General features: G+C 39.5%; 1 protein-coding gene and 1 pseudogene across 1 annotated transcript; both read left to right on the forward strand.

Moving 5' to 3' along the window:
* The first annotated feature begins 24,427 nt into the window (after window positions 1-24,427).
* On the forward strand, window positions 24,428-51,071 carry LOC141580605 (mitochondrial adenyl nucleotide antiporter SLC25A24-like). Its single transcript, XM_074382495.1, has 5 exons — window positions 24,428-24,695; window positions 28,129-28,216; window positions 41,245-41,356; window positions 43,100-43,254; window positions 50,970-51,071. Exons 1-4 carry the CDS (start codon window positions 24,656-24,658, stop codon window positions 43,238-43,240), a joined length of 381 nt encoding a protein of 126 aa, XP_074238596.1. The 5' UTR covers window positions 24,428-24,655; the 3' UTR covers window positions 43,241-43,254; window positions 50,970-51,071.
* A 12,038-nt stretch (window positions 51,072-63,109) lies between these two features.
* LOC101031060 (NBPF family member NBPF4-like) overlaps window positions 63,110-72,089 on the forward strand; it is a 16,419-nt pseudogene continuing 7,439 nt past the window's right edge.

The following is a 72,089-nucleotide window of genomic DNA, read 5'->3' on the forward strand; positions in this document are numbered from 1 at the left end:
TTCCAAAGCCTCCAGAAGGAATGCAGCTCTCTTGACACCTCAATTTTAGTACAGTGAAACTGAATCTGGAATTTTGGCCTCCAGGACTGTAAGAGAATATATCTGTGCTATTTTAAGCCACTAAACTGTAATTCATCACAGCAGCAATAAGGAAGTAGTGTAGTCAATATTTTAGAGCAGGAGATTTTAATTTAGATAGACATGGGTTCAAGAACAGATCTGCTGCATGCTATAAATTTATTTACTTCATGAGTTTTTTTCCCAACCTGGGAAATTACCACTGTAAAGAAAAAGATCGCTTTATTTGTGGAATAGGAATCAATTAGGAATTGACAGAGCCAGGGTTTGAACCCAACGCTGTGTAAGACTGACACCTTTACTCTGTACTCTTTGCTGGTGATTGTTACAGAAACCCCTCAGTATCTGTGGAGGATTGGTTTCAGGAGTCCACCAATACTCCAACTCCAGAGACACTCAAGTTCCTGATGTAACATGATACAGCATTTACATACAATCTATGCACATCCTCTTGTACACTTTAAATCATCTCTAGGTTACTGTTAATACCTAACCAAATGTAAATACTATGTAAAGTTGTTATACTGTACTGTTTTCAATTAGTATTTTTCATTGCTGTATTGTTAGTTTTTACTTTTTTCTCAAGTATTTTTGATTTTCAGTTTGTTGTTGAGTCTGACAATGCATTAAGTTGTGGCATTTGGAAAAATGTCTAACAAGTTGTCCCAAATGTCTAACAAGTTGACATTATACATAGTGGAAAGTATTTTTTGTTAGTGGAAATGTGGTTAATCTGCAAACCACAAATATAACCCTAAAAATTTCTTTCCTCTAGATCTTCAAATAATTAGAACATTTTTACATCAAAGATGCTTGGACAGTATTAATTTTAAAAAGGAAAGAGGGATGGAAGCAGTGGCTCTAGCCTGTAATCCCAACACTTTGGGAAGGCAAGGTGGGTGGATCACCTGAGGTTAGGAGTTCAAGACCAGCCTGGCCGACATGATGAAACCCCATCTCTACTAAAAATACAAAAAATTAGCTGGGCATGGTGGTGGGCACTTGTAATCCTAGCTACTTGGGAGACTGAGGCAGAACCATTTGGACCCAAGAGGCAGAGGTTGCAGTGAGCAGTGATCTTACCATTGCACTCCATCCTGAGCAACAAGGGCAAAACTCTGTCTGAAAAAGACAAACAACATAAAAAGGAAGAAATAATAGCCCATTACATTTACATTTATTTTCTCTTGCTCTCAATTGAAGCATAAAGCAAGCAGTTATCTCATTTCCAGTTGATAATTTAGAATTTCCAATAATGTAGTACTTTGAGAGATAAAAGACCTCAGAACTAGCCACTTCCAAGAGAAACTCCAGATTAAGTGTTAACATTTTTCTTCCCACCTGCTTCTGGTGCATTGTTTTAACCACAGGCAAAGTAGAGAACTAGACAGGACTTGAGACTTCCTGCTTATATATTTAAAAGTTAATCCAAAGGCAATTTTTAAGAGTTGTTTTCCAAAATGTACCAAAACTCCAACCCACTTTATGAGAGTCAAAATTCTAGGAGACATGAAGCAATACATGAGCTGGGTCTGGCATTAGATGGCTTAAGGCCCATTAAAGCTGTAGGGCTTTGGCTTGAATAAACAACATAACTATCTCTGAAACTCAGTTCCTCTGTGTCAGTACTGTACCTCTCACAGCTGTAGATCAAATTCAATATCCTATGTATCTGCTTGTCCATAATTAGCATCCCTGACAAATCTTGCTTCATTTATCTAGACAGAATGAAAAGAACTGAGTTTGAACCATGTCCTGTGGATGAGTTAAAATTGGGTGCTTTAAAAGCTGTTCTCCCAGGAACCACCATGGTAAAAAGCAGGGATCCTAGCTTGACTATGTAGGTTCTGCTGGACTGATTTAAGCAAATCATTCATTCCCTCAGTGAAGTGAGGGAATTTAGACTAAAAACCCTCTGGTATGTCTTTTGGCTTTAAAATTCTACACAATTCACAGGATAAAAATCCAAAAGCCTTGCATGATTCAAAACACCATAAACTTTGCTTTCCTCAGAGATGGTTTACAATGGAAAGATCACCATTCATTGTCATTTCAGGCTCTGCAGTTCGCAGTCGTGGTGTGGAGACCTGGGCTAAGTCACACGACAGCAAGCTCCCTCCCTGTCTGAGAGAGCAGGTGGGGGGTGTTCCCAAAGACTTGGCCAGTGTCGGCAGCAAGGGTAAGGGCTGCCCCGGGAGTGAAAGGAACCCAAGCTTTCGGGATAACAGACTAGGGGATGTAGCGGCACCCACTAAATCCCTTTAGGGTAGTGTTCTGTGTGGGAATCACATAAGGGGAGAAGACACACACAGATATCTTTAAGGAAAACCACCTTTATTCCATGTAAACGGCAATACAGATATAATAAGCAAATGATATAGTAAGCAGATTGATATACTATGCAATTGCAATGGGAAGAGGAGAAAAGATATTTACACTCATTGAGCTATGGAGGATTCACCACCACATTGGGAAACAACAGCCTGGGCTCCAGAGTTGGCCATGGCCACTCATCAGTGCACAGATGAGGAGGGTCTCATGGAGTTTAGGTGCAGTGTGGGACCCCAGCTCTTCTTGTAGTAACTTGTTTGGCATGAGGCTCAGTCAGGAGGGCCTTTTGTGGCCAGGCTTAAGGAACACGGAAATGTCAACTTGTTTCTGTAACTGTCTGTTGTTTTTCAATAACTAATGTATAAAAATAGATTGAAATAGAGATTTCTCCAAAACAATGCTGGATAAACGCCTCAAGGGGGTCACTTAACTCGTTCCCAGACTAGGAGATCATTATTGGTGTCCATGTTCAACTGAGTTTAAATTTAGTATTTAACTTTTCCTTCACAGTCAGGACTTCAAAGAGGGTGCTGCCTGCTCTGAGAAGCCCAGTGTGGGAATTCCAGATGACCTGAAGGAGACACAGTCACCATCAAGGACTCACTGGGAAAGCGGGAGCCAGGAACACAGCAGGGAAATGGATGCTGGAAAAGGGTCAAGTGGGGCCCCAGCCTTGGTCCCTCACCAAGGGAGTGGAATGGAGCAGGTAAGCACCACCAGGGAGGCCGTGATAAGGAAGAGACCATCTGGACCTTGGCACTCACGATGCTGCCAAAACTCTGGGGGCGGCAAAAGTCACTGAGACTGAGGGATGGCAGGGCTGGAGACGTGGCACCAGGAGGCAATGAAAGCCACCCAAACCAGCAGCAGTGGCAGCTCCATGGTGCTGCTGGGTGCCCAGCAAGGTACAGCACGTGACCTGGTGATGCGGGCAGAACAGAGCCACATGAGGGCATGCTGAAGAGGCCAAGAGGGGAGACTGAAAAGGGGGCTGAAGCTACCTGCGATAGCAGTAGGTGGCGGTGGGCTGGTGGGCCAGTGATGAAGCACTGGGTCTTCGAGTACTGCAGTGCCAAGCTAGGGAGGTCCATGTGGGCAGAGCGCAGAAGAGCAAGCTGAGCACAAAGACCACACATAATGTGAGGCCGCCCACAGCTGGTGCATGTCATGGTTGTTGAAGTAGGTAGTTGGTGGCCAGGCAGCACTGAACACTCACAGCGCAGATGATGCTGAGGCTGGACAGACTGAAGAAGAGCAGGATGAAGAATGAAGATGCTGTACTCACATTGCGGCTGACCCCCAGGTTACACACCCTTCATGTACGTGGTGATGGTCACCTGGCTCACCAGTAAAGTGTGTGTAAATGTAGAGTGTAAGTGCAACCGGCAGTAGGTGCACTGGATGTAGGTGTAGAGGGTTTGGTGCAGCAGGTAGGAGGTGCAGTGAATGTAGGTGCAGCAAGTGAGGTGCAGTGGCTGAAGGTGCAGAGGGTATAGGTTCAGAGGGTATAGGTGCAGGTGCAGAGGGTGCAAGTGCAGCAGGTGCAGAGTTTGTAGGTGCAGGTGCAGTGAATGCAGAAACGATGAACACACTGTACATGCTGCAAGGGTGTTAGGCCCTTTGCATATCAATATGATAAGAAAGCAAACAAATGTTTCCACAAAAACAAGTGAGAAAATTAAAAAGTTAAAACTAACCGCAAGTTCAAAAATGTCCATGAAGACAGAATGTTCCTTCGGTGTTTTCTCTTTCAGGCTGGCAGGAGACCAGGTCCAATGTAAGTAAGTGGCATCTGAAGACAGGTGCACGGTGCTCATGGTGCTACCAACAGGGAGGTGAGTAATTGGCACTGGCACCGCCTGGTACACCTGGGCATAAAAGGGAGGAAATCTCCATTAGAGACACAAACATACAAATTCAATTAATCCTATCAGTTCATTGTTAATGCTATTATGTCTGAGATTATAATTCACTAGGCTTCCTGGTAAAAGTAAAACAAATAGTTATAACTAAGAAAAATATACACAAATAGTTATAGCTAAGAAAAATATACACAAATTATATGGCAAAAATATACAAGTTCATGCGATAGAATAAATATGTAAGGTCATGCAACAGATGTAAAGGTTCTTGTTAATATAACTTCTTACACATATATGTCGTATCTAACACTTATTAGAGCAAAGTTTTAGAGAAACAGCACTTTCTAACATTTCTCTTAAGATTATTAATATCACTTAAAGGACAAGAACTGTGTCTTATTCACTATTATATCTCCAGTACCTAATATAAAGGCTAACTCAAAAGTTGTTTAATGAACACGGAAAGAAGGGAAAAAAAAGAGATAAAGAAAGCCAAGAGGGAAAACTGAGAAAAGGGAGAAGGAGAAACAAAGTAAAAAAATATGGCCAGGCACTGTGGTTCACGCCTGTAATCCTAGCACTTTGGGAGGCCGAGGTGGGTGGATCACAAGGTCAAGAGGTCGAGACAATCCTGGCCAACATGGTGAAACCTGGCCTCTACTGAAAATAAAAAAATTAGCCAAGCATGGTGGCACGTTCCTGTGGTCCCAGCTACTCGGGAGGCTGAGGCAAAGAATCACTTGAACCCAGGAGGCGGAGGTTGCAGTGAGTCGAGATTGTGCCACTGTGCTCCAGCCTGGCAACACAGAGCAATATTCCATCTCAAAAAAAAAAAAAAAAAAAAAAAAAAAGAAGGCCAATGACGGATCTAACTTAGCACATGAGAGATTATTAAATTCACCAAGTTCATCAGGAGGAAAAGACAAACAGCAATTCTGTATATTAGATATGAAGGCGTGTGCTTCTAATACTAAACATAATGAATAAGCTTTGCATCACTTCACGTTAAATGTGTGGCTGTGTATTAATTTTTACTGCCAAACATAAGCACTTACAATGAGGGAACAGAATGACCACAAATACCTGCTGGCTAGGTTTTTATTTTTATTATTTTTATTTTTTATTTTTTATTTTTTAAATCCAGAAATAGAGCTGAGAAACTCAAAATAAAAATAATTAAGAGGTCATCAGATGCCTTCTGGGAACAGTAAGAACAGTGTTCAATTTCCTATTACTTTGTGGAGGGGGCACTGGTTTTCTGGAGGCTATCTCTGACCCCTCAAGTGATTTCATATGAATGTTTTTCCAGACCTGTTTTGTACATAGTTCAAAAGTAAAAACTCATTTAGTCAATGTAACCGTACTTTGAATATACAGTTCCAGAAGTCTAGAAAGTTGACAGCTACTAATTGGCCTGTGGTATTCCCAAAGTGTTCCCAATTCACGTATGTAGTTTGTGACCTGCAACCCTGCTTTCCTGGACAGTGTCAAAACTTCCTCAGCAACATAGAGAAACCTAGTATAACTTCAAATGTAAACCGCGTTTTGAGATTTAACATCTGTTTAATTCTCGGTCTTATAACTTCTGCTTCAAATAAATATCAGACATTCCCATCTGTCTGCATTTGTGACAAGAAATGAGGTCAATTGGGTATCTATTTGTTAATTTCTTCATTTTATTCATCCAGCAATTATTGAGCAACTACTATGTGCTCAGGAGATGACAGTGGTGAACAAGAGACTCAGTCACTGTTCTCTAGGAATGACAGCTGAGTGACAGACAAGAAATGTAACATTCAACTTAACTTCTAGATGTGACTACTCTTGGGGCACTCATGCCACAGATGCCAACTCTAACCATTTAATCCAACTTTGGTTGAAAGGCAGAAAGTTGCAGGGTAAAGAGTTCAAATTCCACAGCAGAGAACCAGTTTTGGTGCTGCTACTATGGGCTGTGCAGCTTCAGTACTTACTCTTCTCTGAGCAGCATTCTTTCATTCAACAAAAAACATTTGCTTACTAGGTGTCTAGCCTCAGTTGCCTTATCTGTAAGATAAACCTACCATAGTTATGCCTCACAGGTAGAAGAGAAAATGATTGTAAATTGCCTAGCCCAGGGCCTGGCACATAGGAGATACTGAGGAAAGGTAGTTACCATCATTGTTATTATTATCAATCTAAGGCCAGGCACTGTGTTAATGTTCTAGGGATACACTGATGAGTAGGACAGGGTCTAGACTGAAAGGTGTGCAGAGACAGTGAAGTCAGACAGAAAAGCAGATAACTGCAGTGTAATATATCAGATGTCATGGCAGAGAGGCCTCGGAAGTAATGCCACACATCTACAACCATCTGATCTTTGACAATCCTGACAGAAACAAGCAATGGGGAGAAGAGTCCCTGTATAATAAATGGTGTTGGGAAAACTGGCTAGCCACGTGCAGAATACGGAACTGGGCCCCTTCCTTATACCTTATACAAAAGTTAACTCCACATGAATTAAAGATTTAAACACAAAACCTAACACCATATAAGAAAACATATGCAATACCATCAGGATATAGACACAGGCAAGGACTTCATGACTAAAACACCAAAAGCATTGACAACAAAAGCCAAAATAGACATATGGGATCTAATTAAACTTAAGAACTGCCCAAGAAAAGAAACAATGTACCAGCAACCAATAGAATGGGAAAAAGATTTTGCAAGCTACAAAGGGCTAATATCCAGAATCTACAAAGAACTAAAATTCACAAGAAAAAAACAAACCACCCCATCAAAAAGTGGCAAAGGATATAAACAGACACTTTTCAAAGGAAGACATTTATGTGGCCAACAAATACATGAAAAAATGCTTATCATCGCTGGTCATTAGAGAAATGCAAATCAAACCCACATTGAAGATACCATCTCACATCAATTAAAATGACTATCATTAAAAAATCTTGAGACAACAGATGATGGAGAGGATGTGGAGAAATAGGAACGCTTTTACACTGTTGGTGGGAGTGTGAATTAGTTCAACTATTATGGTAGACAGTGTGGTGATTCCTCAAGGATCTAGAAATAGAAATCCCATTTGACCCAGCAATCCCACTACTGGGAATATACTCAAATAATTATAAATCATTCTATCATAAAGACACATGCACACGTATGCTCATTATGGCACTGTTTCCAATAGCAAAGACTTTGAACTGACCTAAATGTCCATCAATGATAGATTAGATAAAGAAAATGTGGCACATATACACAATGGAATACCACGCAGCCATGAAAAGGATGAATTAATGTCCTTTGCAGGGGCATGAATGAAAGTGCAAACCATCATTCTCAGCAAACTAACACAAGAACAGAAAACCAAACCCTCATGTTCCCACTCATAAGTGGGCGTTAAACAATGGGGACACAGGGAGGGGAACATTGCACACTGGGGCCTGTTGGGGGTTGGTGGGGGCTAGGGGACGGATAGCAGGAGGTGGGGAGATTGGTAAGGGATAATATTAGGAGAAATACCTAATGCAGGTGACGGGGATGCAGGCAGCAAACCACCATGGCATGTGCATACCTATGTAACAAACCTGCAAGATCTGCACATGTACCCCAGAAATTAAAGTATAATAAATAAATTAATTAATAAATAAGAGAAAGAAAAACACTAAAGACAAGCTCTTAATCCCTAGCATGCAATGATTCTACTCTAGGCTAATTTCAAAGCTCCCTATCCCACAGAGGCTGTTTAGAACAAATTGAATAAGGAAATGATGTTTCCCCAAAATAGATCTGGTTCGGAAAAAACAAACAAACAAACAAACAAACAAACTAGTATTTATATCATCTTTGTCTAGAATTTTTTCTTAATCATAAATAAGTTTGTTATAGGCTATAGCACGCACACACATAAAAACAAACAAGTAACAACAACAACAAAAAACCAGAATGCCCAAACTGTAACAATTAAAAGGATGCCACTCTGGGAGGAAAACATATCAACTATATTATTATTACTTCTGATGATGTCAAGAACTCTCCTTAATGCCTCCAAAATGTCAAAGACGATGCCTTCCTGTTCTGGTCAATGACCTGGAGGTTTATTATCCAAAATCAGGCCAGTTGAAAAGACTGACTGCTGCCAAAAGCCACCTATGCTAGTTCCAGCTCTCGTTCTGGCAGTACACAAATCATCTGCGGAAGAAAACAGAGCACACGCTGAAGCACCTGGCTATGTGGGAAACCCCACGTGAGCTCTAACGGACACAAACATTTTTGACCAAATCTTTAAAAAGTCCTAAGTATGTAAAACCTCTGAAGGAAGGTGATCATATTACAGTAACTTCAGAACTAACAAACTACAGCGAATCCTGACTTTCCACAATCAGAGGGAAGGAAAAGTTAGGGAAAAGATCTCAGTGTAGGCAAGGCTCTTAAACTGTAGTTTCTCAAAACAGCAATTTACGGATCTTATATCCCAACTGAAAATCACTTGAAAATATAATGTCACACCCAAGGTCCAAGAGACTTAAGCAGAAAAATGTCCACTTATCAATATGGAGAAGTTACTGGTATTGTTATAAAAATCCACAGAGAACTTTCTGGCTGGAAACAGTGAGTGTAGGGCCATCAAACTCTTCAGAGACAAAACAAAGCTAAAATGCATTAACAGAACAAGATGGGGAGAGGTGGCAATAAGAGAAGATTGGAATTATTTGAATTACTTCAGACTTGTTATTTGATTAACAACCTGTGGGGAGCTGGAATAGACCCCGAGTGTCTTCTTCACAGAGATTTATGCAAGGAGGAAAATGTTCCAGCCAAACCATTTAGGAAGTTACATACAACTGGCCTGAGAATATCATGTAATCGAGACCCCAATTTGCTTACTCCTCTTCCAACTGAGTTAGTGGAATACAGTTAAAGACTGTCTGTGATGAGACAGCATCCCAAGTCAGCATCTGAAAGCATTATTTCACAGGTAAATTATATATGATTTTCCTATTGAAAATATAAACATGCTTTTTCTAATGCAAAAGCCATTAGGAGGCTGAGTAAACAATAACCTCCCACTTCCAAAATGAGAGCTGATTCAATGTGACTTTCAGGGAAGCTGGCTTGAACCCTCAAATAAACATTCAAAATGCATGTGGACCAGGAACCAAGAGAAGGTCAAATAGTTATCAGCAGGAGAATGTGGTAATTTAGCATGCCAAATGTTTTTCTTTCTTTTTGAAAGCTTGACGGAGTCAAGTTTTAAACATTCCTAATTACAACTTGAAATGAGTAATTCTAATTTTAAATGACTAAGAGTGCAGTATAACATTTTTATTAATAATTATGAGAGGCACGAGCTCTTACAAGCTCCGTAAGTTGCCTTGAACCTCTCTGAACGTCAGTTTTCTCATCTGTAAGATGAGGATAGTAAGATATACCTCAAAGGTTACAGGGATAGCCAGATGAAATAACAAGAGGTAAATACATATATCTTGTTCTCTGGTACAAAGCCAGTACTCTGTAAATGGCAAAAGAATTTATGTTAATATACGAATGATATATATTGAACTAAAGTCTGTTTCTGTGGAGTTTCCATTCAGACTTTAATCTTAGTCATTGGAAGAACATAGCACAAAACTTAAATATCTTTCCTATTTTAGGCCGGGTGTGGTGGCTCACACCTGTCCTCCCAGCACTTTGGGAGGCCAAGGTGGGCAGACCACGAGGTCAAGAGATTGAGACCATCCTGGCTAACACGGTGAAACCCTGTCTCTAAGAAAGATGCAAGAACAATTAGCTGGGTGTGGTGGCACATACCTGTAGTCCTAGCTACTCGGGAGGCTGAGTGAGGCAGGAGAATCAGTTGAACCCAGGAGGTGGAGGTTGCAGTGCGCTGAGATCATGCCACTGTACTCCCAGCCTGGGTGACAGAGCAAAAATCAGTCTCAAAAAAAAACTTTTATATTTTAAAACAGCAATATGTTTCCCCTTAGCTCTTTCTTCCTCAATCTAATATAAGTAGTATCTCTCTATATGATAGTAAGTGGTTTACTAACTTACATTACAAAGAATATGCCTTAAATTGGAGCTTATGGATAAAACTTTCAGCGTTTATTTTCATAATCATTCCACTCACTATGATTAAGTGGAGTCTTTCCACCTGAAGTATACCTTATTAGGTGAAGGATATGCAATGTCACACCATCAAATTAGTACTGAAAATGCTGTAAGCTTTACAATTCAGTATACTAATCTGAGACAACTGGGGCCTGTATCTATGGGTTCCTCAAAAAAAAAAATCTCATTAAAGTAGGTAACCATTTTAAAACATTAACATTTTACCTTAAAATTATAAATGATACTGACTCACACCAATCTTTAGATTTAAAGGTCCAAGGCCTTTTGAGTATGGCTTTGTGGAGGGGCAGAAGTAAAAAGGACAAACAAAGAAGACTGGCCAGGTCTGGATACTGGTTGAAGCTGAGTGGTGAGTACACAGGGCTTACTATAGTATTCTCTCCACCTCAGTCAAATACGGCGTATTTAAACATTAAAATTTAAATATATTAGCCTAAAAGCTATTATAAGACCAAACGGACCTAAGAGACATTCATATAGCTTTCCACTTCACAACCGCACAATGCACATTCTACTGAGTAGTGCCTGGAGTATTTTCCCGGACAGACTGTGTTAGCCCAAAAAACAAGTCACAACACTTTTTATAAAGAGAAATCACATCAAGTATCTTTTTGGACCATAGTGGAATAGTATTAGAAATCAGTAACAGGAGGAACTTTACAATCTGTACAAATACATAAAAATTAAAATATATGCTCATGAACAACCAATAAATAAACAAATAAGGAAATTAAAAATTTATTGAAAGAACAGAAACAGAGCATAACAAATCCTGTGGGATGCAGCAAAAGCAGCTCTAAGAGAAAAAGTGACTAGCTATAAATGCCTCCGTCAGGTAAGTAGAAATATTTCAAATAGCCAACCCGACAGTACACTTCAAGTAATGAAAAAAGCAAGAAAAATCAAATGATACAATAAGTAGAAAAAAATCAAAAACATTACAGAAAAACTTTTAAAAACAGAAATGAAAAATACAAAAAGTCAATGGAACTAAGAGCTGGGTTATTTTTAGAAAAAAAATCGAAATTGATGAAATTGGTGAGCTTCAACTAGACTAGGGAAAAGAAAAAAAATCATAGATGAAAAAGACATTATAAATAAAAAGAAATATGAATAATTTTAAGAGATTTTTAAAAATCACCCATATACAACTAAATTAAAAAATCTAAGAGAAGTGAACACATTTCTGGACACGTAACAAATTTCCAAGATAGAAAGATAAAGAAATTTTAAAAAACCTGAACACCGATAATGGGTAATGCAATTAAAGCTGTAATAAAAAATCAAAGAAAACCACAAGAGTCATGATTTTACTGCAGAACTCGATCAAACATTTTTAAAACAGCTAATACCAATTTAGCTCAAAATACTCCCAAGAAATGGAAGAAAAAGGAAGGCTTCAAAACTTGTTTTAGGAGACAGTAAGACCCTGGTTCAAAAACCAGACCAAGATATAACACAAAAAGATATCCACAGGAAAATATCCCTGATGAACACATGCAAAAAATTCCAAACAAAATACTTGAAAATTGCATTTGACAACACAAGAAAAAGAAAACATGATCAAGTGGGATTCAACCCAGGAATATGCGAATAATTCAATAAACACAAATAAATGTGCTATATCACATTCAGCAAATAAAACTGTACAATTATTTCAGTAGATGATGAAAAAATAAAAATCAGCATTCTTTCATGATAAAATCTCAACAACATGAGAACAAAAGGAACATATCTCACCACAATAAAGGCCATATATATGACAAACCCACAGCTAACATCACAATCAATGGGAAAAGTCAAAAGCTCTTTAGTTAAGATCTTGAACTACTACGGCTACTTTTACTTTTACTTTTAGTCATGGTACTGGAAGTCCTAGCTAGAGCAATTAGGAGAGTGAAATAAAACGCGTCCAAATTAGAAAAAAGAAGTCAAATTGTCTGTTTGCAGATGACATGATCATATATATGCGTGCACGCACACACACATGCGCGCACACACACACAGAGAACACTAAAGATTACACAAAAAACCTACTAGAAATAACAAAGTTGCAACATACAATATCAGTACATAAAAATGAAGCACACCCCTGCACCAATAGTGAAATAACTAAGAAAGAAATCAAGAAAGCCATTTCATTACAAAAGCAATGATAACTAGGAATAAACTTAACCAAAAAGGCAAAAGATTCCACAATAAAAATGTAAAATATAGATGAAAGATATTAAAGCAGACAAGTAAATGGAGATACCCCATGTCCATGAACTAGAAGAATATTGTTAAAATATCTATGACCCAATGTGATCTACAGAATCAATGCAATCCATGTTAAATTACGAAGATATTCTTCATAGAAACAGAAAAATAACATTCTAAAATTTACATGGAAATGCAAAATACTTCGGATAGACAAAAGAATCTGGAATAGATAAGAAAAGCTGGACGCATCTCAAGATACTACAAATCAAATCTATAGTAACCTAAACAGCATGGTACTATCAAAAAAAGGGACGGGAGGAGACAGACGAACAAATAGCAGGTACAGACAAATCAATCAGAACAGAGAAATCAGAAATAAATTCACGCATTTACGGTTTACTCATTTTTAACAAAGGCACCAAGAACATACATTTGGGAAGGACAATCTCTTCAATAAGCTATGCTAGGAAAACTCAACACCCACATGTATGAGAATACATCTAGACTATAATCTTACCATATAAAAAAATCTACTCAAAGATTTAAACGTGGGACCTGAAACCACTAGAGAAGAAAATATAGGTTATATGCTTTATGAAATTGGTTAGGATAAGAAATTTTCCAATAGCTATCAAAGCACAAGCAACAAAAGCAAAAATGAAATTACCTAACTTAAATGCTTCTGCAAAGCAGAGGAAGCAATCAACCCAGGGAATGAAGAAACTACCCAGAGAATGGAAGAAAGTATTTCCAAACTATGCATCAGGGAAGAGATTAATACAAAAAATATATAAATAACTCAAACTACTCAAAAGCAGAAATACAAATAATCTGATTTTTAAAATCTACCCAAAACCTTTGTCCCCCGCCATTGTTTCCCCACCTTCTTTTCCTGAATGCCTTTGGCCCCCTCCCTCTTGCCACTTTTTCATCCTCCATCTACCCCCCAAATTTTTCCCACCGTCATTTTGCAAAGCCTTCTCTACACTCCCCTTCACCACCCTTTACTGCATCCATCTAACCAAAAACTTTTCCCCGTCGTTTTCCTCTCGTCCCAGGCCGCACTCTTGACGCCCTCTCCTGCTCTCAACAAGTTCTTTTGCTCCTTCATCCAAGCAAAAACATTTCCCCCCGTCTTTTCTCAAGGCCTTCTCCCCACTCCTGAGGCTCATCACTCTCTTTACCTCCTCCATCTACCCAAAAACATTTCTCTACCATCTTTTCGCAAAGCCTTCTCCCAGAGCTCACCATTTTCTTTCCACCCTCCATATTTTTCTCCGCCATCTTTCCAAAGTCTTCCCTTCCTTCCTGCTCGCCCTCTTCTTTGCTCTTGCCACCCTTTTTTTTTGTCTCCCTCTATCTCAAACTATTTCCCCCAATCTTCTTGCCAACCCTCCCCCGCTCCCTCTCACCACTTTTCCCCCTCCATTTACCCACTTTTCACCCACCATCTTTTCTTTCTCCATGATCTTTTCTGCCCCTTTTCACAAAACCTTCTCTCCCTCCCACTCGCTTTTTCCTTCTCTCGCTCACCACCCTCTTTTCCCTTCTCCACCTACTCAAAAACTTTTCTCCCCACTGTCTTTCACAAAACTTTCTTTCCCTCCGGCTCGCCACCCTCTCTTCTTCTACCTCTGCACCCTTTTCTTTTCTCTTCACACTTGCTACCTACCCTCTTTTCCCCTCCATCTACCCAAAATCTTTTTACCTACGATCTTTTCTTTCCCCACCATCTTTCTTTTTACCCCACCGTGTTTTTGCAAACTCTCTCCCTCCTACTCGCTCCCATTTGTCCCCCTCACCACTCTCTTTCCTCCTCCCACTTGCCACCCTCTTGTACCCTTCCATCTACCCATAAACTTTTTACCCACCACCGTTCTGCAAAACCTTCTTTCCCTTCTGCTCCCCACCCTGTTTATCCCCCTCCATCTACCCAAAAACTTTTTTCCCACCATCTTTCCCCAGCGTCTTTTTGCAACGCCCTCCCTTCTCACCATCCTCTTTTCCCTTTAGTATTAACCACCGACTTTACCCTCCTCCTTATACTCCCAAACTATTTTTCCTCTGCTACCGCTCCAGCCACCGGTGCAGTGTCTGTCGCCGCCACCAACTACAGCGAGGGGAGCCGCGGTACTAGACTGCACCTTATTGCCAGTCCTGGTCCTCTAAACGTTAACTCCACCCGCAGACACAGGAACCTGAAAAGACCCAACTTCCCCTCAGCATCATTTATATACTGAGGTTATGCACACAGGGGTTCCTGGACTGCATGTTATGATTGGATGAGAAAAAAACTCCAGGCTTTCTGCGATTGGACTTTATTATCCTGCTCTGATTGGATGAGAGCAAGTCTTAAGTCAACCAATCACAGCATGAAAATAAAGTCCAATCAGAGTAGGCCTAGACATTTTTCTCTCATCCAATCAGAACACGTAGTCCAGGAACCCTATGGCTGTAACCTCAGTATATAAACCATGCTGAGACGGTGCCAGGCTAGTGCAGGCTCTCCCCTGTCTGTCCTCCAAGCCTCTCAGCTCCTGGCTTAGAGATCTGGGAGGCCTGCTGCCGGCTGGAAGCTGGAACCTGCTGCACTGCCTCCCTGTGGCGGGAGTGTGCTCGCAGAGGTAGTAGGGCGGCTGGCAGCCGGAGCTTCTCCTGCTGGGCTGGAAAAGGAGGAAAAGGGAGCGCCACCTGCTACATGCTGGAGTCTGCAGCCTGCACCACTGCGGCTCGCTCGCTGTGGTTGAGGGTGACATCTGAGACTGCAGCGCAGCCAGAGTGACAGAAACATGGCACGGTAGGTGTTATCCCTGACCACACTGCCCACCTCTGGGGCAAATTGGGTGTCCTTTTGGAGCTGCACTGCCCGAGCAGTGTTTGAGGGCACTGTGGGAGTTGCATTGCTGGCGGCGGGGTGCCTTGGTTGGCTATCTGTCGCTACACTGCCTGCAGTGGTGGGGGCGGGAGGCAGGTTGTGTGCACAAACTTGTACTACCTGCAGTGGGTGGGGGAAGGTTAGGGACGCTATCTTCTGCTGCACTGCCATGGCGGGGTGCTGGTTGGGTGGAGTTATCCTGGTCTACAATGCAGGCAGTGGCAGATGATTTAGGGACCTTGTTGGGTGCTGCAGTGCCCGTGGCTTTGGGTGCGCCATCAAGAGCTGCGCTGCCTGTGGGTGGGGTATGGGGGTAGGTTCGGGGCACTATTGAGTGTTGCAACATCTGTGGTGGGATCTGGTTGTGGGTGCTGTCAGGTGCTACACTGCCTGTGGGGCGAGGAGTGGTTTAGGGACAGTATTGGGATTAAATTGCTTGCAGCTCGCACAGGGTGTGTTGGGGGTGCTATTTGGGGTGCTACACTGTCCACAGCAGGAGGTAGAATAGGGCTACTATCACGGGCTTCACTGCCAGCTGCATTGGCAGACTGTAGAGGTGGCAGCAAAAACAACAGTGGTGGGCCCCAAGGAAGAGACTGTCCTCCTCTTCCTGGATTCCAGACTCTAGAGAGCGATCTCCTCCTGCTTGTGCAATTCTGAGAACGGCTTGGCCCCTGCACTCGCCATGGTTCCTAGGCCCAAGCCCTCACGCTCTGTGTTGTGGGGATCACTTGGGACCACCGCTCAGGGAGATTAGTGGGAATCACAGGGATTAGGGGACAGGACACTGTGGGTGGAGGCGTCAGGAACAGGAATTGGCACTTGGGTGGGGAGGGCTGGCTGCTACTCCTGCTCCCCAAGGAACACAACCCTGTGGGCCCAGCAATTCCTGGCCAGCTGGACCATGGCAGGGGCCAGTTTCAGTGAAGGGACTTACACCCACCCCAGGCCCCAGTTCTTGGCCAGCTTGTGCCGGAAGGAGAGACTGCACTTTGGAGAGTGGGTGTGAGTGCCTTCACTGAAACTGACCCATGCCACCCAGTGGCCAGCATGACAAGGTGAAGCTCTAATGCTACCACTCTCTGCATCCTCTTCCTAGGCTTTTCTGGCTTTGCTTGCCCAGCTACTCCCAGCCAGGCTGGAGGAGAATGAGAAGAAAGAGTCAAATGTGGTATGCTGGAGGCTGTAGCCTGCAGATGACCCAGCTGTGTGGCTGGCCTCATGTGGGTGGCGGAAGTGATGGGAGGCTGCAGCTTCACTGCAGAAGAGTGGTAGGAGGGCACCCAAGGGGCCAGGTGATAGGAGCCTTGCAGGGTGGGCTGGTGCATTGAGGGTGACGGTGGTGGTGGTGGTTGCACTGGCATCTGCGCTAGTCGTGGCAGCAGCAGCAAGTCTGGGGGTAGGGAAGGGGGAGTAGGAGCGCTGCACAGCCCAGCCTGGCCTGGGGTGGGGAGGAAGCTGCAGGTGCTGTACTGTGGGCCTTGGTGGCAGTGGCAGAGACACAGCCAGGGCAAGGAGGAGTCCTCCCCCTTCTCCTGCAGTCTCTGGAGGGTGCCCTCCTCCTGCTGGTGCCTGAGTCAAGTATGAGAGGTAGCATTGTCTCATTCTTAATGAAATTTAGGGTGTGACTCTATGTTTTAGCTTGTTTTTTGTTGTTGTTGTGATGGTTTTAGACTTTTTCAAATTTCATGAGTCAGGGAAGGGATGAAAGGTATCATAGTAGGCTTTCTAATTCCCACACCTGCTCATTTTTCTTTTTTCCAGTCTGTAATTTCTTCTCATCTTCTTGCTTTTCTTTTTCTTTTTTTTTTTTTTTTTTTTTGAGACAGAGCTTCACTCTTGTTACCCAGGCTGGAGTGCACTGTAACCTCGACCTCCTGAGTTCAGGCAATTCTCCTGCCTCAGCCTCCTAAATAGCTGGGATTACAGGCACATGCCACCATACCCAGCTAATTTTTTTGTATTTTTAGTTTCACCATGTTGACCAGAATGGTCTCGATCTCTTGACCTGGTGATCCACCCGCCTCAGCCTCCCAAAGTGCTGGGATTACAGGAGTGAGGCATTATTTTTCTTAAATGAGCTGATCCTGAGACACAATTTTCATAATTCCTGGAAGATTTTCTTCTGTAATAGAAGTTTTGGTTAAAATGACATTCTTTGACCTGAATCAAATTATGGAATTATGTTGAAATACTAACTGGATTCCATTTATTACATCTATTAGCCTTTAAGCCAAAATTCTGCCAGTTATTTCTCATCTTAGTGCTGTGATCACAAGGACCAAAAGCAGGTACTAATACTGGCTGTCTGCCCAATAACATCCTAGAACACAAGGCACTTCAGCCACGTGAAGGCAATAGCTGCAACTGGGTCAGGGCACATGTTGTATTTTTTTTTTTTTTTTTTTTTTTTGAGACGGAGTTTCGCTCTTGTTACCCAGGCTGGAGTGCAATGGCGCGATCTCAGCTCACCACAACCTCCGCCTCCTGAGTTCAGGCAATTCTTCTGCCTCAGCCTCCTGAGTAGCTGGGATTACAGGCACGTGCCACCATGCCCAGCTAATTTTTTGTATGTTTAGTAGAGACGGGGTTTCACCATGTTGACCAGGATGGTATCGATCTCTTGACCTCATGATCCACCCGCCTCAGCCTCCCAAAGTGCTGGGATTACAGACTTGAGCCACTGTGTCTGGCCCGTATATATTTTTTAATCACTCACACACTCAGAAATCCACATTAAAAAATATCCATTTTGCATAGAAGAAGAAAGAAGTGACTCAATCCCACCAAGGGGGATTCCCGCCTCATTCCCTCGCAGCACTCTCTACCCAACCACCCTTCCTTGCCACACACAAACATGCTCACACCCATGCACAGTGATGATGTGTCCATTTCTCCCATCCATTCACCACTCCTAGAAAAACTGTACTTGGCTTAACTTTATCAAGCTATCTGATTGCCTGAATATTTATAGATATTAAAATAAAAAACTAATTGCAACTCAGAATACTGCAGTAGCACCCAATTTAATGTCTAAGGCAAGCAGGCTGCCAAGCACACTGAGAGAGGGAAACACTCCCACACTCTTCATAATGGAGCCATGATGAAGCTCAGCTTGAAGAATCCTCAGAATAGTAAAACTAGCACTACCATAGGCCCACAATCACACTGATTGGTATACATAAAAAAAATTAATATATTAAAAAGATAACTGCACTCCCAAATTTACCTCAGCCTTACTCACAACAGCCAATATATGGAGTCAGCCTAAGTGCCCATAGCGGATGAATACATAAAGAAAATATGGTATGTATAAATAATGGAATACTATTCACCCATAAAAAAGAATGGAAATCTGTCATTTTCAGCTACATGGCATAAATGGGGGTCATTATGTTAAGTGAAATAATCCAGGTGCAGAATGAAAAATATTACATGTTCTCACTCATATATAATAGCTGAAAAAGTGGATCTCATGAAGGCAGAGAATAAATTGATGGTTGCCAGAGGCTGGAAAAGGCTGCAGGGCATGGTGGGGAGGGGTGTTGATAATGAGAAGTTGATTAATGGATATAAATATGTAGTTTGGTAGAAGAAATTAGACCTACTATTGGAATAATAGGATGATTATAGTTCAGAACAATCTACTGTACATTTCCAAATAGCTAGAAGAGAAATATTTGAATGACTCTAACATGAAAAAGACATACTACGGTGATAGAGACATCCCAATACTCTTATTTCATCTTTAAAAATTAAATAAGTGTATTAAATTATTACCTGTACCATGAAACTGTATATCATATGCATCCATTGTAAAAAATGATTCACAGGAAAATAATCACTAAGGCAAGTGATGGTAGCACAGTGATAGTTTCTGAAATGCATATTTAAAAATTGAGAGGCACAAGAATTTATATGCCTGGCACCATTTGTAATATCACCTAAAATTACTCTTCCAAAAATGTTATATTTTTCACTTTAAAAAGCAAACATTTTCATGTTTTTCTCATGAGTTGAATATAACTAATCGACACACCTTCTAGCTGCATCTTCTGTGTGTAAGCAGAAAGATAGTTACCAGAGGCTGTGAAGGGTAGTGACAGGGTTGGAAGACATATGACAGGTTAATTGGTACAAAAAAAATATAAAGAATGAATAACACTTAATATTTGATATCAAAGTAGGATGGCTATAGTCAATAACAATCTAATTGTCTGTTTTAAAATAACAAAAAGCATTATTGGATTTTGTGACAAAATGCTTGAGGGGATAGATATGCCATTCTCCATGATGTAATTATTACTCATTGCATGCCTATTAAAACACTCATGTACCCCATAAATATGTGCACCTACTATGTACCCACAAAAAATGAAATTTAAAAATTAAAAAAAAAACCCTACTCATTACCAAGCAGCAGATGCCTGAAGCAATCAGACCCTCTGAGGTCCCACAGCAGGTGGGAGTGAATACAATTTAGAAGTTCTCTGTGGAACTCTGTGCAATGAAATCAACCCCTCAAAAGCTGTAAAAAGTAAATGGGGCCATACCCAAGGTAATTTCATCTTTGTCATTTAGAAACCTAGAGCCACGAGTAAACTCTGAATCTATTACTTCCAAATTGCTTAACCTATTTTACACTTAACGGTCAAACCTGATTCTGATTCAAAGGGAAAACTTCAACTTAAAATACTCTGTTTTTGAGGTTTTTCTCTTAGCAAATGTGTACTTTATTAAGTACTTTCGAATGATTTGGTTTTGGTTTGTTTTTTCTAAATCAACCCAGACACAAAGGTGGATTTTTCTCCAGGCTGTTGAACCTTGAGTTCTCCCCAGAAGATGCCTCCAGGACTGGCAGAGCCAATGAGAACTGAGAACATGTCATGTAGCTTAAGGCATCTCCTGAAATTATATGAGCTTCAGGCTCCACAAAACCTGGCTCTATCCATGCCTATTACTCTATGTTGAGTAGTCACATGACTATGTAAGCTATTTTTAGAAAAATGTTGCTGTTTTCTGTTTCCAAAAATATCCTGACTGATACTTCTTGGAGGTGCATTCAAATAGAAAAAACAAAGGGCCGTTTACTAGTTTGAAGGTTCTTTCCAAAAAGTTTGAGTTCAATTATCTCCCGGAACACTTTGTCCTGTATCTCACATTTCCCCAGACAGGGTTCACTGAGGAGGGAATTGGAATTCCCTCCCACTTTGGCATTTACTGTGCATTTTGTCCAAACAACAGCCCTGTAACCCCTCATCAAAAAGAACAAGGCCAGTGTTGTTAAATCTATTAAAGTATTAAAAGAACAAACTTTCTTGTACTTAATAAACTGCCCCTGTCCCCCTTCTCTAGCAAAATCTGTTAATTAAATCAAGGGCCACGAACCCATTCAACAAAAAAAACTACCTGCAGCTAAAACTGCCTCAATCAAAGGTCATCCAGGCTCTCACTGTCCCTTAGAAAAAAAAAGTAAAAACTTCCTAGCCAGAAGCAAAACACGAATATTATTGCCCAGGCCAGTGCAAAGGTCAGACCATATATAAAAATGAAACTTTGACTCAAAATTTATAGCAGTCTGCCCAGAAAACCAGTCCTTTATCTAAAATAAGGAAACCAGCCTGTTATGTCAGACTTGCAAGAAGTCAGGTTGTTATCTCCAGAGACAATACACAAAGCTATGCATTAACTGCTCTAACATTCAGCCCCAAATGATCAGGATTTGATTAATAACCAACAGACCCCTAATGTTTTTCTTCACTTCCAATTTAGTATGAACCAGAGAAAGCTAAATATGCATCTCCTACTAGTCAAATAAGATGCCCTGCTTCTAGTGAGCCTGCCTACACCTTCCCCAGGCCATCAGCCTCCGATCAGGAAATGCCTGAAACCTTCCCATTTTCCCACTGTAAAGCTTTCCCACTCCTCTGTCTGCTTTTGAGTATGTCAAAAAGCAAGTGAGGGTGGCTGACTCCCTTGTTATAGCAAGCTTGGGCCAAGTAGCTTTTGCTTTTCTCATTTGGTTGGTCTTTTATTTCTACAAGTAACAGGACAGGAAAATTTAAAGGGGAATCCTTCCCTAGTCTTTCATAATAGAGTAGTCCCCTTTTTATGTGCTGGGGATGTTTCAAGACCTCCACTGAATACCTGAAACTGTGGGTAATATTGAACCCTATATACACTCCCTCTCTCCCTGTATGTATATATAGATACACACACACACACACACACCTTTTTTTTTTTTTTTACTTTATCTTTAATTAGCTTTAGCTCTTTTTTTAAAAAAAAGATGCAGTCTTGCTCTGTCTCCCAGGCTGGAGTACAGGGGTGTAATCTTGGCTCACTGCCTCCCAGGTTCAAGCAATTCTTGTGTCTCAGACTCCTGAGAAGCTAGGACTACAGGCATGTGCCACCACAGCTGGCTAACTTTTTAAATTTTGGTAGAAATGGGGTTTCACCATATTTCTTGAACTTTTGACCTCAAGTCAAATCCGCCTGCCTCAATCTCCCAAAGTCCTGGGATTACAGGCGTGAGTCACTGTGCCCGGCCATATACTATGTATTTTTGATCTGATAACTTGTTTGGCTACTAAGTGACTAACAAGTAGCGTCTATATCATGGATATGCTGAACAAAAGAACATTCACCTCCTGGGCACGATGGCACAGGATGTTGTGAGATTTCATCATGCTACTCAGTATGGTGTGCAATTTAAGTTGTTTTTGTAGTCTTCCATTGAATAGTTCAAACCATGAATGACCACAGGTAACTGAAACTGGAAAGTGAAACTATGGATAAGGGAGGACTACTGTATTGTTGAGTCAGACTCATTAGACAATCATAACTCTTGATTCACCATAAGAAATGCTGCAGATATATGGGTTAAACAATAAAAATGTTCAAAGATAGGGTCATGGATGTCCTTTAATTTGTAACTTCCAAAATGATCATGAAACTGTGCCCCCAAAGAGTTAAAAGGAACTCATGACTAAGAGAAATTGTTTTCAGTACCCCGTAGATAATTTTTCAACCATTGTGCATTCCCTCCCCATTCATAGTCCCCAGTTTCTACTGTTCCCATCTTTATATCCATATGCACCTCAAGTTTTGCTCCCATGTATGAGAACATGTGGTGTTTGGTTTTCCATTTCTTCATTAATTTGCTTAGGATAATGACCTTCAGCTGCATTCATGTTGCTGCAGAGGACATGATTTTATTCTTTCTTCTGGCTGTGTAGTATTCCATGGTGAAAATATAGTACCATAATCGTATTTAATCTTATTAGACCACTGTCATATATGTGGTCTGTCATTGACTGAAATGTATACAGTGCAAGTATATATATATATATATATATATATATATATATAGTGTTAATCCATTTTGTGTATTGTTAGATTTGATTTGCAAATATTTTATATGGGAGTTTTGCTTCTTTTTTACTTGTTGACGTTGCTTGTAATTTTTTTTTTTTTGGGGGGGATGTCCCTGTTGGGTCTTAGAATCAAGTGTATACCCACATCATAAAACGGGTTGGAAAATGTTCCTACCCTTTTAATTCTCTGGAAAACTGGTGTTTTTCTTCTTAAAGTCTGGTAGACATTACTGTTAAAACCACGTGGGCCTCTATTTTTCTTCATGGGAATGTTTTCAAAGTACACTTTAAATTTCTTTAAAATCTGAGTATGGGGCTACTCAGATTTTCTGCTGTCTTATGTAAGTTTTTAATAAGTTGGTTTTATAGGCATTTGTCATCTCACTTTCCTATTTTGGATGTAAAGCTGTTCATAATATCTTTAATGTCTATAGTGCCTAGTAGTTTCCATCTTTACTTTCTGACATTGGTTATCTGCTAGTTTCACAAGCTTATCAATTTTATTAGTGTTTTCAAAGAACCATCTTTTGGCTTTGTTAATCCTCCCAATGGTGTGTTTTCTTTCTCATTACTTCTTGCTCTTTGTTTCCTTCAACTTCTTTTTTGGCTTAATTTTTAAATATTTTTTTGAGATTGAGATAAGCCTTAACGATTGATCACTGATTTCCAGCCTTTCTTCTTTTCTGATTATACATTTTAAACCTTAAATCTTTCTCATAGTATAGCTTTAGTTGCAGCTCACAGGTTTTGGATCTGTCACTTTAAGTCTGGTGGTTGGAGATCTGACCATTAAACCATCCAGTTACAACATGGCATTATTTACCCAGAAGAGCATGACCAACAGAACAGTAGAATTTGTAAGCTTTGAGTGGGTGATTGTGGGTGTCATAATAGGTAGATAGATAGATAGATTATATTTTGGGTGGTGGTAGCAGAGGGCTTACATGTCATATCAAATTTCACAAGGTCTTCATTACTTCTCAAAAGCAATGATTTCTGTTAATGGAAATGGAGAATTTGCTATGACAGCTTTTTATATGGATCATCCTTAGTAAAAGATGATTTAATTTTTGAAATCAAAGGGAAAAATATTGTTTTAGGCTTTTTTTCGAGACAGGGTATTGCTCTGTCACTACTTTAGAATGTAGTGGTGCAATGTAGCTCACTGTAACTTCAAATTCCTGAGCTCAAGTGATCTTCCTACCTCAGCCTCCATGCAGCGAGTACTTACAGGCATGTGTCAACACATATGGTTAATTTTAAAAATATTTTGTGGAGATGAGGTCTCACTATGTTGTCCAGTGTGGTCTTAAATGCTGATCTCAAGTGATCCTCCCCGATCCGCCTCCCAGAGTGCTGCAATATTTTAAACCCTGTGCTGGGTCACGTGTTTGTCTTCTATCTTGGGGTTTAGAAAGTACATGTCCAGAAATTGAGGGTGTGGTTACATTAGCCTTAAAAATGTAATGTTTTGTAAAAATCAATGTATCCTTTTTCTGATTGAAAATTTAACACAAGACCTGGACTCTTTTTGCAGCAGTAAAACTGCTTTTATTATAGATCTTTGCCATAATGAATGATAACATATCTGGCCCAAAATAGTACTGTAGTTTTTTAGGAAAACAGTCAATCTGCATGAAATATGTGTAGAAATAATTTAGTGTATCAGCCCATATTGGCAATAACTTATCTCTAATGTTTTTTGTTTTTTTATAGAAAATTTTTACTACTGGATATGGCAACGAAGATGGGAAGCTGGATTTTGAAGAATTTATGAAGTACCTTAAAGACCATGAGAAGAAATGAAATTGGCATTTAAGAGTTTGGACAAAAATAATGACGGTGTGTCTTTCTTTTGTATTTATCACCAGCTATGAAGAAGCATTTCTCATGCTTCCATCAGTCTAAAGGATGCTTGTATAATCTCTCTGGGTTTACATGATAATTATTATTTGTGTTAATACTTATTTTTCTTAGTAATGTGATTTTTATGTAGAGTTCTTACTATTTAGTGAAGAAAACATATAGATAGCTTTTTTTTTCATTACTTTGAAATGTAATGAATTACATTGCTGAATTAAAAACTGTGGGCAGGGCCTGTTGTAAATTTTAACTGTGGAACATTATGCTGATTTGACTTAAACCTGTAGTTTAAAAATAATAATTACATTTTCTTTCCCTCTAGTAAAGAGAGATTTGTTTTTATTTCTAGACAGGAATGACAATTGTATATTCTCAAATTAAAAAAAAAACTTTCAGATTATCTTGCATTTGATAGCATTTTTGAAAGAATTAATTTAGAGAAGATATTCTCTGATCCTGGAAATTAAGGAAAAAATAGCATTTAAACATTTAAGTATGTGCCTCCCAGTTGTGATTATGACTTCTCTATTTCGATTAATAGATTGGAGTTTGTCTTAATCTGTTTACAGTTGCTATAACGTAATACCACACACTGGGTAATTTATGAAGAAATGAAATTTATTTCTTATGGTTCTGGAGGCTGGTAAGTTCAAAGTTGAAGGACTGAATCCGGTGAGGGCCTCTTACTCTGTCAGCGGGCTACCTCAGATCTCTCCTCCTCCTCTTATAAAGCTACTAGTCCCATCATGGGGGCCCTACTCTGAAGACCTTATCTAATTCTAATTAGAAAGAGAGTCTCGAAGCCCTCATCAACAGAGGCAACCTTTAACAGGAAGAGAGAATTTATAAAATTATAATGCAGCCCCAAACTCCTCCCTACTTGTAAAGAGTCAGAATCATTTCATTTACAGACTTCTTATTAATGAAACAGGTTAAACAAATAGATTGAGAGGAAATGTGGTTCATATCTGAGGTCAGCAAACTTTTTTGTCCAGAAGTCTAGATAGCAAATATTTTAGCTTTGTGGGTCATATGGCCTCAGTTGTAGCTACTTATCTCTGCTGTGGTACCTCAAAAGCAGCCATGGACAATATGTAAATGAATGGGTGTGGCTGATTTCCAATATAACTATATTTACAAAAATAGTTAATAGACTGTATTTGGCTTGAGGGTTATAGTTTGCCATCCCCTGATTTACACTGAAAATTAAAGTTAAATTCAAAGCAATTTCCCTCAAACAAACTAAACTCTTTAAATGGTTTTGGTGATTAAAGTTCAAGTCCATGACTCTCAGCCAGGAAGAGCTGAGTTTGGGTTGGACAGTAGTAATGTTGGAATATTTGTCACCCCCAATAAGTCTTACAATATATGCCCCCAAGCCTAGCCTTAGTCCAGTCTTCTAGCAAAATTCAGCTTTCCTTATTGCCTGCAAACTTTCATTCCAACATGGATCCTCTGCAGTTCAGTTGCAGATCAGATTGTCTGTGTGCTGTTATGGGAGGCAGTAGCTGAGAGATGTAGCTACCTTAAGATCAATTGGCAGATAATCAGAGGTCGATCATCCCAGTATGTAAGTTGTGTACACATCAACTGTTCATTTCATAAAATTCTAAATGAAACAGGAAATAATTAAAGATTAAATTGTAATGGTTTATTTGTAGCAAATCTATGCAATGTTCCCTTAATTTACCATGTTTGTTTATTTTAAAACAATGTGGCATTAGAGGTTTATATTTTTATTTTTCAGACTTCCTTAATATAAAACATGTACAGTTGATCCTCATTCTGTGAGATTTCTGTATTTGCAAATTTGCTTACTCACCAAAAGTAACCCCAAAATATATATTCACAGTACTTTCCCAGGCATTCATGGACATGCACAGAGCAGTGAAAAACTTGAGTTGCTCAGCATGCATATTCTTAGCTAGTAGAATAAGGCAATAGTCTGTCTTCTTGTTTCAGCTCTCATACTATTAACTGATAACTATCCCTTTCAAGGTCTATTTTATGCCAGTTTTTGCATTTTTGTTTTTTTGTTGGTAATTTGCTTTTTAAAATGTTCCCCAAATGTAGTGCTGAAGTGCTGACTAGTGTGCCTAAGTGCAAGAAAGTCATGGCATGCCTTTTGGAGAAAATAGATGCATTAGATAAGCTTTGCCCCAAATTCAATGTTAGTGAATCAACAAATACTTTAAATGAGGTGTCTTCAAACAGAAACAGACAGATGAAAAGTTATGTATTGATCAACTGATGGAAGTGTTGTGATCAGAAGCTCACAGGAACCTAACCCTGTATGTCCTTTATGAACAATGGTTCAGTGTTTGCTAATTCAGTGCAATGAATATAGAACTTTGTAGAACATGATTACTGTGAGTAATGAGAATTGACCATATCTCTTTAAGAGTGCAGTTCTAAAGGAGACTATTCAGAATGATATTTGCATAACTTAATTGCTAACAGATGCTGGCTCTCACTGTCCTTACATGATCAAGATTCTCATGCTGCTCCTTCCTTCTCTTCAGGAGGATTCTCTCAGAATCCTGTCTTCTCTCCAAGGTCCTTTCTCCAACAAAGTCTGTCGTTTCACCTGCTGACAGTAATTTTTATCTTCTTCTTTTTCTAGAGAAGTCTGCTGCTCATGCTGCTTCAGCACCAGACCCTCTCTTACTTTGTTTTTGTTTTACTCTGTTTCATGTACCGTAATCTTAGGATTCTCATGAGCCTGTGAGCTGCTAGAAGAAAATACAGCAGTACTTATATTTATTGCTTCCATTTTATTTTATCTTTTCTCTTTCTTCCTCTGTTCTGATTGTTCTCCTATGTCTACAAACATGCTCAAATTTCCTTAACACTAAAATTTTCTGTCTTTTATTGTTCTTTTATCCTTGCTCCCTTTATTTTTACTGCCAGATTGTTAAAAGAATAGTCTATTTCCTCATTTTCTACTTCTCTTTAACTCCATCATATAGTATGATGTTTTGAGTGGTAAAATGTCTAGCAATTTATTAAAAATGTAGAATTAGGTACTTTAAAAATGAGTAGATCCTAGTTTAATTGAATTTATCTCAGAGTTAGAATATCTTGATCTGGATCTTAGTTCTGCTACTTCTTAATCACATTACTTGGTAAGGCCACTTGAGAAGTCGGTCTCTTTGGAGGAATATTATTTATCTATAGGGCTGTTATAATTACTGAATTTTTAAAAATGTGTGTTTATTTATTTGATGCATTTGTTAAATTTTGAATATTGATGTTGGGATAGGCATTTAAGCAAATCTGTAACTCACCTAAGTGCATAATTTTGCCCTAATCAGTGTAAAGCTTTCTATTAAATGAGAGATTTGAAATTCATTGTTTCTGTGGTTCTTGTCAGTTCTAAGTTTTATTTTTTGCCCTTTTTATTTCTTTAAAGGAAAAATTGAGGCTTCAAAAATTGTCCAGTCTCTCCAGACACTGGGTCTATCTATTTCTGAAAAACAGGCAAAGTTAATTCTTCAAAGGTAAGCTCTTCATCTTGGTCAACAATTGACTTTTTGCTTTAATATGCTGCATTAGAACTCTGTGTTTCTAAGTGTGGCTTTAAAACACCTCACTAGTCTTCATTATGTATATCTAAGATCTTTCTTTTTTCCTCTCGTTCGTTTTGTTTGTGTACATTTATCTAAAGTATAGGAATGGGAAGTGTAACCTCAGACTGGACTCTTTCTTGTGAGGCCTCAAGAGATAGTGGAATGGCAGGAAGTACAGTTTTAACTCTGTAGATAAGGAGATAAGGAGTTTTGGTGTTACTTTTTTATTTGTTTCTAATGTGACATTAAAATTCATGGATTCAAACTAAGAAGCCTAGCAGATTGATCACATTATTTAACCTACATGTGACTGGAAAAACAGGAAATCACTAAGCTCTCCTGGCTAACAAAGAAATACCTATTTTAACTTTCGGAAAAGAGAGATCCAAATTTTAACTTTATTATCCGGGGCAATCAGTTTGACTATATAAGCCAGACTTTTCGAGCCTTAATTTTTTATTTCTCAGGACAGAGCAGTGATCTCTGCAGCCCAGGTGCTCTCAAATACTCTCTTGCTACAAACACAGGGCAGGGACTGATTTTTTATGAGAACATAAAACAGAAAAGGACAATTACATTGTATTAATATTGCTGTGAATGTTTTTAGTCCTCATGTTGTCTAAAAAAAATTTCTAATTTTCATCCCTTCTCTCTCAGCATAATTTCTTTGATAGACAGCTGCTCAATAGAAAAGCTCAAAGTCTCAAGGCCGAGCACATAATGACTTTTGTTAGCACTGGATGAGAAGCACTTTCCTGAGGAAATGGAACCTGAAACATGAAAAGAAGATAAATAGAATTTAGACAGTGAGAGATATAGAGCATATAATATTCTGCTTCTAAAGTCAACATTCTTCTAGGAAAGTGAGGGTTTCTCCCTGGCTGTTAGGCCAGAAATCATATTATTTTATTTTTTATGACAGTTTTAAAAATAATGCAAATTCTAAGCCCAAGTTTCAGAAGTAGACTAAGAAGTATTGGCTTAGCTGCCATAACAAAATACCATAGGCTGGATGCATTAAACAACAGAAATTTATTTTCTCACGTGTCTGGGAGCTAGAAGATTAAGATAAGAGTGCCAGCGTGGTTGGGTTGTGGTGAGGTCTCTCTTTCTGGCTTGCAGATGGATGCTTTCTCACTGTATTGTCAGATGGCAGAGAGAGAGAAAGAGACCTTTCTCTTGCTTCCTCTTACAAGAGCATAGTCCTGTTAGATCAGAGTTTCATTCTTATGACTTCATTTCACTTTACCCCCTAAAGATGCTATTATCTTCAGATATAATCACATGAGAGGTTAGGGCCTCAACATTTGGATTCTGGAGGGATATGGTTCAGCCCATAGCAAAGGTTAATGAAGAGGGTTGGATATTTAAAAGTAACTACATAATTTTTAATGTAAGTATTTTATGAGGACTTTTTTTTTTTTAAATTTTGAGACAGAGTCTCACTCTGCTGCTCAGGCTGTAGTGTAATGGTGTGATCTTGGCTCACTGCAACCTCTGCCTCCCAAGTTCAAGCAATTCTCCTTCCTCAGCCTCCTTAGTAGTTGGGACTACAGGCATGCACCACCATGCCTGGCTAATTTTTTAAATTTTTACTAGAGACAGGATTTCACCATATTGGCCAGGCTCATCTCAAACTCCTGACATGAGGAGATCCGCCTACCTCAGCCTCCCAAAGTGCTAGGATTACAGGAATGAACCACCATGCCAGGCCAGCAGCTTTATTGAGATGTAATTCACATAGCGTAAATTCACTTTTCTAAATTGTACAATTCAGTGATTTAAAACATTTATTTATTTTTAAATTTACAGAATCATATGTATCATGTACAACATGATGTTTTAAAGTATATATACATTGTGGAATGACAATATATATATAATTGTCTAGCTAATTTACACGATACATCTCATAGTTATGATTTCTGTGGTGAGAACACTTTACATCTATTCTCTTAGTATTTTTCAAGAATTTTTTTTTATTAATTGTGATCATCATGTTGTACAGTGGAGCTCTTGAACTTATTCCTCCTGTCGAGCTGAAAATTTGAGTCCTTTGGCCAATATCTCCCCAAACCATACCCCACCCCCAAACTATTCTGCTCTCTGATTCTATGAGATCAACTTTTTTAGATTCCACATATGAGTGAGATCATGCAGCATTTATCTTTACCTGGCTTATTTCATTCTTGTTGTTGCAAATAACAGGATTTCCTTCTTTTTTATGGCTGAATAGTTTTCTATTGTGTATGTATAGCACATTTTCTCTATTCATGCATTGGTGGACACTTAGGTTGATTCCATATCTTGGCTATTGCGAATAGTGCTATAATAAACATGGGAATGCACAAGCCTTTTTGACATACTGATTTCATTTTATATATGTATATATATGTGTACACACACACACACACACACACACACACACACACACACACACATATCCAGTGGTGAGATTCCAGGATCATACGGTAGTTCTACATTTAATTTTTTAAGGCACTCCATACTGCTTTCAATAATGGCTGTATTAATTTACATCCTCACCAATAAGGCGCAAAGGTTTCCTTTTCTCTACATACTTGCCAACACTTGTTATCTTTTGTCTCTTTGATAATAGTCATTCTAAGTGTGGTATGAGGTGATATCTCATTGTGGTTTTTATTTGCATTTCTGTGGTAATTGGTGATATTGTGCATTTTTTTCATGTACTTTTTAGCCATTTGCATGTCTTTGAAAAATGTGTATTCAGATTTTTTGCTCATTTTTACTTAGGTTATTTGTTTTCTTGCTATTGAGTTGTTTGAGTTCCTTAGTTTGGATATTAACCCTTTATCAGATGTATAGTTTGCAGATACTACCCCCCATGCTGTAGGTGTCTCTTCACTCTTATTGATTGTTTCCTTGGCTCTGCAGGATATTTGCAGTTTGATGTAGTCTTACCTGTGTATTATTGCGTTTGTTGCCTGTGCTTTTGGTGTCATATCAAAAAAACCATTGCCAAGTCTGATGGTGTGGAGCTTTCCTTCTATGTTTTCTCCTAGTAGTTTCATAGTTTGGGGTCTACATTAACTTCTTTAATCCATTTTGAATTGATGTCTGTATACTGTGTAAGATAAGGGCCTAATTTCATTCTTCTGCATTTGGATATCTAGTTTTCTCAACATCGTTTATTCAAAAGACTGTTTTCTATTGTGTATTCTTAGTAACTTTGTTAAAAATCAGTTGCTTGTAAGTGTGTGGATTTATTTCTGGGCTTTCTATTCTGCTCCATTGGTCTGTGTGTCTGTTTTTACACCAGTCAAAGCAGTGCCCTCAGGGCAGATGCACCAAGCATAATTCCAGTTTATGATAAGGTGTTTGGTTAGTAAAAGTTTTTCAGCACTTATAGGCCTAACTTTCCCACAGGGGGAAATTTTTATGCCAGCTCTTTTTTAGAAATCTTTATCTTAAGCCCAAACCTCATTAACCATACTCTTTATGCTACTTTAGCTTTGTAGTATATTTTGAAGTTAGGTAGTGTGATACCTCCAGCTTTATTCTTTTTGCTCAAGGTTGCTTTAGCTATTCAGAATCTTTTGTGTTTCCATGTGAATTTGAGGATTATTTTTCTATTTCTGTGAAGCAAATCATTGGTATTTTCAATAGCAGTTGTATTGAATCTGTAGTTTGCTTTGGATAGTATGGTCATTTTAACAATATTAATTCTTCCAATCCAGGAACACAAGGTATCTTTTTATTTATTTGTTTCTTCAGTTTCTTTCATCAGTGTTTTACTGATTTTCTTGTAGAAGTCTTTCATTTCTTTGGTTAAATTTATCCTAAGTATTTAATTTTTTTGTAACTACTATAAATGGAATTGCTTTCTTCTTGATTTCTTTTCAGATAGTTCACTATTAGTGTATAGAAACACTATTGATTTTTCTTTTTTTCATTTCTTTCTTTCTTTCTTTCTTTTCTTTTCTTTTTTATTTAATAGATTGGGTCTCATCATGTTTTCCAGGCCTTGAACACCTGGGCTCCGGTGATCCTCCTGCCTCAGTGACTGAATGATTGAGACTGCAGGCATAATATTTTGCTGTTGTTGGCATTTAATTGTTCATAAGCATCTTACGATCTTATGTATTTATGTCATATCAGTTGTAATGTGTCCTGTTTCATTTCTGATTTTGTCTTCTCCCTTCTTAGGCTTGCCAAAGGTTTGTCAATTTTATCTAACTTTCCAAAATCCAACTCTCAGTTTTATTGCTTTTTTCTATTTTTGTCTTTATTTTATTTACCTTTCTTCTGATTTTTATTATTTTCTTCCTTCTATTATACTAGCTTTGGGCACAGTTTGTTCTTGTCTTTGTAATTCCTTTAGGTATAATGTTAGATTGTTTATTTGAGGTTTTTTTGTTTTTATATAGGTATTTACTGCCATAAACTTTGCTCTTAAAACTGCTTTTGCTGTGTTCCATGGGTTTTTGATATGCTGCATTTCCATTTTTTTTAATCTCAGGAAATTTCTGAATTTCCCTTTCAGTTTCTTCCTTGACCCACTGATGATTCAGGAGCATGTTGTTTAATTTCCATGTCTTTGTCAATTTGCTGAAGTACCTCTGATACTGATTTCTAGTTTTATATTATTGTGGTCAGAAAAAATAACTTGATATGATTTCACTCTTCTTAAATTTGTTAAGACTTGTTTTGTGGCCTAACATATGATCTCCCCTGGTGTGTGTTACATGTGCAGTTGAGAATAATGTGTAGTCTCCTGCTGTTAGGTGAAATGTTTTATGTTTGATTGGTCCATTTGGCCTAGAGTACAGTTTAAGTCTGATGTTTCTTATTATTTTCTGTTTAGATTATTTGTTAAAAGCTTAAGATAGGGTGTTGAAGTCTCCTACTATTACTGTATTGCAGTCTCTCTCTTTTCAGACCTGTTAATGTTTGGTTTTTATATTTAGGTGCTCTGATGTTGGGCTCATACATATTTATACAAAACAATAGCTGCATAATTTATTAAGGGATGTGCAATATAAAATTATGACAATATAAATTATGACACTGAACATTCAAAGTGAGGGAACTGGAGTAAAAGTATTTTCATATAACTTGTTGTTATATCCTCTTATTGAATTCACTAGAATCTTTGTTTCTTTTTTACAATTTCTGACTTAAAGTCTGTTTTATGTGATGTAAGTATAGTTACTCCTGCTTTCTTTTGGTTTCTGTTTGCATGGAATATCTTTTTCCATTCTCTCACCATCAGTCTGTGTGTATTTTTACAGAAGAAGCGAGTCTGCTATGGGCAGCATATAGTTGAGTCTTACTTTCTTAATCCACTGAGACACTATGTCTTTTGATTAGATAATTTAATCCACTTATTTTCGAGGTAATTATTGATAGACAAGGACTTAATACTGCCATTTTGTTCATTGTTTCATGGTTCTTTTGTAGATCCTTTATTATTTTCTTCTTCTCTTGCTGTCTTCTTTTGTGTGTGTGTGTGGTTAAGTGATTTTCTCTAGTGGTATGTTTTGATTTCTTGCTTTTTATTTTCTTTGTACCTACTATTGGTTTTTGGTTTATGGTTACTAAGAGGCTACCAAAAAAATCTGGAGTTAAAATATTTTATTTAAACTTGATAACTTAATTTTGATTACTAAACTACCCCCTAAACAAAAAAGTCTACACTTTTACTTAATCCCCTGACATTTTGAATCTTTGATGCCACAGTTTACACATTTTATATTGTATATCTCTTAACAAATTATTGTAGCTATTATTACTTTTAATAGTTTTGTTTTTTATCTTTCCCACTAAAGATATAAGAGATTTGCCTACCACAATCACAGTATTAGAGTATTTTGTATTTACCTGTGTACTTTCTTTTATCAGTCAGTGTTACACTTTCAGATGTTTTCGTGTTACCCATTAGCATCTTTTTCTCTCAGCTTGAGGAACTCCTTTTACATTTCTTGTAAATTAGGTGTTGTCATGATTATCTCCCTCAGCTATTGTTTGTCTGAGGAAGTATCTCTCCTTTATTTCTGAAGGACACTTTGCTGGGTACATTACTCTTGGTTGGTAGTTTTCTCCTGTAGCACTTTGAATATATCATCCCTTTCTCTCCTGACTTGTCTGCTGCTAACCATATTGGGACTCTCTTAGATGTTATCTGCTTCTTTTTCTTGCTGTTTTCAGGATCCTCTCATTGTCTTTGAGTTTGATTGTAATATGTCTTGGGGTAGCCTTGTTTGGATTGAATCGGACTAGAGACCTTTGACTTTCTTGTATGTCGATATTTACATCTTTCTCCAGGTTTGGAAAAATTTTCCATTGCTGTTTCTTTAAGTAAGCTTTTTACCCCCTTTATCTTTCTTTTCTTATTCTTTAACTACTGTGACTCAGAACTTTGCTTTTTTGATGCTGTTCCACGAATCTTGTAAGCTTTCTTCATTCACTTTCAGTCTTTATTCTCCTCTGTGTATTTTCAGATAACCTGTATTTGAGTTCGCAGTTTCTTTCTTTTTCTTAATCACTCCTATAGTTGATGCTCCCACATTGTATTTTTATTTTGTTCATTCTATTTTTCAGCCCCGTGATTTCTGTTTGATTTTTTTTTCTTTTATTATTTCAGTCTTTTTACTACCTTTTTCATTGTAGTCACTGGTTATTTTTCTAATTTCATTGAATTGTTTCTTTGTATTTTCTTGAATTTGGCTGAGCTTTCTTAAAGCAGTTATTTTGAATTCTTTATCTGTTCATCTCTGTTTCTTTAGGGATGGTTGTTAGTGATGTCATGTGTTACTGATTGCTACTGATGCTTGCGGCCATGTGTTTATGTTAGTGCATTTGAAGAGGTAGGCACTTATTTCAGTCTTTGCAGACTGGCTTTGTCTGAGAATGACCTTCATAAAGAATGTCTAGAGATTCTTTAATATTTAATTAAATATCTTTAATATTTTGAAGAACTTCCAAACTGTTTCTAAAGTGAGTGTTCCATTTTATAATCCCAGTAGCAATGAATCTGTTTTTCCATAGCCATATCAATATTCATTACTGTCTGTCTTTTTGATTTTTATATTTTTTGGACAGGGTCTTGCTCTGTCATCCCATCTGGAGTGCAATGGTACATACAATCATGGCTAATTGCAGCCTCAACCTCCCTGGCTCAATTGATCCTCCCACCTCCTGAGTACCTGGACCCACAAGCGTGTACCACAATGACTGGCTAATTTTTATATTTTTTGTAGGGACAAAGTTTTGCCATGTTGCCTAGTGTGTTAGTCCATTCTCATGCTGCTATAAAGAACTGCCTGAGACTAGGTAATTTATAAGGAAAGAGGTTTACCTAACTCAGAGTTTTGCTTGGCTGGGGAGCCCTTGGGAAACTTACAATCATGGTAAAAGGGGAAGCAAACACGTCCTTCTTCACATGATGGCAGGAAGACAAGTGCCTAGCAAAGAGGGAAAATACTCATAAAATCATGAGATCTCATGAGAACTCAATCACTATCATAAGAACATCAGGATGAGAGTAACCTTCCCCATGATTCAATTACCCGCCACTGGATCTCTCCCATGACACGTGGGGATTATTGGAACTACAATTCAAGATGAGATATGGGTGAGGACACAGTCAAACTATATCATTTTGCCCCTAGCCCCTCCAAAATCTCATGTTCTCACATTTCAAAACACAATTATGCCTTCCCAACAGTCCCCCAGAGTCTTAACTCATTCCAGCATTAACCCAAAATTCCAAGGTCTTATCTGAGACCAGGCAAGTCCCTTCTGCCTATGAGCCTGTAAAATCAAAAGCAAGTTAGTTATTATAATTCCTAGATACAATGGGGATACAGGCATTGAGTAAAAACACTTGTTCCCACTGGGAGAAATTGGCCAAAATGAAGGGACTACAGGCCTCATGCAAGTCCAAAATCCAGTGGGGCAATCTTAAAGCTCCAAAATGACCTCCTTTGACATCATGTCACAAATTCAGCTCACACTAATGCAAGTGGTGGGCTCCCATGGCCGTGGGCATCTCCACCCCTGTGGCTTTGCAGGATACAGCCCCTCCCCTGGCTGCCTTCACAGGCTGGTTTTGCATGTCTGTGGCTTTTCCAGGTGCACAGCACAGGCTGTCAGTAAATATACTATTCTGGGGTCTAGCGGATGGTGGCCCTCTTTTCACAGTTCCATTATGCAGTGCTCCAATGGGGAGTCTGTGTTGGGGCTCCATCCCCACATTTCCCTTCTGCACTGCCCTAGCCAAGGTTCTCCTTGAGGGCTCCACCTCTGCAACAAACTTCTCTAGGGACATCCAGGCATTTCCATACATCCTCTGAAATCTAGGCAGAGGTTCTCAAACTTCAGTTCTTGGCTTCTGTGCACCCGCATACTCAGCACCATGTGGAAGCTGCCAAGGCTTGGGGGTTGCACCTTCTGAAGCCATGGTGCAAGCTGTACCTTAGCCCCTTTTAACCATGGCTGGGATGCAGGGCATCAAATCCTGAGACTGCATAAAGCAGCAAGGCCCTAGGCCTGGTCCCTGAAACCATTTTTTTCTCCTGGGCCTCTGGGCCTGTGACAGGAGGGCCTTCTGTGAAGACCTCTGAAATCCCCTGGAGTCATTGCTTTGATTAACATTTCACTCCTTGTTACTTATGCAAATTTCTTCAGCTGGCTTGAATTTTTTTCCTCAGACCATAGGTTTTTCTTTTCTATCATATCATCAGGCTGCAAATTTGCCAAACTTTTACTCTCTAATTCCTCTTGAGTGCTTTGCCACTTAGAATTTTTTTCAGCCTAATACCCTAAATCATCTCTGTCAGGTTCAAAGTTTCACAGATCCCTAGGACAGGGGCAAAAAGCCACCAGTCTCTTTTGTAAAGCACAGCAAAAGTCATCTTTGCTCCATTTTCCAACAAGTTCCTCAACTCCATCAGAGATCCCCTCAGCCTGGACTTCACTGGTCATATGACTATCGTATTTTGTTCAAAGCCTTTCAACAAGTCTCTGGGAAGTTCTAAACATTCCCACATATTTTTGTCTTCTGAGCCCTCCACATCTTGAAGAAGTTTCAAACATTCTCACCATTTCCCTGTCTTCTTTTGAGCCTTCCAAACTGTTCCGAACTCTGCCTGTTATCTAGTTCCAAAATCATTTCTACATTTTTGGGTATCCTTATAGCACCCCACTCCTGTTACCAATTTACTGTATTAGTCAGTTCTCACAGTGCTATAAAGAACTGCCTGAGACTGAGTAATTTGTAATGAAAGAGGTTTAATTGACTCACAGTTCTACATGGCTGGGGAGGACTCATGTAACTTATAATCGTAGCAGAAGGGGAAGCAAACATGTCCTTCTTCATATGGGCAAGGGAAGGAGAAGCGCTGAGCAAAGAGGGAAAAGCCCCTTTAAAACCATCAGCTCTTGTGAGAACTCACTCATTTTCTTGTGAGTCTCTTCCATGGCACATAGAGATTATGAAAACTACAATTCAAGATGAGATTTGGGTGGGGACACAGTCAAACCGTATCATCTAGGCTGGTATCAAAATCCTGGGCTCAAGTAATCCACCCACCTTGGCCTACCAAAGAGGTGGGATTACAGGCATGAACCACCGTATCCAGCTGGTCTTTTGATTTCTTTTGATTTTAATCATCCATTGGTTCTGCTTCTCTAGAGAACCCTGACTAATAGATAATTGGCATGAAGTGATATCTCATTGTTGTTTCGATATGTCATTTGTGTTTATATTTCTTTGATGGATGACTTAGGGTTCTTTTTGTACTTTTGGGCTATTACCATTATTACTAGTGTTTATACTTCTTCAGTAAAAATATTAGAAACAATTTTTAAAGACAGAATGTAACCAGTTTCCTATAGGTACATAACCATCATGGACCTTCCCTCAAGTATTTAGCCATTGGTGTTACTCATGTCACTCCAAATGTCAGCTTGTTTTCTTCCTTTTTACTATCTCTTTGTATCCCAAATCTGAATTCATGGGAAAAAAATCTGAATGGTGCTTGATATGGTTTGGATATTTGTCCCCTCCAAATCTCATGTTGAAATGTGACCTCTGGTGTTGGAATTATGGACTAACTGGGGTTGTTTGGGTCACAGGAGTGGATCCTTCTTTAATGGCTTTGTGATAAGTGAACTCTATTAGTTCATGAGAGCTGATTGTTTATAAGAGCCTGGCACTTCATTTTACTTGTCCTTCTCTCACTGTCTGACACACTTGCTCCCCCTTTGCCATTAGCCATGAGTAAAAGCTTCCTGAGGTCTCACCAGAAACTAAGCAGATGTTGGTGCCATGCTGTAGAACTGTGAGCCGAATAAGCCTCATAAATTACCCAGTCTTGGGTGTTTATTTAAAACAACACTAAACGGTGACACGGTGCTGATTGAAACAGCTGTGACGGGGTCATCAGGGCATAAGAGAGGAGTCACTGGGTTTCAATAAAGCCTCCTACTTACACCTGTTCAATAGAAGCTATAGATAGGAAGTTGCTGAAGCAGGCATTCCCTCTGAAACATGTGTTTCACATATATCATAATTATCTTCTGCTCTCAAGTAAAAATCCATTTTTCTGTTAGACTTTCATCTCCATCTCATTTCCCCTGTTTCCTCTCATTTTCTTATCTCTAAGTTTCTTTCTCCACAATTAATGAGAACGTTGGCACACTTCACTCCAGTTATTCTTTGTCTATGCAACTTGTTTCTCTGCTGCATGGCTCTTATGGTTTGTAATCATTGGCTCATTTGTATAGCTCAGTGGTTAGGAGTACAGTTTAGAGTTAGAATTCCTGGGTTGAAACACTTAATTCTACTCTACTTACTAGCCTTGTGACCTATAACAAAATTCTTAGACTCTTTTTGTCTGTAAAATGAAGAGTATAGTAAATACATGGGCTTGTTTTTAGGATTAAATGAGTTAACACGTGAAATACTTAAAACAATGCCTGGCAAATGCTCAGTGAATATTGACTATTGCTTGCTTTTGTTTAGTGCCTGTTCTTCCCACTGAGGGCGCAGAGCATATGTATCCGGCTAACAGTTCTATGTCCACCACATTGCAATAATGGACTCAGAAAATATTGAAGAATCTGTTAAAGAGTGAATAGAATTATCCTAGTGAAAAGGGTGGGTGGGAGATAGTTAGGGAAAGGCACAGATAGCACTGGAAGCAGCACGTGTAGGGAATGGGTCAAACAGTGTTTCTTGGTACTTTCTAGACTATAGTGGGCCACCTCTTAGCTAGTGGTGTATAGATTTTTTCAGCAATCTGTAAACAGCCATGAATATGATAATAATGACCCATTTGTGGGTTCTAAGAAAAAGGACAACTACAGTACTAGAAAATGATTATATGTAAGTCAAGAGGGGAGATGATTATTTGTTTTAAACTGTTCTAAAATTCTTATTTAGGATAGTGGGGCAAACATTAACTTTAGATTTTGTTATGTATATGGTAAAATTTCAAGGTAAACCACTGAAACTATAGTAGTTGAGTATATAACTTCCAAACCATGGAGGAAATAAATGGAATAAGAAAATAAATACATAAGCATAAGTTTCAAACAATCCAGTGAAGAGGAGAGGGAGAAACATAGAAAGAATGAGATAATTAGAAAGCAATAGGTAATGTGTGAGAAATAAATTCAAGTACAGTAAAGCTCCACTAAAATGTACCCTGCAGTAATGTTGAGACATGATTTCCCTTCATATCCATTCTCAAATGGAGTGGGCTAAATAACATTTTTATCCAGTTTCCCTGGGGGTTTGAGGTTGGTGGAGAGTAATTTAGAAGATAGTCACCTTCTGATCGGTTTAGACTTTCTCAGTTTAGTCCTCAATTAATAAAAATTAATGGAAACTTTGTTAGAAGACAGAGATTGTCAGATGAAAGGACAAGCAAAATAAAGTCTTACTAATCGAAAAACAAATCTGGGGTAGCTATGTTAATATCAGCTATAGGGTAGCTATGTTAATATCAACTATGCTAATATTAATTATTAATAATCTATTAATAATAGATTATAATAAATACTAGATTATAATAATCCATTAATAATAATGGATTATATAGTAAAATCACTAATAAAAATAGTGTCACCACATTTTAAAATTCGCTATGAAGACATAAGATTTTTAAGCTGGTTGATAAAATTCTGGGGAACGCAAATTATAGAATAGAATTTGTAGGATGCACCAAAGCATTTTTTAGAGGCATCTGTTAATTCAGCAGATAAACGAGCACCTTCTTTGTGCCAGTCACTGGAAGAGGTGGCCTAAAGAAGAGAACAAAACAGTCAAAATCCTGGCACATTCAGAGTTTCTCTTAGGAGAAAATAGATACAAATGATGTTATTACCAAGAAACTTGTGAAACAAACCAAATATTAATGATAAATATTTAAGACTGCAATATGTTAATTTTAAGATTGAAAATGAGGTACAAGGATTTCTTAAAACTCAGAGGCTCAGTCACTGAGAGTTAGATTTTTTACAATCACTGTTAATTTTTCTAACTTGTAGGAAATTGAAAGCATGTTTAGAATATTTCAAGACTACATTCAAATGTTACAACAGAATATTAAGAATTATCCTCTTGATCCACTAAGTGCAGGAAGAAAATGAGTAATGAATCCATTCATTACCACCTTTCAATATTTTATCTTTCAGTTTTTGTGTTTTGTAGCTCATTGACAGAGTTTGACAGAGTGCTGAAAGTAGTCTTTAGTGAGCTGGCTGTAATTTTGGGGGCCCATTTTTATCTAAATAATTAAAACTATCTGACAGGACCATTTGCTTGCTGCCATTTCCAATAACGTATACTTGCAAATCGGGTTTTTAATTTAATACGAATATTAAGTTAGAAAAGAAACTTTTCTGTGAAATGGCCAATAATGTTAGTTTTATCAATTTAGTTTCGTTCTTTGATCATTTTCAAACATTTTCAGCATTGATGCAGGTGGAACAATGACAGTGGACTGGAATGAATGGGGAGACGACTACTTATTTAATCCCATTACAGACATTGAGGAAATTATCCGTTTCTGGAAACATTCCACAGTAAGTATACTTCGTGTATTTATGCTTATTTGGAGCTATAAACCATAGGTACAGTTGTCACTCAATAACACTCTAACACTTACAGGCCAGGATACCTGAGTCCCAGTAGCTCCTTAACCTGTAGAGTTCTATTTATCCTGTTAGGCATAGATTTATAGAACATTAAAACAACAACAACAACAACAACAACAACAACAACAAAAACAACCACCACCCAAGACTGCATAAGTGTTCATCCTGAAAACTTGGGAGAAGTACCATCTTGATGAATAAGCTCTCTAGCTTTTATTGGCATTTAAGTTTCTGCCATAGGGAAGTGTAAAAGTTGTAGGCTTTTGCTTTTTATAGATACTACATTACCCAAATAATCTCAGCACCTCATGGTTGCTAAGAATCTGTTTCCTTGTTTGTTCAGATTGCCTAGGTTTATCTCTGGCATACGGCATTTAAAATAATCATTAAAGGTTACAGAATCTTTTTGCTTCATCTGCTTAGCTTAGATGGCATTTCATACCAGTTTGTTTTCTACAAAACTTTCAAATTTTGATTGTTTCATTAATATTCTGTATACTGATGTAAACCAAGTTCCATTATTGTGCAGTCTACATCTGAAACCATTGGGAACTCTCTGAAGGAGGTTAATTTTTTCCCCCTTAATAGGCTTATCTTCAACACTTATTCATGGATTTTGCTAAATTAAATATGCATTAAATGAAGCAGTTCACATTGCCACTAGTAACAATACCTAAGATTACATAAAGCATTAGAAAATTGTTGGTGATTAGTGCTGTCTCAGCTATGAGTATAGAATAATACTATACTAGTAGCTCAATTCAGTTGCCACGATACATTTTACACTGTGTGAAGTTTTATTTACATGATTCTTACTGTATTTTTAAGGTAGTTGATAACAGTTGAGGCTATAGAAGTATCTCCATTTTATTGATAGTAAAATGAAAGAAGAGATAGTTACTACCATAGGATAGCTCCTTCCCCTTGCACTTTTGCCTGTAAAATTTTTTATGCCAAAACATTTTAGATAATAGAGTTGTAAAAATATTATTATAGAGTTATTTCTCTCAAGCTGTAGTGCTGTAGAATAGATTGAAAGGGTGATAATTTCAAACAATACCTCTCCATTAGCTAAATTTTATATAGAATCTATTGCATGTTTTAAATGGCAAGTCAGATTTATAAAAATATTTTTATAAACAATAGGTAATGAGCTTAGAGTTGTTCGCATACAGAGTTTTAATTTTTATTTATATATTTAAAACATATCATGGTATAAATTATAATATAAATGTACATTTGAAATAAAGGAAGGATTATTTGAGAATTGATGTCATCACCAATTGGATATGGTTTTCTAGCCTTATGAAAAGTGGTTACAGTAAAAAAGATTGACTATACCTGACAAAACACTGCCCTTTCATTCTGACCTAGACCAAGAGAAGCAAAGTTACTATGAATCCATGAAGAAAGAAAGTTGTAATTGTTGGTTTTGTATATTTCTAATTACTGTTTATTTCCATTTCTTGTGAACTGACACTGTACTTCGTTCATTGTGAATAGACTACTTATAATCTATGTGCTCAATTTGGTTTAGTATAAATTCTAGGGAGAAAAGTTCATATTAACTGCAAAATAACATATGATTCTTCTCTAAAACAAAAATGTCTTCTGGCATTATATATTTTTAACTAAGAAGCATGGGGATCTTTTTATTTATTATTTTAACAGGGAATTAACATAGGGGATAGCCTAACTATTCCAGATGAATTCATGGAAGATGAAAAAAATCCAGACGGTGGCGGCAGCTTTTGGCAGGAGGCATTGCTGGTGCTGTCTTTTGAACAAGCACTGCCCCTTTGGACTGTCTGAAAATCATGATGCAGGTGAGCTTTATTATCATGTGTACAGGTTTGCCTTAAATTGTCTGAAACAATGAGAAATGTAGTGCTTTGAAAAATAAGGTTTAAAATTTCTCAGTAATAATCTTTTATACCCTAAAATGTGTATCTATTTTGTTAGTGTTAACACTAAATTCAGTCCTTGAAAGTATGGCATTGTACCAAACTTTAAATCGTTAATACATGTGTGTAATGAATTTTTAATCTTTGGGATTCTCTGACTATTCAAACGTTTAATTTTAGAAAGATCTCTAGCCATTATTGTAGGATTCTCCTTATTTATAGTTCCCTTCTTTCTTATGTACTTTACCAAAAGTAAAGTAACTCTGAAATACAGAATCATAGAGCAGCAATGTAATTTTAAAAATTATTCTAAAGCTGAGGTTTGCAGGAAAAGATCTGGCTCTGTAGACTGACTTTGCTATTTACTAGCAATGTAGCCTTAGGCTGACCAGAGTGGAAAGAGGGAAAGGAAAAAAAATTAATATGTATTTGCTCATTGTGGTAACCCAGCTAATCCTTGCAGCAGCCCAGTGAAGTAGGTATTTTATCATTTTTCCAGGGGGAACCTGAGGCCCAGAGAATTAACTTTTCCTTTACAACAAATGAGAGGAGGAGTGGAGTATCTTTGCCTCCAATGCTCCTGGTTTTCATGCTGCTTGAAACCTCTGAGGTCTCATTTTCCTTCATTCTGGAATGGGGATAAGAATATCTAACAAGAATGGTTGTAAGAATCAAACAATATCAGGTATGTGAAAATGCCTGGCACACTGGAATATCCTTTTGGAACATAGTAGTTGTTTACAAAATATTTTTAAAAGTTTGTTATACCTTTGGTCAGCACTTTCAATATTTGTCCACAGATTTCTGTACAAAAAGATTTCTGGCAATATTTTAAGCTAGCATTCCTTCAGAATGTCCCCAAATCACAAAATATATTTAGGGGAAAAGCTAATGCTTTAAAGAAAAACGAGAGAGGACTAGTGTGTGTTTTTCTTTAGGAATAGTAGTAACTTGACTTTTAGAGAACTTAAATAAGTGTTCGTTTTTTCCTTTGTCCTATTTTATTGTGAAGTTTAGTTATTCAAAATAAAATGGATTTCTCTGGAATTTAGTTTCTGCAAATTTAAAAAGTTTCCAAAGTCAACCTTCAGGTCTGATACTTCTCTAGGACTCCCAAAACTCACTGAAAGCTTATTACCCCTGGTTATGGTTTATTACAGGGAAAAGATATGGATGAAAATCAGTCAAGTAAAGCAGCTCATAGGGTGGAGCTTCTGTTGTCCTCTCCCTGTGAAGTCCCCATGTCTTACTTTCCTGGCACTGTTGTGTGGCACTAGGCACAGAGTGTTGCAGACCAACCAGGGAAGCTCACCTGAGACTTTGGTGCTGAGCGTTCTTAGTGGGGTCCATTTTCATACTGGCCACATGTCTGGCGTTCAGGATTCAACCCCTTCCGTGAGTGCACCTGTGTGTGTGTGTGTGTCTGTGTGTGCGTGTGTGTGTGTGTGTAGAGCGGTAGTCACTCCTTTTATGTTAGCTGAAACAATCAGAGGAATAGCTGATTTATTTGATTATTTTGGGTGTATTAGATTTAATAAATTTTTATCTGTAGGTGGTCATAAGGTACAGTATTTTTAAATGACTACCACATCTGTAGTATAAGTCAAGTATTGTATTGGTACTCACACGATTGGTACATGTTATAATGAATTTATTGCCTAGAGATGCTGCAAAATATGCCAAAGAAGGTGGAATTTTTATTTTGGTTTCAGGCTGTATATATTCCAGTGTTTTTAGCCCTAATATACATAATATCCAAACTATTTCAGACTCATTTACAGTTCATGTCTGTACTATTTCTTCTTAATATGTTACTCCCTCTCCTCAAGAATAGAAACGGTATTACCTGCAGTATACATAATGTAATAATATATTATTACCTGCAGTATACATTTTATTTCTCTTTAATATTTCTGTGAGCTTGTTCATATTTCAAAGGTGTTCCATTGTCTGATATGTATCAGACAATGATACATATCAATGATACAATTTAGTTAATGTCATCTTATGAATGTTGTTCATAATTTAATTTTCTTCTTGTCTTTTCTGATTTCTCACACTGAAGATACCAATTACTCTTAGTTTTAGAGTTGAAACAGACCTCTAAAATCATGGCAATACTCCCTCCCATCATTATATATATATTTTTTCAATCTTTTCTATATTTTAATTTCAAATATACTTGCAGTAACCACACAAAAAGATTGTGTGGTTACTTTAGAAAAAGTGATAATAGTATGCCACCAGTATTTTATATTATTCTGCATTTATTTTTTAGGCTCATGGTTCAAAATCAGACCAAATGAATATATTTGGTGGCTTTTGACAGATGGTAAAAGAAGGAGGTATCTGCGCCCTTTGGAGAGGAAATGGTACAAACGTCATCAAAATAGCTCCTGAGACAGCTGTTAAGTTCTGGGCATATGAACACGTAATTGTTATCACCTATGGAATTTATTAACAAAGAGTAGTTAGTAAATTGATTCAATAAATGTTAATGTATAATACTTTTGGGATTCTTGTTTTAATAGGTGATTATCTCTTATGTATACGCTATAAGGAATATCACTTATAGGAGATTAGACTAAATAAAATCAGAGATTTCTCATGACCAAGTTACGGGATTCTTAATTCATCATATTATTTATACAGAAAGATTTTTTTCCCTCTCTAAGTAGTTCTTGAAGGAAGGGTAACAGTTTATTCATTCTGAATTCTGAGCAGAAGCAGCACACTAACTAAGTTTTATGCAAGTTTCTCAATCTGACCTCTGCAAGGAAAACTTATAAGTTGAAGTCCTTTGTGTAATTTGACATTGCTGGAAATTTGAGTTGAGTTTAGAGTGACAGCTCCATGAAGGCAGGGACATGGCTTCTATCCCATGTACTCCAGCACCTAGACAGAGCTTGGGATGTAGTAAGTGCCAGGTGAGTGCTGAATGAGTGAATGAATGAATAAATGCATTTACTTTTGAATCACTTTGCTGAATTTTGTTAGCTTGGATGATTTGAGCTATTGCTTCAGCCTAACCCAGTGTTAGGCTGAGGAGGAAGTACAGAGGTAAGTTTTAGAAGTTGTGTTCTCTTTATGGTCATTAGCAGAACTGTGTAGTTGAGCAGCCAAAGATTATTTTTTCCATTATTTATTCCATCATTATTTATCAAAGATGGAAGGGCTTTGAAATTCAACACCCCCCTCACACACACAGGTTTTGTATTATTTCCTGTTGATTTTAGATTATTCTGGAGAGTGTTTGTTCTTGAGCAACAGAATACTCTTGCGAAGGTTTCAGAGTATAGTGCTATCCTTTTCTGGGCCTAGGAAATAGAGAAGCAAAGAAAAAATTAAAGAAAACCTAGCCTCCAGGACTTTAATTAGAACCTATCTTTGGGAAGGTTATTTTTCTTATGTGAATATTTGAAGATTCAAATAATGATTATTAAGGGCTAATGTTTGAAATACCCTTAGGTTATTCTGACCACACACTTGGATTTTGTGATACGAAGGCAAGAACCTAAAATAATCAAATACTCAAAAATAATGCAGTTTTTTCAGTATGCAAGAAGTTTGGTATTTTTGAAAGTCCATGGATATTGCAAGCAAATATGCACATTTTATTCTATATAATTTGTCAGATTCTTACCTTGGACATCACAAGCAGGCATCTGTCCACCCAAACTCCTTCCTGAGAACTCATTATAGTATTCTTCTTTCACACACTAGCTTTCTTGGACATCAAGAGAAAGCTGTCTACACAGTCTGGTGTAGTGTTCTTATGGGCTCTGGGCCTGTGATAGTGTTTTCTCCCCTCCTGCTGAAGTTTCATTCATCCCTTGGGACTCTCTAAAAGCCATCTTCCTATGAGAAGCATATCCTAAGCATCTCAACCAAAACCAGTTCCTCCCCTGTCCAGGCTTCCTTGAGTGCTGAATTGCAGAATATCCCGGTTTTCACTGGATAATCCCAGTTTGTTCTAAATTACTTCAAAATATGCAGTATATATTTTCAAATTTCCCAGAGTATGTAGCTAGCTCACTTTTTGGTTAAATTAGGTTTTGTTCATTGAATAGCTAGCACTTTAGGAAACTAAGAAAAGGATCTTTTCAGCCTGGCATGTAGCTCTGTCAAACACATTATCAGTTTGGTAAAGCTGTGTTCTATGTGGGTTGTCATTACCACAGTAGTGTCATGGTATCATTGACAGGGTGGTAGTGTGTGGTAGTGTTCTTGGGGTTTCAGCTGCCGTCTCTGTACTGACTGCCTTCCACTCCAACATCTTTCTCTTTATCGCAGCATCGTAGATCTATCTGTGTAATGCGTGTGTCGGCATCTCTGTTTGCATGTCCCAGGAGTGCCTCCCACTCAACATGCCCACCATGCACAGTCATCTCTCTGCTACTCCCTGTCTCCTGACCCTGCTCCAGCAACACACACACACACACACACACACACACACATACACACACACACACACACCACTTCCTCTTCCTATATGTCATATGGTGGGGAATGTCCTTTAGTACCTTACTCAGGAGTTAGTTCCTCCTGAAAGCCTTCTGTTCTAGTTTCCTTTACTTACAGCACTTTCACAGGGAATTCTGACATTCTGTGTACTTACCTCCTTTGTGGGACTGTGAGCTTCCTTAGGCAGTAGCTACTTGTATTCCTAGCACCTTGCCCGGTGTGAAGAAATCCTTATTTAAGTGAATTTAAAAGACAGAACTGCCAGACTGGAGTTTGAACTCAAGCTTGCCTCAATCCCAAGCCATTAAGATGAAGTGGGAGCCAGGCTTGGTGGCTCACACCTCTAATCCCAGCATTTTGGGAAGTAGATCACTTGAGCCCAGGAGTTCAAGACCAGCCTGAGCAATATGGCAAAACCACATTTCTACAAAATATATAAAAATTAGTTGGACATGGGGGTTTGTGCCTATACTGGTGAGGCTGAGGTGGGAGGGTCACTTGAGCTCGAGAGGCAAAGGTTCCAGTGAGCTGAGATCACACCTTTGCCCTCTAGCCTAGATGACAGAGTGAGACCCTATCTAAAAAAAAAGGAAAAAGAAAGGGGAAGATAAGGATTGGAGATAGAAGGAGCAGCATGTGTACAGAAATGTAGGCACAAGAAGGCATCACTCAATGAAGAGACTGAAAGTGGTTCTCTATGCCTAAAGAGTGGCGGAGTGTGTTTCGGGAAAGATAATGATGAAAGATAAGCAGGAGCCAAATGTAATAGGAGTCTGGATTTATATGGTAGGGGCTATGGTAGCATCTTATATAGAGAAGTGAGATGAGTACATTCACATTTAAGGAGTATCAACCTGAAAAAAGAATGGAGACATTGTTGGGGGAGAGTGAGGCTAGACTAGAGGCAGGGAGAATATTTAAATAATCCAGGTAAGAAATGATGAACATCAGTATAAGTTGATGTCTTTAAGGAGTAGAGAAGGGAATCAACTGAGAAATATTTTGGGAATTGAATCAACAGAATTCACTGACTGAATATGGAGGTGAGAAAGAGGAGTCAAGGATGATACCTAGTTTCTAACTGGAGCGACTGTATACATAGATAATACAATATCAGATGAGTTTGAGATGTATGGGACACGTACAGGGAAATGTCCAGTAAGCAACTGGATATATCAGCTAGCAATTAAGAGAGAGAGAGATCTTTGATAGAGAGGTTGTTCCTGAGTTGAGCCATTGGAATGGGCAGGATCACTTAAGAAGAGCTTATAAATAAGAAGAATTCTAGGAATAAGTCCAAAGGGAGAGGTGAAAAAAGAAACTTGCAAAGGAGACTGAGAAGAAATAGCTTGAGGGATGGGAGGAAATCCAGAGGAGGGATGGCCTAGGAGTCAGTGGAAGAAAATGGTTTCATGGGGGTCAGTGCTACTGGGTAGTGAATATAATAAGAGTATCTTTTCTCCACATCCTCTCCAGCATCTGTTGTTTCCCGATTTTTTAATGATCGCCATTCTAACTGGTGTGAGATGGTATCTCAATGTGGTTTTGATTTGCATTTCTCTGATGACCAGTGATGATGAGCATTTTTTCATATGTTTGTTGGCTTCCTGTATGTCTTCTTTTGTAAAGTATCTGTTCATATCCTTCGCCCATTTTTGAATGGGCTTGTTTGTTTTTTTCTTGTAGATCTGCTTTAGTTCTTTGTAAATTCTGGATATCTGCCCCTTGTCAAATGGGTAGACTGCAAAAGTTTTTCCCATTCTGTTGGTTGCCGATTCACTCTACTGACTGTTTCTTTTGCCGTGCAGAAGCTGTGGAGTTTGATTAGGTCCCATTTGTCTATTTTGGCTTTTGTTGCCATTGCTTTTGGCGTTTTAACCTAAAATGCAATAAAAAAAATGAAAAAAAAAAAAAAAAAGAAAGAAAGTAGTAACCCTTGGGTGGGAGGCAGAGAAGCAACAAGGAGGAAGAAGCCACAGGGTTGATCTGGGGAGGCTGAAATGCTGTGATTCTTGGTCTGGTCCTGCCTAAAGAGATTCCCTTTGAGAAATTTCATCCAGCTGTACCCTTATTATTTGTATGATTTTCTCTCTTGATGCTATGCTTTAGTAAAGTATGAAACATGTCAAAAAAAAAAGAGTATCTTTTAAGATTTCTCAAAACGGAGATAGATAAGCTTAGCATAAATGCTTCTGTGAAGTAATGAAATGAGAAGCCATACTGAAATGAGCTTAAAGTGAATGGGAGGTGATGAAACTTGGACAGTGGAGACGCATTTTTAGCGAGTTTGACTGTGAAGGGACAGAAACTAGAAGAGGGAGAGGGTGATAGATAAAAAGGATGTTGGGTGGAGGGAGGATTTGTTTTTTGGGTTTTGTTTGTTTGTTTGTTTTTGAGACGGAGTCTCACTCTGTCACCCAGGTTGGAGTGCAGTGGTGCAGTCTGGGCTCACTGCAACCTCTACCTCCCAGGTTTGTCAAGTGATTCTTCTGCGTCAACCTCCTGAGTAGTTGGGATTACAGGTGCACACCATCACGCCCAGTGAATTTTTGTAGTTTTAGTAGAGACGGGGTTTCGCCATATTGCTCGGGCCGGTCTCAAACTCCTGACCTCAAGTGGTCCACCTGCTTCACCCTCTCAAAGTGCTGGGATTACAGGAGTGAGCCACTGTGCCCAGCCTGAAGGGAGGATTTTGATTTGACTTTAATGTATCTATTGCTGAAGGAAGCATGTCAATCCGAATAAAGAAGTTGAAAACTTAGGTAAGAGTGGTTGATTAACCCAGCAGGTGTTCTGAGGGAGTTTGTGTGTAGGGAAAGGGAGTGGGAGTTGTAAAGAGGCTGGGAGAGGTAGGTTCTATCCAGGGACTGTTAAAAGGACTAGCAGGGGTTCTCTTCCCAGCTTGTAGATAGCCAGTGTGTGCTCACATGGCCTTTTCTTGGTGCACGTGAGTCGGGGGAGAGAGAGGAAGCTCTCTGGTGTCTGCTCTTATAAGAACACTGATCCTGTCATGAGGGCTCCATCCTGATGACCTCATAACCCCAATTACCTTCAAAAGCCTCATTCCCTAATACGGTCACATGGGAGGTTGGGGCTTCAACATAGGAATTTGGTGGGGATGCAGCTCAGTCCATGGTAGGTAGTGATGTGAATTTTAAAACTTATTTATACAGTACAAGAAGTTACTTACTGAAGAAGGACAAGAAGGTGGAACATTTGAGAGATTTATTTCTGGTTCCATGGCCGGAGCAACTGCACAGACTTTTATATATCCAATGGATGTGAGTACCGTTTTGAAGTCTGACTGTGTGATGTTGTTTGTGTTGGTTGTCTATTGCTGTGTAACAAGTTATCCTGAAATTCACAGTTTAAGACAAGCATTTATCATTGGGAAGTTTCTATGGGTCAGGAATCTGGGAGAATCTTAGCTGGATGTCTCTGGTTCAGGGTTTTTCACAGCCCACAGTTAAGATGGCAGTCAGTGCTGCAGTCACTCTGAGGCTTGGGTGGGGATGGATTCCAAGCTCACTCATGTGGTTACTGCCAGGTCTCACTGGGTGTTGGCTGGAAATCTCACTTCCTTATCAGATGCGCCTTTCTGTAGGCTGCTTGAGCATCCTCAAAACACAGTAGCTGGCTTCCCTATAGTCACTAATCCAACCGAAAGAGAGAGAGAGAGAGAGAGAGAGAGAGAGAGAGAGAGAGAGAACCCAAGACGAAAGCCAATATATTTTGCCTTTTCTGCTGTATTCCACTGGTCACATAGACCAACCTTGAAAGAGGGTGGGAAGGGACTGCATAATGGTGTGAATACCAGAAGACAAGTATCACTGGGGAGGCTGGCTGCCACTGTGTTTGTGAGAATTATAATTTTCATTCCTTTCCAAAGAGTTTACGTACCATAAATTTCATAATGCAATCTCAGTATTTGATTATATGGTGGTTATCCTGACTAGACATCCTTTCATTAGTACATAAGTTGGCAAACTGGCAAACTAGAGACCTATAGACTGTTTTGTACAGCCCTTGAGTTAAGAATAGTTTTTACATTTTTAAAAAGTGGGCAACACAGGAAAAAGTGGAAAAAGTTCTAAAATCGACACCCTAACATCACAATTAAAAAAACTAGAGAAGCAACAGCAAACAAATTCCAAACCTAGCAGAATACAAGAAATAACTAAGATCAGAGAAGAACTGAAGGAGATAGAGACACGAAAAAGCCATCAAAAAATCAATGAACCCAGGAGCTGGTTTTTTGAAAAGATTAACAAAATGGATAGACTGCTAGCCAGATTAATAAAAAAGAAAAGAGGGAATAATAAAATAGACACAATAATGAATGATAAAGGAAATATCACCATTGATCCCACAGAAATACGAACTACCATCAGATAGTACTGTGAATACCTCTACACAAACTGGAAAATCTAGAGGAGGCAGAGTCAAGATGGCTGAATAGACACAACTCCGGTGCACAACACCCAGCGAGAGACAGAAATCGAGAGATCTCCCAGCTCCAACTGAGGTACCAGGTGCATTTCAATGGGTCTGGTCAGATGGTGAGCAAGGGCAGACTGAGGCAGGGAGGGGTACCCCTTCATCCAGAAAGTGCATCTGACCAGTGAGTCAGAGGTTCTCTCTCTGGCACTGTGGTCCAGATACAGCACTTACCCCAAAGCCTCAGCAATACATGGAACAGGGGATCTTTGCCAGTCAAGCGCTGGGAATTAAAAGCGCAGAGTTGAATAATAATCCAGGACGGTGTCCCTGATTGGTGCACAGATCTAAGCAAATGCATAAGCCCATAAGCCAGCCGGGAAAGTCTGCCGACCGAGCTATCACCCCCTCCTCCTGCCTGGAGAGAGAGGGAGCTGAAACCCAGAAGACAGACAGTGGGACTGGGTGGGTCCCTACCCACCCTGACAAACCCCAGAGGGCTGAAGCACTAACTTTAGCAGGTTACACAGCCAGTGCCGCAGTTTGAGCAGAACCCTGAATGATCCAGCCCTGTGGAGGAAAGACACAACGCATCATTGGCCATACTGTCCAAAGTAACTTACAGATTCAGTGCTATCCTTATCAAGCTACCATTGACTTTCTTCACAGAATTAGAAAAAACTACTTTAAATTTCATATGGAACCAAAAAAGAACCCACATAGCCAAGACAATCTTAAGCAAAAAGATCAAAGCTGGAGGCATCATGCTACCTGACTGCAAACTATACTACAAGGCTACAGTAACCAAAACAGCATGGTACTGGTACCAAAACAGAGATATAGACCAGTGGAACAGAACAGAGGCCTCAGAATTAATGCCACACATCCACAATCCTCTGATCTTTGACAAACCTGACAAAAACAAGCAATGGGGAAAGGATTCCCTATTTAATAATTTGTGTTGGAAAACTGAATAGCCATATGCAGAAGACTGAAACTGGACCCCTTCCTTACACCTTATACAAAAATTAACTCAAGATGGATTAAAGACTTATATATAAGACCTAAAACCATAAAAACCCTAGAAGAAAGCCTATGGCAATACCATTTAGGACATGGGTATGGCCAAAAACTTCATGACTAAAACACCAAAAACAATGTCAACAAAAGCCAAAATTGACAAATGAGTTCTATTTGAACTAAAGAGCTTCTGCACAGCAAAAGAAACTACCTTCAGAGTGAACAAGCAAGCTACAGAATGGGAGAAAAATTTTGCAATCTATTCATCTGACAAAGAGCTAATATCCAGATTATACAAGAAACTTGCACAAATTTTTAAGAATAAAACAACCCCTCAAAGAACAGACACTCCTCAAAAGAAGACATTTATGCAGCCAACAAACATGAAAAAAAGCTCATCGTGACTGGTCATTAGAGAAATGCAAATCACAAACATGATGAGATACCATCTCATGCCAGTTAGAATGGTGACCATTAAAAAGAAAACAACAGATGCTGGAGAGAATGTGAAGAAATAGGAATGCTTTTACACTGTTGGTGGGAGTGTAAATTAGTTTAACCATTGTGGAAGACAGTGTGGCGATTCCTATTTGACACATTACAGGGCATATACCTAAAGGATTATAAATCATTCTGCTATAAAGACATATGTACGTGTGTGTTTATTGCAGTACTATTTACAATAGCAAAGACTTGGAACCAATGCAAATGTCCATTAGTGACAGACTAGATAAGGAAACTGTGGCACATATACACCACAGAATACTATGCAGCCATAAAAAAGGATGAGTTCATGTCCTTTTTGGGGCATGGATGAAGCCGGAAGCCATCATTCTCGACAAATGAACACAGGAACAGAAAACCAAACACCACATGTTCTCACTCATAAGTGGGGGTTGAACAACAAGAACACGTGGTCAAGGGGAGGGGAACGTCACACACTGGGGCCTGTCAGGTGGTGGGGGTCAAGGAGAGGGATAGCATTAGGAGAAATAATGTAGATGACAGGTTGATTTGTGCAGCAAACCACCATGGCACGTGTATACCTAAGCAACAAACCTCCACATTCTGCACATGTATCCCAGAACTTGAAGTATAATAATAAAAAAAGTGGGCAAAAAGGAAAGAAAAAGAATATACAACAAAGACCTAATATTTTAGGCTTGCAAAGACAAATATTTTATTATTTAGTCTTTACAGAAAAAGTTTTCTTACGACTGCTTTACAGCAAAAATAGTATTGTAGATGTGGAATTTATTGATATAGCCGAGGGGTTTTTAGTAACTGATAAGACTTAAGCAAGATAAATACAACTTTCACCAACGTGTGGTATGCATGCTAATACAGCTTTCTTTGCAAGCATCTTAATATGATTGCTTATAGTAGTCCACACACCTCTAAAAAAAAAAAACTCTTAATACCTATTCTTCCTTTTATATCCTCCATATCAGTTAATAGTATCACCTTCCCAACTCTCCACTGCCCCATAGTGTGTTTGTACTACCATTTCCCTCACCTTCCAGACCCAAGTGGTCACCAGTCATTTTTGTTAAGACATCAGCAGATTATCTTGCCTCCATTTCCTTGGTCGCTTTTTTCGTCAGATACTCCTTGCAGTAAACGGGTGTCTCTGGCTGTAGTCCGAGCCCCTCAATAGAGGTAATGTGTGAGGGAGAATGTATCAACAAATCGTACAGTCAATTGAGTGATGATACGTGCTAGGTATACGTTCTGTGTAAAATTACTTCATTTGAATTCCGTGGTGATAGAGTTAATCTGAATAATAATATTTTGTTATTTTATATCCAGGTTATGAAAACCAGGCTAGCTGTAGGCAAAACTTAGCAATACTCTGGAATATATGATTGTGGAAGAAGATTTTGAAACACGAAGGCTTGGGAGCTTTTTACAAAGGTTATGTTCCCAATTTATTAGGTATCATACCTTATGCAGGCGTAGATCTTGTTGTGTATGAGGTGAGTTTATAGCAATCTTCTGAATCTGAAAATGCAGTAAAATAGTTCCTGTTAGAATCTGACTTTATACGATGAAGTAGATATAAACCAGAAAAGAGTTTGTGACCAGAAGTAAATTCAACACGTGTTATTTGAACCTTCAAGTAACTTAAGTGTGAATATGCATCGGGTGACTTTTGTATTAGATTTCCTTGGGAATTGCTTTTGTTAATGAAGAGTAAACTCAAGGTTAGGTATAATTGTTCACCTTAAAAGGTGATTCTAGTGACTGTTTTCAGGGAAGACACAATAAGCAAATAAGTTCCTTTGTTTTGGATTTGCAAAAATCTGACATTAAGCCAAGTGACTAATGTGACTACTGTGAGTAATACAGTTAGTTACTCATGTGAGTCATACAAGGAATAAAAGAATACAAATCTTGGATCAACCCTGCCATCTAAATCATTTAATAATTTATGAATCTTACAAACATGTGTTGAGCACACACTATGCAAACCACTGGGTTAGACACTAGATCTAGGGATTCAAAGGACTCAATGTGTGCCTTGAAGAAACTGAAGGTCTGGTGGCGGAGGCAGACAAACAACCAAAAGCCAGTGTGGTTAGCTAGGCTGCCATGGACATGAGCCAGGGCACATGCTAGGATGGGACCCAAGCTGTGGCATTCAGGAAGGGGGAAATGTGTAATGAAAAGAAGACTTGACTTTTTGTTAAGGAGCTTTATTGAGATTTAGTTCATATTCCCTACATTTCACTCATTTGAAATGTGTAAGCAAATGGTTCTTGGCTTCTTACATAATTTTTTAAATTATGATAAAGTATAAAATTTGCCATTTTACTCACTTTTAAGTGTACAGTTCAGTGGCATTGATTACATTCACAATATTGTGCAGCCTGCAACCCTATTTCCAAATCATTTTCCTCACTCCAAACAGAAACACCTTAACACTTAAGCAACAATTTCCCATCCTCCCTAACTCAAACCCTTGGTGACCTCTAATCTGCTATGTGTCTCTAGGAATTTATCCATTCGAGGTATCTTATAAGTAGAAACATACAGTATTTTTCCTTTTGTGTCTGATTTGTTTCTCTTAGCACAATGTCTTTAAGTCTTGTTCATGTTGTAGCATGTATCAGAACTTCATTTCTTTTAATGGCTGACTCATATTCCATTGTGTGTATACACCGTATTTTGTTTAGTCCTTCATTTATTGAAGAACATTTGGATTGTTTCTACTTTTTGAATGCTGTGAATAATGCTACGGTGAACATTGGCATCTACGTATCTGTTCAAGTCTATGCCTTCAATTCCTTTGGGTATTTACCTCGGAATGGAATTGCTGAGCCCTGTGGTCATTCTGCGCTTAGCTTTTAGGAACTATCAGACTGTTTTCCTTAGTGGCTGCACCATTTTACATTCTCATCAGCAACATACAAAGGTTCCAGTTTTTCCCTGACCTTACTAACACTTAATTTCCTTTTTTATTATAGCTATCCTCTTAAATGTGAAGTGGTATCATGGTTTAGGACTTTACTTGTGCTGAATTTTTTTAAAATTATGATTAAAAACACATAACAAAGTTTATGATTTTAACCATTTTAAAATATATAGTACAGTATTGTTAACTGTTTGTGGTTTGTTGTGCAACACATCTCTAGAACTTTTTTACCTTGCAAAACTTAAACTCATTAAACAACAGCTCCCAATTTCCCCTTCAACCCAGCACTGTGTAACCTACTTTCTCTATTATAAGTTTGACTACATTAAATACCCCATGTAAGTGAAATCATGTGGTATTTCTGTTTCTGCGACTGGTATTTCTATTTCACGTAACATAATTTCCTCAAGATTCATCCATGTGATAGCACGTGATAGGATTTTTGTTTTGTTTCGTTTGTAAGGCTGAATAATATTTCATTGGGTATATATATGTCACATTTTCTTTATTCATCTATTGATGGACATTTAGTTGTTTTGATATCATGGCTATTGTGAATAGTGCTGCAGTGAACACGGTTATGCAAATATCTCTTCAAGATACTGTTTTCAGTTCTCTTTGACATATACTCAGAAGCAGAATTTCTAGGTCAGATGGCAATTCTATTAAGTTTTTGAGGAACCTCCTTGTCATTTTTTGTGGTGAATATACTTTTTTTTTTTTTTAACATTCCTATCAACGTACACCAAGATTCCAATTTTTCCACGTCCTCCCCAACACTGTTGAATGGGGTAGTGAAGTCTCCTACTAGTACTGTGTTGCTGTTTTTTCTCCCTTCAATTCTATTAATGTTTGCTTCATATACTTAGGAGCTTAATTTTAGGGCCACATATAGTTATAATTATTATGTCTTACTGGTAAAGTGACCTTTTTATCATTGTATAATATCTGTCTTTGTCTCTTGTGACAGTGTATGTCTTAAAATCTATTTTTTCTGATATAAGTGTGGCCACCCCTGTTCTCTTTGAGTTCCTGTTTTTATGGAATATCTTTTTCCATCCTTTCACTTTCAGCTTGTGTGTGTCCTTAGATCCAAAGTGAGTCTCGTAGACAAGGTATAATGGATTCTGTGTGTGTTATTCACTCAGCAATTTAATTGGAGGATTTAATCCATTTACACTTAAAGCAATTACTGACAAGGAAGGGGTTACTCTTGTCGTTTGGCTAGCTGCCTTTTAGTTTTGTCTTGTGGCTTTTTTGTCTTTCCTTCTCTTCCTGGATTCTTTTTTTTTGTAGTGGCATGTTTTGATTCCGTTTTCATTTCCATTTGTGTGCATTCTATAGATACTATATTTGTGGTTACCATTGTAACTACATAAAACATACCAAAGTTAGAGCAAACTATTTTAAACTGTTTACAACTTAACTTCAGTGGCATATACAATTCTGTTCCTTTACATCTTTCATCTCCTCCCTACCGACTTTATGTCTTTTGATATTGCATATCCTTAACAGAGATTTATAAGTTACTTTTTATGCTTCTGTTCTTTAAATTCTGTTTAAATATTGTTTCTGGAATTTAGATTTTGAAGTTATTTATATACTTTCATTACAATACTATAGAATTTTGTAATATTCTAAATATTGACCTTTACCATGGAGCTTCCTGTTTTCATATGGTTTTGTGTCGCTATTTATCAACCTTTTGTTTCTCCATTTAACCTTTCTTGTAGGGCTGGTCTAGTGGTGCCAAACCACATCAGCTTTTGTGTGTCAGGGACAGTGTTTTTTTTTTTTAATTTTTAAATTTTTTTAGTTTTTTTATTGCATTTTAGGTTTTGGGGTACATGTGAAGAACATGCAAGATTGTTGCATAGGTACACACATGGCAGTGTGGTTTCTGCCTTCCGTCCCCTCTCCTGTATCTGTCATTTCTCCCCATGCTATCTCTTCCCACCTCCCCACCCCCCAATCCTTCCCCCATTTCCCCTCAATGGACCCCAGTGTGTAGTGCTCCCCTCCCTGTGTCCATGTGTTCTCATTGTTCAACACCTGCCTGTGAGTGAGAACATGCGGTGTTTGATTTTCTGCTCTTGTGTCAGTTTGCTGAGAATGATGGTTTCCAGGTTCATCCATGTCCCCACAAAGGACACGAACTCATCGTTTTTGATGGCTGCATAATATTTCATGGTGTATATGTACCACATTTTCCCTATCCAGTCTATCATCGTTGGGCATTTCAGAAAACTCCACAGCTTCTGCACGGCAAAAGAAACAGTCAGTAGAGTGAATCGGAAATCAACAGAATGGGAAAAAATTTTTGCAGTCTACCCATCTGACAAGGCACTGATATCCAGAATTTACAAAGAACTAAAACAGATCTACAAGAAAAAAACAAGCCCATTCAAAAATGGGCGAAGGATATGAACAGATACTTTACAAAAGGAGACATAAAGGAGGGACAGTCTTAATTTCTCCTTTGTTTCTGAAGGACACTTTAGCCCATACGGTATTTTTGTTTGGTGGTTTTTTGAATTTCAAAACTTAGAATATAATATTCTACTTCCTTCTAACCTGCAAGATTTCCACTGAGAAATGCACTTAATGGATTTTTTAATACATTGGGATAGTTTCTTAATTCTGTCCTGTAGGATTGAAAATTTTGAGTCTTTTTTTTTTTTTTTTTTCCCGAGATGGAATCTTTATTCATCAGGCTGGAGTGCAGTGGCGCAATCTTGGCTCACTGCAATCTTTGCCTCCTGGATTCAAGCAATTCTGCCTCAGTTTCCCAAGTAGCTGGGATTACAGGTGCATACCAACATGCCTGGGTAAATTTTTGTGTTTTAGTAGAGACAGTGTTTCACCATGTTGCCCAGGCTGGTCATGAACTCCTGAGCTCAGGCAGTCTGCCTGCCTTTGCCTCCCAGAGTACTGGGATTATAACATATTAACATGTATTTTATACGTAAAATATATAACATATTAACGTGTATTTTATCCTTAAAATATCTTATGTTTAAAAGTTGATTATCATATATATTTTATACAGGTACCTAGAGTAACAGGGAATAAAGCATGTCCTTTTGATCAGCATGCCTGATTCTGAGTCCTGCTTTTTTTTTTTTTTTTTTTTTTTTTTTTAAAGACGGAGTTTCGCTCTTGCTACCCAGGCTGGAGTGCAATGGCGCGATCTCGGCTCACTGCAACCTCTGCCTCCTGGGTTCAGGCAATTCTCCTGCCTCAGCCTCCTGAGTAGCTGGGATTACAGGCACATGCCACCATGCCCAGCTAACTTTTTGTATTTTTAGTAGAGACAGGGTTTCACCATGTTGACCAGGATCTCTTGACTTCGTGATCCACCTGCCTCGGCCTCCCAAAGTGCTGGGATTACAGGCTTGAGCCACCGTGCCCGGCTCTGAGTCCTTCTTAAAAAAACTCTGCTGAGACGAATTTTCCTCATTTCTAAAACCAGAATAATAGATTTATGTCAGCGTTTTTGTAAGACCCAAATGAAATGTATGTAAAGTCTAAAATGAGATACAGTTAGTAGAATTATTTCATTAATGCTCACCATAAGAGGTGTTCTTTAGATCCTGTGGCATTTGATAAGCAGTTCATGTTTGTTTAGAAGAACGTGAGTAACTGGTGCAAACCTCATGTGTTCTGCATCCTCAGTGGCCTCCTATGTCTCAACAGAGCCACTGCTTCTTACAGTGCCTGTTGCTTCTGTGAACCTGCAGCAATGGGGCTTCTCATGAGGTTGAGAATAGCTGTGAAAGTGTTTACATGGAGTGAAGTTGTAGAGTTCATTGTGTGTTATTTTTCTTCTTTATTTATCTGGCAGCTCTTGAAGTCCTATTGGCTGGATAATTTTGCAAAAGACTCTGTAAACCCTGGAGTCATGGTGTTGCTGGGATGTGATGCCTCATCCAGCACCTGTGGTCAGCTGGTCAGCTACCCATTGGCTTTGGTGAGAACTCACATGCAGGGTTAGGTGAGTTTTTGATGACAGAACCACACCAGTAAAAGTGCTGCACCAGTAACATACTTTCAGAACTCCAAGTTCTACTAAGATAGTATCGCTCAAACTTTTTGATTATTGTCTTCTTAAGGAATCTTTTCAGAAATTCTTTTTCTAAATGCTCCCTCATCATGAAATTTCAGTGTGACAAAAGCATTGCATATATACTGTATGCATACAAATGCCTTATACATAAACAGAGTAAGAATTTTTTTGACTGTGTTACATGCACGTTTTAAGAGTATAAGCTTTGGTATTTGATGGATTTGGGTTCAGATCCTTGACTCAGACTTCTTCGAGTTTTGAATGGGAATGAAAATTGTACAGCATTGTAAGAATTACCAACCATATAAGCGTTTGTTAAATTCTTGGTAAATAGTGGATTGGTAAATGTAACTTCTTGGGAAACTGTCTCTACCTTGATGATTTTATCCACACACAATATGAACAACAAGGAATATGCTTAGATATATTGAGAAAGAGGTGAGTCTGCAGCACTGTCACAAAGATGCACAAATACTGAGAGACTGCCGAGGAAATGGTCCTCATCAGTGACTCTCAGGTGAGACCAGTGGGCCTTGGGTTTAAGCACAAACTGGGCAATAGGACTGCAGGGCTCCTAAGATTCCATGACACCCTCATCTTCTAATTCTGTTATGGCAACTGCAGACGGTTACCTGGCACTCTGGCTCTGACCTCCCTCACTCTTGACAGAGGCAGAGCTACGGGCAGTGCCTTCGATTCAGAGCTCAGGCATACAAAACGCTGTTTTTGCTGTTAAGAATTCTAAAGTGGTGTGGGGTGTTGATTAAGTTCTTCACAACAGTAAGTCAACAATTCCAGCTGTTGTCACCCCTCAGTCCTGACTAAACCTTGTTGATTTCACTAGTTTTTGATCCATCATGTGCTTGGGTTTCTTCTCCCAGTCCCTGTTTGAATTCTCCTGCCACAAACATCAGCATGGTGGTAACTGCCGCACATTTGTCCCATGACAGGGCAGAGATGGAAATCCAAGAAACCAACGAGGATTTGCACTTCCAGCTGGCGGAGAGCCAACTGCAGTTTGAAGAGCTCAAGGAGAAATTTTTTATAAGTCAAGCTACTGCCTACGCTCTGGCCAAGCAACTCAACAAATACAGTAAGTTCTATAGATTCACCATCACGAAAGTGATGAATCAGCACCTCTCTTCTCCCTGAGATACTAAACAGTCTCTTCATCAAAATTAATTTTATCTTTTCCATAGTTCTGGGAAAACAGAAATGGGTATTTGCACTTCATTGTGTTAAGGATGGAAAACAGAGGCACAACATATTTAGCAACTTTTCCACGAGGGAATCCAGAAGTCCCATAGTCTGAAGGGCCTTTCCTACTATACAAGATATCACGATTTCATGCCCTAGTAGGGTGTCTGACAGGAGAGGCTGCACAGCTTGGGAAAGTGTCCCAGGATTCAGAGCCAGACCATGGGGGTATGAATTCTGACTCTGCCTCATCCCAGGTGAATCAACCTGTCAAATTGCTTGATGTGTCAATGAGTTTCTTTTAACCCATCTCTAAGTTGGAGAGTATCAGATGCCAGCAAGTTTGAAGGTTGATAAGAAAAAAATGAAAAAAATCCCTCATTACAATCTGGTACTGGGGATGCTTTTGTCCTTGGGATAGACAATGTCGCCTGCCCTGCAGGCAGTGACCACACAAGCATGTCCAGCTTTCCACTGAGGCAGGCATGACTGTCTCTTCTCAGAGTGTGAAGAGGACAAAGACATCATAGACTCTGTGCTGAGGGATGAAGCGCAGTTCATAGAGGAGAAGCTGGCAGAGAAGCTCAGGTAAGCTGAGGAGCTCAGGTGAGCAGACACTATGGGGACAGGCATGTGGGCAGCGGTGTGATCTCTGAAGTGCAGCAGTTCAGCTGGAAGAAGCAGGAGCTAAGCTGGGCCAGGACAAGGGCAGGCGTTTCCATGGCAGGCACATTTCACACACTCATAAAACAGAAGAGTAATCTTAGCAAGGTATGGGTTGCAGTTGTTTCTTGAGCTTTGTTTTCTCTTCTTAAAACAACTAATTGACGAGTAGAAATCTGCATATCCAAAATTCATTAAAAGAAAATGAACCACCCAGCAGCATTTAATACACTCAAAATGGTGTGTGTTCACCGCCCATTTACTCCTAGTCAGAGTCACCTCCGAACTGAGTGTTTTGGATGCTCAGGCATCCTAAACACTGTTTTTGCTGTTAAGGATTCTGAAGTGCTGTGGGGTGTTGATTAAGTTCTTTGCAACCCTAAGTGGGCCATTCCAGCTGTTGTCATCCCTCAGTCCTGACTAAACCTTGTTGATTTCACTAGTTTTTGATCCATCATGTGCTTGGGTTTCTTCTCCCCAGTCCCTGTTTGAATTCTCCCGCCACAAACATCAGCATGGTGGTAACTGCCACACATTTGTCCCATGACAGGGCAGAGATGGAAATCCAAGAAACCAACGAGGATTTGCACTTCCAGCTGGCAGAGAGCCAACTTCAGTTTGAAGAGCTCAAGGAGAAATTTTTTATAAGTCAAGCTACTGCCTACGCTCTGGCCCAGCAACTCAACAAATACAGTAACTTCTATAGATTCACCATCACGAAAGTGATCAATCAGCACCCGTCTTCTCCCTGGGATACTAAACAGTTTCTTCATCAAAATTAATTTCATCCTTTTATTAGTTCTGGGAAAGCAGAAATGGGTATTTTCACTTCATTGTGTTAAGTATGGAAAACAGAGGCACAACGTATTTAGCCACTTTTCCACCTTAGCATTCCGAAATGAGGTGGGACTAGAGTTAAAATCCTGCTTGCTAACCTCTGACACAGGCACAGAACCACTTGCTTTTCTCATCAAGATGCTCCGTCATGTTTATGAGAACGCTCTCTGTACCCTAGACGATCCTGCAGGTGAATAACATCTAGTCTGTTGGTCTAAATGCCTGGAACTAACGAACTGCAATTCCATTTAAGCTTCTTTGAGGCCGATAGGCAAATCTCTCTTAAGGAAAACCCGGAGAAAATGTGGCAAGAGTACAGAGTACCTGCTCTAAAGAACTTAAAGTAAGAGACTGCTCTCAATAGTAACAGTGGCATCCATAAGTAACAGCATGAATAGCAGGTAGCAACTGGGAATAGGGAAGTCCTGCTTCCTGGGGCACCGGCTCTTTCTCTAAAGAGGAATAAAGACAGCATGTAAGACACTGGGGAGGTAGCAGTGTCGTGTGCAGAGCAGGGAGCCTGGGCCAGTCTCCTAGGCTCCATCCAAGTAGCCTATCTTCTCTGCAACTCAGTTTCCTCATCTGTTCATTGGCTATTGTAATAATATCTACCTCTGTAAGTTGCTACAATGAATTACAGGACAAGTTTCTTCCAAATCTCCTAGAGCAATTCTTGGCACAGAGTGAACACTATCTATTAGTTCTTCATCCTGCTGTTTCGAACTTAATTCAAACTTTATTAGTATTTGGTCATATTTCTATGATGACTTCAGGGTCTTATGCCTCATATTTTATGCAATTATATTCAGATATGGTATTTTAAATCTTTGACATATATGTGCTTGAAATTCCTAGTAGAGGGAATCCATGAGTCCCACAGTCCTAAGGCTTTTCCTACTATACAGGATATCACTACTTCATGCCTCAGTAGAGTGTTTGACAGGAGAGGCTGCACGGCTTGGGAAAGTGTCCCAGGATTCAGAGCCAGACCTTCCGGGCTATGAATTCTGACTCTGCCTCATCCCAGGTGAATCATCCTATCAAGTTACTTGCTGTGTCAATGAGTTTCTTTTTTCCCATCTGTAAGATGGAGAGTGTCAGATGCCAGAAAGTTGGGAGGTTGATAAGAAAAAATGAAAAAATCTCTCACTACTCTCTGGTACTGGGGATGCTTTTGTCCTTGGGATAGACACTGCCACCTGCCTTACAGGCAGTGACCACACAAGCATGTCCAGCCTTCCACTGAGGCAGGCATGACTGTCTCTTCTCAGAGTGTGAAGAGGACAAAGACATCATAGACTCTGTGCTGAGGGATGAAGTGCAGTTCATAGAGGAGAAGCTGGCAGAGAAGCTCAGGCAAGCTGTGGAGCTCAGGTGAGCAGATGCTGTGGGGACAGGCAGGTGGGCAGCAGTGTGATCTCTGAAGTGCAGCAGTTCAGCTGGGAGAAGTAGAGCTAAGCTGGGCCAGGACAAGGGCATTCATTTCCATGGCAGACACATTTCACGCAAACACTCGTAAAACAGAACAGTAATCTTAGCAAGTTATGGGTTGCAGTTTTTTCTTGAGCTTTGTTTCCTCTTCTTAAAACAGCTAACTGTTGAGTTGAAATATGCATATCCAAAATTCATTAAAAGAAAATGAACAACCCAGCAGCATTTAATATACTCAAAATAGTGTGTGATCACCGCCCATTTACTCTTAGTCAGAGTCACCTCCTGACTGCAGCAAATCATTCGTTCAATCAGTATTGCCTTCTTGACCTGCCATTCCTTTCTTCTTTCATCTTTCCAAATCACCCCATCTGCACCTGACCACATTTCTGTGCACAGTTCTGTTTCCAGTCACTGCAAGATGCACTATGTGAATTTTCACATAGAAATGTACATAGCCAAAGTGGGGAGCTAAAAGAACACCCCCTTGAAACTGACTTAAGAAGACAATGACTTTTGTTTACAGAAGAAATAAATGAAAATCACAGAGGATCTTACAGGAGCCCTCTCCGATACAAAGGAAGTCTTTGTATATAGAAATACAACATGTATCTATACTATATATATATATATATATATATATATATATATATATATATATTATATATATGAATATTTTAATGGAGTCATTTCTGTCACTCAGGCGGTAGTGTAGTCACACAATCTCAGCTAACTGCAACCTCTGCTTCCAGGGTTCAAGCAATTCTCCTGTCTCAGCCTCCTGAGTAGCTGGGACTGCAGGCATGCACCATCATGCCTGGCTAATTTTTGTATTTTTAGTAGAAACAGGGTTTCACCATATTGGTAAGGCTGGGTTTGAACTCCTGACCTCAGGTAATGTGCTCACCTCAGCCTCCCAAAGTGCTAGGATTACAGGCATGAGCCACCATGCCCTGTCAAATATAAATATATATGTACATATATATTGGACACTGGCATTTCCCCAAATGTGTTTTGACCTTCTGCTTGGAGGGCTCCTTGAGGACATTCTCACATAAACCTCCGTTGCAGTATTAGAACTGATCAGTCATCACTTTCCGTTATTAAACATTCTCTGCTATCTCACCATAGGCAATATAAAGCCCTGGTTCACTCTCAGGCCAGAGAGCTGACCCAGTTACAGGAGAAGTTACAGGAAGGGAGAGATGCCTCCCCTTCACTGTATCAGTATTTGAAGGCCCTCCTCACTCCTGGTGGCCCTGAAAAGTCCCAGGGTCAGGACCTCCAGGTGCAGCTGGCTGAGGGGCACAGGCTGGCAGAGCATCTTGTCAACAAGCTCAGCCTAGGTAAGTTTGACACAGGCCCTGATGACCCACAGCCCCAGGCTTATAAAAGTCTCCAGACCTCCACACCTCCACAATGACACTTTTTATGGGTAGGGTTTCTTTCTACTAAAAATTTGTAGCCATGACATCACCAGGACTTCCTGGGCAAAAACAGAAATGGGTAATCCATGGGGTTGCAGGTCACAGGATTGCAAATGTCCCCTCGTGTCTTGCTGGAACGTGGTCTTTGGGGCAAGAGGCAGCATCTGTCCAGTTTTAAAGGACAGGAAGGAGGCTGTGACAGGATGCAGCTTGTTAAAGTAAAAAGAGCCCTGGACTAAGAATGAAGGTTCCCAGGCTCTATCTTCAGCAATGCCTTTAGCAACTGTGAGGAACTGATTAATTTATCCTTCGTGAGTTCCTGTCTCTAAATCTGTAAAGGCAGACAAATTGTCTCTTGCATTCAAATGTGGGAACACTTATGACTATATTTCACAATGAGATAAAGCCCCTTGCTGTGTGGTATTGGAGAAGGCACCTGATGTGGGGGCATTTGGTGGTAGGAAGTGGTCTAGACTGGAGCACTCCCCATGGAGAGAGTGTTCCTGGGTAGCACAGTGGAAGTCTCTTGGAGAGCCCATGAAGTCCCCGATGTAAGTGGGACATGAAGTCCCCGGAGTACTGTGGGACAAGTTTGTTTGTACTGTCTTAAGAGAAAGATACAGGTTGTAATGCAAGCTGTGACAGGACACAGAACCTGTGCCTGGGTATCAGAACAGTGGCAGGATTGGGGAGACAGCTGCTGAAGCTTAGAGAGAGGCTGGACAAGCCTCCAGTAATATGGGGAGCAAGAAGTCTTTTCAATATTTGGCCACATCTTGATGGTGACCCTCCAGGTCAGCAACACATTCCCTCATAAATCAGGAGAACATGCCAGGGCATTTTGTAGAGATAAACAGGAGAGTTTTCAGTACAATGCAGACCCATACATGGATGTTCATGTCTCAGTGCACATATGACTGACCGTGCTTCCAGTGGGTAAAGTGGGAAATATCTGAATAGATGGCTTCTGTATTTGTAGAAAGTGATGAAGATGAAGGTGAAGGTGTTACAGATGAGGAGGTCGAGAAAGTACAGGAATCACCTGCCCCCAGGTAACACTGAATAATCAGGAGCAGGTAATGGGTGGTAAAATACGGAAAAAAAATCTCAGAAAGAACACAGGTGGGTGAAGGTAGTCATAGATCGTAGATGCAGGATACAGACAACTGCAGAGTGCACTGATTTCATGCACTCACCAACAAGGAAATAGCCGTGTTAACATGCTTGTCCATTGTCTTCACGGCACCTGTAAGCATGACCCTCGATATGCTCACTAGCCCTAGGGACTTCCTGCACACGCAGAAGAGACCTGTCCTCCCTTGTGAAGCCAGGATGAGATGGAAAGCCGCTTTCCACATGGTTGTCCTTAGACTCTTGTTAGGGAAGATAAATAACAAAGAGACAACAAGCAGAGGAATTAGGAAGCATCTACCAAAGTTAAACACCAAGAAAAGTGCCCAGGAAAATTTTACTTTTCACATGACAATGTTAAAATTAAAAAAAAAAATTACAAGGCACAGCATCTCCGGAGTCTACCGAGGCTCAGACAACCTGTATTCCCTTGGCCACAGCATGTTAAATACAACCCAGCTTAGACACACGGTGTGGCAGCTGTTTTTGGTTCTGTGTGAGTGCCGTGAAGACTGTACCATACAGAAGCAGCTGAGCCTCTGCTTTCCTCAGCTCCTGTCTCTCCAGTGTAATGAATACCAGCTGCTCTCTTCCTCTCTGGTTCTGAAGGCAGCCATGCTCTGTTGCAGACAGAGGAGGATTTCCTGTTCTGTCTTAAATGGAACCTCCCCTTTGCTTTCTGGGACCACTACCTTATGCCTCCCATCACAACCAGCTGGCACTCCTGGGGTCCAATCCCTCTGGGTTTAATCTTTGTCATCTCTATCCTACGTGGCTCATCAGAGGGGTGCAGAAGGCTGAGGAAAAGGAAGTCCCTCAGGACTCACTGGAGGAATGTGCTGTCCATTGTTCAAACAGCGATGGCGCTTCTGACTCCAACCAGACTCACAGGAGCGCCAAAGTCACATTTGAGGGAGACAAAGTTGACCCTGCTCTGGTTGTAGACAGTGAATGCTTCAAGATGAAGGGGACGAAACTTCAAACATTCTCCCAGGTAGCCTTTATATTCTTTGTCCCTCATACCTCTGTCTAGGCTAAGAAAGATCAATTCTGAGGACAGGCTATATACAAACCTGTTGATTTGAATTGGAAACTAGGATGAAGCTGGGGGCAGTGGCTCACATCTGTAGTTTCAGCACTGTAGGAGGCCCAGGTGGGTGGATTACTTGAGTTCAAGAGTTCAAGATGAGCTTGGGAAGTGTGGTGAAATCCATCTTTACAACGAATATAAAAAAATTGCCCAGGCAAGGTGGTTCACATCTGTAGTGCCAACTACTCTGGAGCCTGAGTTAGGAGAACCATCTGTGCACAGGAAATTGAGGCTGCAGTGAGTCATGATTGCACCACTGCACTCTACCCTGGGTGATAGAGAGACCCTATCTCAAAAGTAAAAGAAGGAAAGAAAGAAGGAAGGAAGGAAGGAAGTAGGGAGGGGAGGAAGGAGAGGAAAGGAAGGAAGTGAAGGATAAAAGTAGGGAGGGAAGGAGAGAGGGAGGAAGGGGGACTAGGATAGAACATTTAATATAAATGCGAGAGGGTCAGTTAGCTTTCTAATTCTCCTTGGCCCCAATATCAGGTGGACCATAGGCAGGTGGGACAACTTCATAGCCACCTGTGTACAGAAGGTGTACAGGAGGTACCTGGTAGGCCACCTAGCTCAATTCCTATGTCTCTTGTCACCTCTAATGATGTAATTTGTGCCCCTGCACAATGTCCATGCAGTTTCTATGCTTGTTCAAGGCCACTGTCGAAGACAGCCTTGCCTACTTATCTAAAGATGTTGTTTCCCTGGTGTCATTCTTCTCAGCCTCAGTCTTTGTCTCCTTTGAGTCAGCTTGTCTTAGCTAGGCACTCACCCTGCTACCAGGAGAAATATAAATTACTCTAAGAATTCATTGACCAGAATATGTAGTGAGATAAATCAGTATTGCAGCAACACTTCTGAAGAATAGTTAGGCCATTTTGGAAGATCATGGGGAAAAAGTTTTGTTTAATTGTTTGCACAGAGTTAGGTCAGAGGATATATGAATAAGATCTACTAGATGAGGGAGATTCTGTCCCATGGGTCTGGAAAGCAGGCTCATCTACTTCTGAAAAGACTTGATCTAGACCACACTAGAATCTTCCTGGCAGAATATCACATTCTTACACTCAGGATATTGATGTCCCTGTGCTATGACTGGACACTGATTTGGTCTTATGTGAAGTGTGATTTGCTTACTGTAACCTGCTCTTCTGAATTTCTTTACAGGAAATCAAAAGAATCATGGAGAAGAAGAAGGGAAAGCACCAGTGCCCCCCAGGTAACTGTGGATTTGTGGGCTGTTAGCTCAACAGTGACACTTGGAGACCAGGGATCCAGGAGAAAATCAGATGGAAAGTGATGAATAAAACAATGTCATCCATCCATTCCATTGCAAATTCCCCCTTATCAATGTTGTCTTCTTTATTGTGGTACTTAAATAGATTTCAATTTCTTAATTCCTCTCAAGCATAGGAACCCACAATCAGTTGAGCCAGGTGAGCTGACCAAGTTCAGGGATTTTCTGATCTTACCTCATGTCTGCCTCTTTGGCATTACCATGTTTGCAAGTATTTGATGCAAGGAAAAGGAATAAAAATAGCTCATGTCATGCTCGCAGTTTTGAGAACAAGTGATATTGAGTATAAAGGAACTCTGTGAAGATTCAAGAATCTGTACTCAATTGGCCTCTGATGCTAGTTTCAACAAAATGTGTACAGAAGTGCTGAATGCACTGTTTCCTGGCAGTTTCCCACAGGGATTCTTCCATTTCCTTCCTCCCCAGCTCATTGTCTGCCCAGTGCACTGAGCACCTGCCGCTCTGTCTCCTGCTTGAGACAGGGAAGGATGGTTATGTCTCTCTCAGGGCACTGTACTTGGCTTCCTCTGGCCTCTCCTGTGGTCCTCCCTATGGAACCAGCTAGGTGCACTGGTTTTGGTCCTGTCCAATGTGTATCTTTTGTCTTATTTACTCCAGGCTGAGCCAGGAGCTGCCAGAAGTAAAAGAGCAGGAAGTCCCAGAGGACTCCTTGGATGAAATTTACTTGACTCCCTCAGTTCAGCATGACCTGTCTGACTGCCACCAGCCTTATAGTGGCACCTTGTCCTCATTGGATGATCAGCTCACATGCTCTGCTCTGGATGTAGCCTGTGAGTACTCCAGCCTGAAGTTCACAAAGCTCCAGTGTCTTCCCAGGCAGCCTCCACATGTTTTTTTTTTTGGCAACTTGTGCTGCTGAGACAGGGGGTCAATGCAGGGAGGCCATCTACACTGAGCCTGTTTTCAATCTGGTGCTGGGATACAGTTTTGATCACATAGGGTGAAACTTCCTCTTCTCCTGTCCCAAGTGACTCCTCTGTCACCTAGCTCCTTCTTACAAGAGCAGGCTGTGGGCATGAAAGCTGGAAAGGGGTTAGGGCTTTTAGCAAGTTCTTGCCCACCGTAGTTCATCTAGATATATTTACCCAAGAAACCTTTCTTCATTATCTGGAATCTCTCCTTTCTGAAATTGTTCCTAACTACTTGCCTTCAACAGTGCCATTATTTCTCCTCTGGCCACCCACATATGCAGGCAGTTTTGCACAACTATTTCATTAAAGGGACACCCTAGCCCTGGAACCACAGCTCCTGTCAGCTTCTCCAGGCACAGACAGGAAAGGTGACATCACCTGCATTTACATGATGTCTGTCAGTGGGGCCTGGGTCAATGGAAGGTTTTAGTGAGAAGCAGAGACAGCAAAGATGGGTGTTCTGGGTGCATTTAACAATGGGAAAACTGAGACTGTTTCTACTGAAGCCCCATTCTTTCAGCTCCCTCCCTGGAGACCTGTCCCCAAGGGACTTGTAGTGGAGACTTGAGCTACTACCTGCCAGAGGTGCAGGCTTCACAGAAACAGCAGGACCCAGGCACCGTGGTGCCCAATTGTCTCGGACTACAGCTGGATCAAGGGTTCGACTGAGGGAATGGCTTAGCCAGGTGGGGCCTTTCCTCCACTGCCTGCAGCTTCACAGCCAATGCTGATTCTGGGACCCAATGTCCCTCTCAAGGTAGGGAAGGAAAGGGGAATAGGAAGGTCTAATCCAGGTCTTGGTGGTCACTGTGCTATGGATGGAGGAGAGAATGGGGCCTCTCCGTGCTCACTTAGGGTTAAATTGAAATCCATGATGCTTCAACACAGTGAGGTGAGCAAGAGCCTGGGACATAGGACAAAATCTGCTCTTAGGTCCTGGGTTTGCCTCTTTCTGGTTGTTCGTGTTGGCCTAAGAATTTGTCTTTTGGGGATGTAAATCTCTGTTTCCTCATCAGAGCTATCTAAAAAATAGTATCTACCTGTAATAATTGTTGAAAGTATTATTATAATTTCCAAAGGGCCTGATTCAATAACAATTGCTGAATTAACCTGTAAATAGCTATTATCTAATCCACTTGTCTTTCTGCCAAATTTACATGTAGAAAGTCACATCACAGACTATGCCTTCTCTGAGGTAGAGCAATTGTGACACTCTCTGTTTTCTAGAGACCCCTCTTGCCTTCGTTTCTCACACATACTCCTCTGCCAGTTTTCTTGTTCTTCTTCCCCATCCCTCATGAAGCAAAATCTCCACTATCAGGCACTTTCAGTGACAACCTATGAGGCATATTCAGT

Source organism: Saimiri boliviensis, chromosome 12 (assembly GCF_048565385.1).
Source record: "Saimiri boliviensis isolate mSaiBol1 chromosome 12, mSaiBol1.pri, whole genome shotgun sequence".
NCBI lineage: Eukaryota > Metazoa > Chordata > Mammalia > Primates > Cebidae > Saimiri > Saimiri boliviensis.

Bases quoted from the DNA above. Each gene is read 5' to 3' on its own strand.
- LOC141580605 (XM_074382495.1), top strand. From the start codon at position 24,656: ATGAAATTGGCATTTAAGAGTTTGGACAAAAATAATGACG. The intron at 24,696-28,128 runs GTGTGTCTTTCT...ATTTCTTTAAAG, and splicing joins TTTGGACAAAAATAATGACG to GAAAAATTGAGGCTTCAAAA. The intron at 28,217-41,244 runs GTAAGCTCTTCA...AAACATTTTCAG, and splicing joins GCAAAGTTAATTCTTCAAAG to CATTGATGCAGGTGGAACAA.